At 54.3% G+C, this 70,226-nt stretch overlaps 1 protein-coding gene and 1 long non-coding RNA gene across 12 annotated transcripts; both read right to left on the reverse strand.

Annotated features, from left to right (window-relative positions):
- Positions 1 to 13,257: 13,257 nt before the first annotated feature.
- TLE3 (TLE family member 3, transcriptional corepressor) lies at positions 13,258 to 42,276 on the reverse strand. 11 transcript variants are annotated; one of them, XM_080350836.1, is made up of 21 exons: positions 42,148 to 42,276; positions 41,524 to 41,657; positions 41,355 to 41,455; positions 41,187 to 41,250; positions 40,209 to 40,253; positions 32,108 to 32,170; positions 31,616 to 31,690; positions 25,310 to 25,514; positions 24,111 to 24,127; positions 21,882 to 22,001; positions 21,597 to 21,647; positions 21,330 to 21,485; positions 21,100 to 21,232; positions 20,642 to 20,823; positions 19,718 to 19,794; positions 19,270 to 19,519; positions 18,189 to 18,436; positions 17,319 to 17,466; positions 16,419 to 16,569; positions 15,965 to 16,041; positions 13,258 to 15,774 (listed from the first exon to the last, which is right to left on the reverse strand). In XM_080350836.1, the coding sequence occupies exons 2-21, from the start codon at positions 41,545 to 41,547 to the stop codon at positions 15,667 to 15,669; spliced, it is 2,295 nt and encodes a 764-aa protein (XP_080206962.1). In that variant the 5' UTR covers positions 41,548 to 41,657; positions 42,148 to 42,276; the 3' UTR covers positions 13,258 to 15,666. The 11 variants fall into 11 exon arrangements, with proteins under 11 accessions (XP_080206962.1, XP_080206971.1, XP_080206970.1 ...); XM_080350845.1 differs by having other exon boundaries at positions 20,627 to 20,823; XM_080350844.1 differs by having other exon boundaries at positions 31,586 to 31,690.
- Positions 42,277 to 45,233: 2,957 nt separating this feature from the next.
- Positions 45,234 to 46,514, reverse strand: LOC308044556. Its single transcript, XR_013922624.1, has 3 exons — positions 46,458 to 46,514; positions 46,251 to 46,343; positions 45,234 to 45,246 (listed from the first exon to the last, which is right to left on the reverse strand). It is a non-coding gene; the product is annotated as an uncharacterized lncRNA (long non-coding RNA).
- Positions 46,515 to 70,226: the final 23,712 nt, after the last annotated feature.

Below are 70,226 nucleotides of genomic sequence, written 5' to 3' on the forward strand. Positions count from 1 at the left end.
TCTGTGAAATGTGCTTATTTGTGGGCAGGGTGCGCAGCAGAACTGGGGAGCATCACTGGGCACCATGTCCCGTGGGAGGGGGCTGGAAAGGGACTGCAGGGACACGCTACGGCATCGGGGCCACCCAGTTTGGGGTTTGCAAACCCATGCTGGTTGCCCAGACAATCAGTATCCTCCTTCCTTCTAATGCACAGGAAATGTGGTTTGTTTTTTTGTTTTTTTTGTTTTTTTTTCCGTCCTTGTTTTGCTTTTTCTTTTAAAGGACGCATGCACTGCATATCCATTTTAACCCAGCCTGCCCCAGGGGATTTATAGCCTCTATCCAGTTTTATTGTTGATACAGATCTTTATCTGCCCTGGGCTTATAACTGACATTTAAATTACACTGCAAACAATGAATCAATATTTATGGATTACTGGTCCAATACATTTGCCAAACGAGTTGTTATGGGATTCTGTCTCCCAGCAAACAGGACAATGAGGTCAAGGTCAAGGCTTTGTCTAATGAGAAATAGGCACAGACAGGAGCTGCCAGCCCAATATTGACTGCGTAATCGGAATGCATTTATGTTAGTCATTTAGCCGAATGTATTGAGCTCTTTGTTAATTTTCCCATTCTTGTCATTTTCCCGCTGATAATTGTTCATAATTTAAAGCCCTGAGCCAGAGTGTTTCCCCCTGCCCATAGCAACCCGGAGGCAGGGGGAGCGGGATGGATGCTGGCGCGGGAGCAAAGACCCTGCACACTTGTGCACGGTTGTGCGCGCTCGTGCACTCTCTTCTCGCACAGCCTGGTGTTCCCCTTGTTTTTTTTCCAGCCCTTTTTTTCAGTGGGACCGGGGAGGGCGGGCAGGACCACTGCTCCAGGGGGTGGTTATCAGCACCGGCAGCTGTTGGGAAATTCAACCTGGACTCCAAGAAACTGGAGGATCCAGCTCATTCCTGCGCTGCCATAAGCCCTTTCTGGGCTCAGCCTTGGATGGGAGCTTGCATGCTTTTCCTCAGCTGAAATCAGGAGTCAAGCTGGAAAAAAAAAGAACAGGGCTTTTTATATTTTATCCCTGTTCTTGCATAATGCTGCATATTGTGCTTAGGTATCTGTTGTTAGGTGGCTGCTTGCTGGCTGTTTGCACTTCTGTGCCACCAAGGGTTTTATAAATACTGATTCATTATGTTTTGTGTGGCCCTTGGAAAAGAGAGGAAGCCTGTATTTTATTAATGAGAAGGCTAAAATGTGTTAAAATTTCAGCTTCTGGTTCCCAAAAGCAGCAAGGCGCTGCCAGCCGGGTGCACACCCAAGGTCACCCGCTGGCTGCGGTTTCCCACGCGGCTTCTCCGGGCACGTGCAGGAGTGGGTGAGTGTCCAAGGGCACACGGCAGGAAAAAAACAGAGGCGTTCTCCTGGCTGGGAGCTGCCTCTGCATGCCACAGCGTCCCTGGGCCGTTGTCCCTCCTGCCATCGTGATGCTCGTCCTTCTTACCACCATGGGACATGCAATCGGGGCCATGGCCACATCGAGGGGACAAAGCTGCTGCGGGAGAGGAGCTCCCCGGGGAATTAAAGCATCACAGGGGCACGGGACTGTTGTCTTCTCCTTTCCTTATCCCACCCCAGGTCAGCCCCAGCCCCCCCAGTGACCTGAACCTCAAGTGGGAGGGGGCAACTGATGGGGCAAAAGGGAAAGGCGGGGTTTGGGAGTTTTTTTGGTATTTCTTTTGGAAGCTGTGTTTATCCCCCTTGTTAAATGCCAGATGAAAAGTTTCAGACCTAAATTACTTTTGTCCTCTTCCCTTCGTTTATTTACATTATAATAATCCTGCGCCTGCGAATTGTGTCAATTATTCTTTCCTCTGGGCGAGCCAAGAATTCTTTGTTCCTCGCTAGTTTACAAAAGTGAAATATAGGTGAGGTTTAGGACCTTTTAATCCTCCTATGTAATTACTGTTCCCTGCAGACACCACAGCGTTTTACAATCGCTGCGTGTAGCTGCTGGGCTCAGATTAGACACACAAAGTCCCTTCACTTCATCAAAGGTTTCCTTATCTGCCCAAGACAGCGAAACAACAAACGATCCACAAATCTCGCTGGACCCGGTGTTTATTTGACCACCGCCGAAATAAATAAATTTGCTGTAGCCAAACAGGCGGTTTCCCTGAGAACGGCCCTTGGCAGGCGCCTGGGTGGGAATTTTCAAGAGCGTGAAGGGCCAGGGACTACAGTGGGGCTTTTGAAGTGCTTTTTCCACATTTTATGAGACCAAATGAGGATGAAACTAAAATGACACGAAGAAATAATCCCCCATTCAGCCCTGAAAGGATTATTCTAATTACTTTGATTATTAAAGATCAGACAGATTTTTTTTTTTCTTCCAGCCTACCAGCAGAAGCAAACCAACCCCGAAATACAAATCCTCGCTGGGAATTGAGGAACGTCTTAAGTAAACAGCGGGAACAAACGGGCTGTGTGACGGATACCCAGGGTCCGGCAGCCGGGCCGGGGGGCCCCTTTGTGCTGCCTCAATAGGGGCTAAACGCCCCCCGAGACCCCGCTCCGGGCGAGGGGCCGCGTCTCGCCCCTTTCAGATGCAAATGCGAATGGGTTTCGCCTTTATCTCGCTGGTAAGATGGTGGTGTCAAGCTGGGCTTGGATGAATAAAATGGAGAATTTATGCTTTATTGAGATCTGGGGTGTTTTTTCATCCCGGAGCCTGCGCTGGGGAGGGGTGGGCAGATGGTCCCTCCCGACCCCCTATTTATCACCCTGCCAAGGCTCCCCGGACAAGATTCGTTTAAGGACTCTGTTTGTTTCTGCTGATGAGAACTGTTAATTTGCACAGCGGTCTCATTAGGCCTAAACCACCAATTAATTTCTTTTGTTCTCATTAAACGGCTGATTCCTAAACATTTCTGCAGCCACAATGGATGGCTCAGAGCCGCCGCCCCGGCATCCTCCCCGCCACAGCGGGTACCACAGCACCCGCCGCACTGATGCACTTGATGCTCTCGGGCTCAATCCCAGCCTGCAAACCTGAGCGCTAAATCAGAGAATTGTTTTGGTTGGAAAAGCCCCTCAAGATCGAGTTCCACCATTCCCCCACCCCTGGGACTACCCCATGTCCCTGAGAACCTCATCTCTGTGTCTGTTCAACCCCTCCAGGGATGGTGACTCCACCACTGCCCTGGGCAGCCTGTTCCAATGCCCGACAGCCCTTTGGGGAAGAAAGTGTTCCTGATATCCTAATGCCTGCAGCCTCATCGCCGAGCTGGAAAATGAAGATGCCTGAGTGCTGGGGCATGGAGGATGTGCTTGCTGAACGGGAAAGCCAAGGCACAGGGCTTTTCCCTTCATTTCAACAAGTCAAAAATGAGGTTTTGGTGTTTGTGGTTTGTTTTTGCTTTTGTTTTTTTTTTTTTTTCTTCCCTGTGCTCGATTATGGTTTTATCTGATTACGGATGCGTTCAAGCCAAGAGGAGCTTGTGGCTTGCGTTTTCCAGCTTGGCCACACAATTTGCAGCAGCGTTGAAGAGTCCTTGACTGTCTCTTAGCGATTTAATGCCAGAAAGTGTCAGCTTTTGTCTGGTAGTGACGCTAGGGCAAGCACTTAGCCTCGCTTGAGATTCCTGCAGTTCAGCCTTGCTTCAGAGAATTCAATACCCAAGGTGAGGTTACAAAGCGGCTTGTCTTTTACCAAAAAATTAGAATGTAAGAATCCCACATGGTCGAGATAACCTCCCTGTGACGGCCTCATGTCAAAACCTGCTGCAATGACTCTGCTCTCTGGGGCACTGGGCTCTTTCCTTGCTCTGAGGGTTTGTTTTCTTGCACCCGGGCTGTGCCTTCAGGCACAATTGCTCCTTTAAAGCCTCTGCTGGAGGGTGGGAGCGCAGGGGGGGCTGTGAGTGTCCCCCAGCAGCAGCCGTGGTGCAGCCGGTGCTGAAGCACATGGCACGGGCTGGTGGCTCCGGCCACTTCTCAGCCTAGTAGTGGTGACTCTGCGCTTCCCCACATCAATTTTGCCTCCGCCTCACACACGTTGTTCTTTCCCAGCGGCCTGGAAAGCTGCTGCAGGGAGATAAAAGCGGAGCAAATGCAGCCCTTCTCCGTCAGCTCCCCAGCCCAACACCTCACCCCTCGCCTTGGGTGCAAACGCTGGTTTTGTCCATCACTTTTGCAGTCGTCTGCTTTTTTAGCTGATTTTTTTGCTGGCTGCTCAGTGGTGAACAAGCTCCCACCGGCAGCTTGGCTGACACAGAAAAACAAATCAGGTTGGGAAGAAGCCTGAAGAAAGAGGGTGAGCAGAGCGCTGGTGATTTGGGACCCTGGGGTGCCATGCTGGGGACAGCCTTGAAAGGGACTGCCACCCAAACACCCATCCAGCCCAAAGCAATTAACCTCTTTAATATAACCGTATCCTCATGTGGCTATCCATTACAATCAATTAAGAAGAGCTGGGGCTAGGTATAATTACTGCCAGGCCATAAAGCGAGCTGTGAGCAGCCAGTGTCCCTGGAAGGGAAGGAGGGGTGGCTGGTGGGGACACAGAGGGGGTTACAGCCCCAACTTCCCACCACGGAAGACTGCATGACGGTTCAAAGCAGTCGATGCTGTCAGACAACAATTGCTTATTGTGTTTGCCGGGTTTGCCCAGATTTATGGTGTCGTCGTGGCCCGGTGGCAAAAGCAAATAGCTGCTGGGGAGAGGTTTGCAGAGCCCTGGGAGGGAGGAGAAACCCTGTCCTGGGCCTGCTGGGGACCGAGCTGGGGCCAGGGGACCCTGACAGGGTGATGCCACCTCCACCCCAGGGATGATGCTCAGCGCCCATCAGTGCAGAGCACCCAGTGGCTCCTGAGCACATCCCCTCCTCCTGCGGTTATTGATGGCAATAAAGCCCCACTGTGGAAACGGCCTCTTCCCAGCAGCTCTGCCCGTGTCCCCACCACTGCAGGTTTGCGTCCCTGCACTGGGGTGACTTCCACACCTCCGCAGCGAGCCCCATTTGTCTCGATTACCTTCAGGAAAGACACAATGATCCTTGAAAAGGGCCCCTTGTTGGGCCGCACCACTGCTCCTTCCTGCATTTCCTGCGCCTAATGAAGATGGATGAACATTATCTTAACCTGTTCCAGCAATTGCCGGTTCTCAGGAGCACTGGAAGGATGGGCAGTAACCCTTTCCTTGCCACTCTGCCTGCACTGGTGCAGCAGCAGCAAGCTGGGTGTCCCTGCGAAAGTTCCTGGCTCAGTCCTATTTGCACCATGAGCTGGGCTTTGCTTTTTTGCTTATAAACCAGTTTATCTTACTCTCACTGCTGGCTTTGCTGTAAAGGCTGGAGCTTCAGCTCAGTTCAAGTCCTGCTGCAAACAACGCTTGCAGTACAGAACAGCAATTTGGTGCTTGCCAGAAGAACAGCAAAGATGCTCCACATAATGTCAGGAGGTGGGGAAGGCAGTGAACCCAAACCCACAAATCATTCAAAACTAGTGGATTAAAGGAAAAGTAAACGCCAGCAGAGGTAAAGCTGAGAAGAAGACCTTCCAGAGCAGGACATCTTGCTGATACGTTCCTGGTCTCCAGAAGGAGGATGAAGGAAGGGCAGAGATCTTCAATAGCTGCTGGTCGGGCGGTTGGGAGGAAGCCAAGGGTTGGGATGGGTGGTTGGTGATGAAAGAGCTCCCGGCCCCACAGGGACTCGCACTAACGTTAAGCAGTTGCTAAACCCGGGGCGTGTGGAAATCGGCAGGTCTGGTTCAGCTGCAGCCAAGGAGCTCAGAAAACAGTTGGCCAAAGGGAACGGTTGGGCCATTAATGTTGATTTTCAATAAGTCTTTGAACATCGGGGTGGTTCCAGAGGGCTGGGAGAAAGCTAATGTTGTGCTGGTATTTTTAAAAGGGCAAACAAGATGACCCAGGTAATTACAGGCCTGTCAGGCTGACATCGATCCTGGGAAAAATAATGGAACAGCTGATACGGGACTCAATTAATAGAGAGTCAGAGGAGGACAGTGCAATTAATGCCAATCAGCGTGGATTTATGGGAAACAGCCCTCATCAAGCTCCTGTGATAGCTCCTTGATGAGATTACAGCTTTGGTGAATAATCATAAATGTTTAAGCGATGGGTTTCATAGTTTTACCCTGCCGAAAGCAAAGTCCACGGTGCTGGAACGGGGATGGGTGGGTGGAGGAGGGACCGGTGCGGGTCAGACCTCCCTGGAGCAGGTTGGGCTGCTTCAAAAGCACCTCCAGGGGCACCTAAAACTTGTTGCCTGACGGGAGGAAGCGTGGTGCTTTCAGGTTATTTAGGCCTTCTTTCAGCCTTTTTTTCAGCCAATTTTAAACTTAAAAAGAAAAAAAAGAAAGAAAAATACACCATTTGTAAGTGCAAAGGCTAAATTTTGTTTTGAAAATGTCAGAAACAAAATGTTCTGGCAACTTCGAAAGGAAAATCCCTATTCAGGCTTTTATTTCCAGGCAAAAGCTCTCAGCAGGTGTTGTGCCCAGTCCCTGGGGATGCTGATGGCACCCACGATGCAGGTGGGGATCTTGGAAATGCAGATTTGGGGGGTTCTGGGGCTGGGGACTGCTCGCTCCTGGCTCACCTGTAGGGTTGTGGCTGTCAGGAGGTGCAGAGCCACCTGGGACGTGTGTCCCTGCATGTCATCCCCCAAATCGGTCTGTTTGTAGGGGCATGGTGACAGATGGGCCCCTGTACAGCCATGGATGCTTCTGGCCCTGCCAACCAGCCTGATCGGCAACCGAGATGCTGCTGTGCCCAGCTCCCAACACGCTCTTCTGGGGAAACTTTTATTTAAAGTATTAGGCAGGTTATAAAAATGTCACTGATGATTTGCTTGTGTTTTCTAAACTGTCATTTAAAATTTATAGTCAGGACAAAATGCAGAAGGACGAGGGGAAAAAAAAAAAAAACCCTGCATGTTTTAAGCTGAGCCTCTCCATAAATTAAAGAGATTTGCTTTTGAGGGTGGTCCGCAGAGCTGCGTGCCAAAATTGCATGTGTTCAAAGAGCGAGGATCATGAGGTTAAGTGTTAGGAAAGGGGAGGGGAAAAGCAACTTATTTCAGAGAGTGGTGCAGGGAGCATCTGCCGGGGTTCTGGGCGGTTTCTGGGCCAGGGAGCTGCTGGGGGTGGGACACCCGCTAATCCCCCCTGCCCTCCCATTAGCATGCAAAGCCGTGCTCTTGCTCAGAGGAATTTTCCAGCTGCTTTTGGGGATTAGGGGCCGAGAGCTGGCGGGGATGCGGGTGGAGCTGCAGAGGGACACACAGCGCAGACCTGAGCAGCAGCACCAGCGTCCTCTGCACCAGGATGGGGTCCTGGGGGCTCAGCAGGGGGATAAAGACCTTTAGGGGAAAACCGTCCCAATTTCTGCTGCAAGAAGCGAGGCAGCTGCAATGGAACATAGTTCCCATCTGTAGACGGGGGTCAGACTGCTGCCGTCTCTCCAAGGATGGGTTTCACGGTTTGCAGGAGCTGGGTGAGCTCCTTGCATGGGCTCTGGGGGCTGGTTTGGTGGCCCAGGGCAGCTGTGTGTCCCCTGGGACATTTGCTTGGCCGTTCAAATGGCTCCTATTCCTTGTGAGGTATTTATCAGAACAGAGAAATCTCATTGAAGGTGGGCAGGGCGATGTGAGCACCCTGTCTGAGTATCAGCTGGTTTCAAAGGAGATTTGGTACTTTCAGGAGGAGCAGTGACGTCCCTCATGGCCAAACCCCAGCTCACCGCTGTCATTACCACACCGTCACTTGGAAAGGGCATAAAAAGGAGCAGGCAGCTCTGCGTGGTCCCCTTGACTCACTATAGTACTTGAAACCAAGGAACCCTCCACTGAGAGTGGCTGGGACACCAAGGATGTGTCCCTACCATGCCAGGATCAGAGTAATGAACATTCATAAATCCTGCATCTCTCAGCACATTGTGGACTCGCTGGTTCCCCAGATAGGCTGTACCTAAGGATAATATATTTATCTGCAAGTGAGGTATAAGGCCACAAGTCCAAAGCTACAAATCCTCACAAGTGAGTATTAATGGATTATGCCTCCGCAATCCATTGCATGTTCTAGTTATACAACAAAAATTGGGATAATAAAACAGCTCTTAGTGTCAAAATGTAATTAAACTGCTTCAATACGCCTTGAGAAGAGCACAGCTGCTTCGTACTGCCATAAAGCATTTTCGAAGCGCTGGGCCATTTGGTTGGGTGCCTAAACGAGAGCTCCCGGATCCAGCCGCGGCTCCTGCACCATGGGGAGGTGAATCTCTCCTCCAACAAATCACCATCCCACTGGGAGATGCTGTGGAGAGCAGGGACAGAGCCGGGGCCCCACTGCCACCTCCCGCAGGCAAAGCTTCAGTCGTTGCCATGGGGTGGGTGCTGGGGGATCCCCACTCCCCAAAATGTGCAGGGGAGGGGCTGCCACCCTTTATCCTTCTGCTACCAGTGCTGGTTGGAAGGTAAATGCCGAGAACGAGACTCTTGGTTGGTGCTGCTGAGGATAAATGAACCTTTAATTAACCTCCAGCAGATGCAATCAAACCTGCACACATGAAATGCCAATTATCCATCAGTCTCAGCCTTTATTCTCATCAGCCTCGTTAGTGTCCCAGGTGGAACCCACAGTGCAGCTCCCGGGGGTAGCATGAGGCGCTGCCCACGCTGCCATGTCCCTGCCTCCAAGCCCATCGCAGTCACTCCCAGGGACAGCCCTTTGAGCAGTCCAGGCTCAGCGGGCAAGGGTGGTTGTTCCAGAAAACGTCTTTTATCACTGGGCAATGCCAGACATTGCACACAATGCACGGTGGGGGCTGCAGGTGAAGGGGGAGGCACATCCAGCTACCAAACCCCACCTGGTTCCCTGGGGATGTCTCCTTGGGTACATGTCCCAGCTGACCCTGGAGGTCCCTGAGCTGCCCCCACCAGCCACTGATGCTGCTGGGTCTGGCCCCACTGCCAAACCTGCCCTGGGGTCTGGATTTGTTTTAAATCTTGGACTGTACAACACTCGACCTCCCTCCCCAGCACCCAAGCACCGTGTGCAGGATGCCTGGGTTGCTCCTGCATCCTGCTGAGACCAGGGCATCGCACACCCCAGCCCAGGAAAATGGGATTTTCCCCACGGAACAGCCCATCCAGGGTTTGGGAATGATGCGATAATTGTACCGGGCTGTGGGGCTGCAGAGGAGCACGTATTTGTGTGTGTATATGTGTATATATGTGTGTGCATGCACGTGCGCCCGTGCACGCATTTACCTTTATCATCTCACCCATCTTCTCCCCAGGGGTGCTGGGGGCCATTTTTGACTTTTATGTGTAACAATAAAAACTTTCATTGTAGCTAAACATCGGCTGGTCAAAATTAGACTAGTTAATTCCAGGGAATTGTTTCATCTCAGCTCAACAGTAATAATGAATCTTTTTTACAAGATGGATTGGTGAACAGCCAACTTCCTCCGGGGCAATTCCTGCGCAGTGTTGATCCCACTGGAATTTACCTTGGAAAAAAAAAAAAAATAAAGAAAAAAAAAAGAAAAGAAAAGGTTTAAAACTATCAAATGCTACTATTCATAACAACATGTTATTTAGCTCAGTCATTTACTGACAGCGTACAGAGGGAGCCAAGTCTTTTACAAAAAACGCTCACACAACACTTTTCTCCTAAGCCAGCCACAGCCTAAAAGAAATATTAGGTGCACACAAGCACGTTATTATCCTTGCAGAAGCCAAGAAGTACGATGGGCGCTCACCAAATGCAGAGCTGCCTTTAAAAATTAATGTGATCTTGGCCTCTACCTCAAAAATAAGAGTCTCACTGGAAGGCTGTGATTTCAGAGTGCTTGGTGCTCCTGGTGCACTCCTTGCTCATGGCTTGAGATCCCCAAATTTGCAGGATTGGTCCCTGGAGCACGGGGCTGGGCTAAGTGCTGGGAAAAGGTATTTATCAGAAAACAGATAAATCTCATTAATGAGATTTTTGAGATTTTTCATGCTTTAATAAGAATTTTCATGCACTTTAGGTCCAGGAGAGCATGTTTTCTGCATGGCTAATATCCCTATCCTAGAGCAGCAGAGACCCCTGAAGTGATGGGGAGTCTTCGGAGTGAAGCTGTGAGAGCACCAGCATGGGGGTCCAGCTGGCTGCAGGGATTTTTCAGATGTCACAGAATCACAGAAGGGTTTGGGTTGGAGGGACCTTCCCAGCTCCCCCAGTGCCACCCCTGCCATGAGCAGGGACATCTTCACCAGCTCAGGTTGCTCAGAGCCCCGTCCAGCCTGGCCTGGGATGTCTCCAGGGATGGGGCATCCACCACCTCTCTGGGCAACCTGGGCCAGGCTCTCACCACCCTCAGGGGGAAGAATTTCTTCCTTCGATCGAATATAAATCTCCCCTCTTTTGGTTTAAAGCCATCACCCCTTGTCCTGTCACTACCTGCTCTTGTGAAATGTCCCTCCCCAGCTTTCCTGCAGGTCCCTTCAGGCACTGGCAGCTGCTCTTAGGTCTCCCCAGATCCTTCTCCAGGCTGAGCACCCCAATTCCCAGCCTGTCCCACAGCAGAGCTGCTCCAGCCTCTGAGCATCTTCGTGGCCTCCTGCTGCTAATGATTTTTTCAGCTCTGCAGGTTTTTTTTGCTGTAGTGGTGGTTTGGTTTTTTGTGTTGGATTTGTTTTTGGTTTTGTTTTTCAAGAGGGATTAAGCCAAATTAGTTTTTATCTGTTTCTGCAGTTTTCCGCTGGGATTCAGTGAAGCACCAGCGCCTGAGAACAGAAAAACGATAAACATCTAAATGCAGACATTCTGAGTACTGTTTTATCTCTGCCATTTGAAGTGATGACACCCTTCAACCAGATAAACAAAGCAATGAGGAGGGGCATGTTGTTAGATGGAGTGTGTAACGAACAGAATACTCCCTGCCACATTACAGACAATGGTAATGCACAATCATTCATTATAACTCAATTACAGTAATTAAAACTGGTGGGATGCAGAGGCAGAACAGACGAAGGGAGTAGTGCCAACAGAATTTACACTCTGTGTCATCAGCCAGCGATAACAACAGCTGATGGTGTCCCAGAGCCTCCTCTCGCCATCTGTTCCCAGCGCCGCCGCCGCCGAGGGATGGGAGGGATGGCATTCGATGCCGCAACCACCGCACGTGGTGGATGAAGAGAGGTGGGAAGGGGCTCTAGCCCCCCTGGCATGGCTCCCGGTCCCTGCACCTCGAAGGGTGAGCTGCCCCCCGGAGTGGGTACAGAGCCTGGGAAAGGAAATGGGAAGGGGAACCTCTTATATCCACTCCACCTGCTGCAAACTGCATGGCTGCTGGCCTGGTGGGACCAGCCTCACAGGTCTGCTCTGCTCCTGGGATGGACACGGCATGGCACAGCATGACATGGCACAGCATGGTATGGTACAGCACAGCACGGCATAGCACAGCATGGCACAGCATTGCACAGCATGGTACGGTACAGCAAGGCATGGCACAGAATGGCACAACACAGCACAGTGTTGCATTGCATGGCACAGCATGGCATGGCACAGTATTACATTGCATGGTACAGCATGGCACAGCTCCACTGTACTCACAGCATGCCTGGTGCTGCTGTTCAGAGACAAGACCCAGCACCTAGGAAAAGCTGCTTGTCCAGGTCAGCTCCTCGGGGCAGGTGTTCCCAGGGGGGTCACCGTCTGCTCGGGGCGGGGACACACGTGCACCCACAGCTCTGTCAAAGCCCTCGGCACAGGCTGAGCAGCCACCGGGCACCCTAGTCCTGTCGGTCTGTTATTTATTTCACAGCAAGCTGACAACCTCTGCCTCAGTGCCAGGACCTGCGCATGGTAATCTGATAATTATCGGTTACTCAAAGCACAATTTGGGCTGATGCCACTCTGGAGGGCCGGGCTGGGAAGGGGAAGCCGTGCCCAGTCCCAGGAGGTTGCCGGCGTGGTGACCTACGTGCCAAACCACTGCACCCTCCCGGTGCCACCGTCAAACTCATCTGCCCGGCCTCTGGGAAAAGCAGCGCTGTGGGAAACCAGCCAGGAACAATGCCAGGCTGCACCCCAAGGGTGACAGCTACAGGGTGCACCCGCAAGGGTGACAACTCAATTTTGCTGCTCAGCAGCTGCCAGGATCAAATATCTCATGCACCAGATTCCTGGGAGCCCTTCCTTGCAGGAGGGTGACACCATCGCACTCGCAGGAGAAAAACACTCATGAAAAGTGAGTGATGCAACCCAAAATGTGCCATTTGCTGGGCATGCCAGGGCCACAGCCAGCCTGCCGTGGGACACACCGGGCAGGCCAGCATTGGCATCGGGTTTCCTGGTGCCCCACTGTATCTGCACAAGGTCTCTGCCTTCACACCCTGGTGTGTCACAGCATGGGCCGAGGCTGAGCTAAAAGCATGTTCAAAAAAAAGCCCTTATGAATATATAATAAAAAAAAATAGTGCATGGGGCTTGGAATACTTTAATTATGATGTACGAGAGTTGGGCGCCCGGCTGACAGAGTAAATAGGAATCAGAGAGGGTGCGCACAGCGTTAACATCTCCTTCGTCAGCACTTTCGGAAAGGTTGTAGTCGAACCAAATTAATTGCAAAGGGCAACAGTTTGCTGGGAACTGTTGAAAGCAGAAGCTGCAGCGGATCAGGCACCCAAAGGGGCAGCACCGGGGGGGGACACTGGGCCCCAACGAACCCTTCCGCTCCCCTGAACTGCACTCTCCAAAATCTTAGAACAAAGGATTTCTTGCAATTTTTATCTTTTAATGGTCCCCTGTGTAAGCCCCTCATTCAATCCAGCTTAAAATCAGATTTAAATGCACTCATAACCATTTACCGCTGTACATTATCGGAAACCCGAGCAGTTAGAGTGCTGCTCCTGCTTTTTATGTCTCCCTCGCAGCGGGCTCTGTCATGTTCAATACATCACGGGGCAGCCCCTGCAGGACGGTCCATATGTCCTACTTCAAGGAAAGTGCTTTGTCTGTATCAGGGGGTGTGGGACGAGTGCAGGAATGCGGGTGCTTGTGTCCAGGGGTCCCCAGGCCATGGCAAGCATCCCACCCGTGGCACCTCGAGGTCTGGCACCCACCTTGGCAAGCCCAGGGTGGGGGTCCCCACTCCCAGCCCCTCCTCAGCATCCCCACATCCTTGTGCAGCAGCAGCAGCAGCACAGAGCGGCTGGGTGATGCCTTCAGAGAGAAAAACGGAAGGATGAGGTGTGGGGTGACCCCAGGGGAGATGGGGGGACACTGAGGAGGAAGGAGCATGTCCCTCAGCAGCACATCCTGAGGGAACCAAAAGGGTGGGGGGAAGAAGCTGAGGACTGGGGGTCCCACCACTCCTGGGTTCAGCCCCAGCACTCAGGGGGTCCCTGCACAAGGCGGGGGGGGGCCTGTGCCCCCACCCTACAGTGCAGGAACCACAGCCCCTCACTTACTTGGCTTCCTTTTATTAACAACTCAGTGCAGGTTTTGAGAGATCAAACGGTTTATACACACTTTCCTTTCATTTGAACTTCATTACATTTACTTTTTATTATTTTTTCTTTTTTTTCCCCTCTTCTTTTTTTTTTTATTACAAAAACCAGTTGTAGTTATTAACAGCTGTACATATTCTGCTACATACTTTGGTGTAAAGTTGAGAAGTCTGACTTAGCAACCCTCCCCCAGCTCCGGTAGATGCAGTTCCTTGATTCTTTTTTTTCTTGGGAGGAAAACAAAGCACCAACTTGCAAACCAGCACCCACACTGCCAGTTGACGGGGCCCTTACTGCATCGGGCAGTTCAAACCCTCCAGCCCTTTCCAACGTACCCCCATCACCACAAAGCGGGGGGACAAGGGGTAGGACACTGTGCCCAGATCTGGGGGTGCCGAGGGATGGGCAGAGCTGCCCCCCCCAGCTCCATCCTCAGAGACTAAACACAACCCCCAAAACCCTCAGCAGGCACCAGTGCGGGTCCATGGACACCGGTGGCATTTTCAGAGTCTGAGCCAAACTGCTCACAGAAACCATTTCCCCAAATGCAGTTATACAGTTTAGGTTTTCCTTTGCTGGGTAATCGGTGCACAAAATCCATCCCATCCCCTCCCCAGCAGCACAGCTGCACAGGGTATACAGCCTTTGCCTGGGACATTGCCCTTGTTTTTCTTTAGAACAGAGAAGAGCAAATTAAAAAAAAACAAAAAACCACAAAAATAAAACAGAAAATAAAACTCAAAGCCCTCTTATTTTGACAAGGAAAAAAAAAAATATCCATTTCCCATGAAACCTGCTTCCAACCCCCTCTCATCTCTTCCCCATTCTTGGAGGGATGCGATCAGGTACCACTGGCCTCAACATCACCCTCCTCCCCAGACCCTGTGCTACCCACACCTGGAACCAGGCAGCTCTCACCTCAACTCCACGAGCGTTATTCTTTTGGACCAGGTTAAAACCAAAAATTAAAAAATGATCCATAAAAATGTATAAAAATTCTCTTCCATATGCTACAATACAGGGTGAGTGCTTCTGCTACACAAATACTTTTATTTCCCATTATGCCTTTTTTTTGTTTGTTTGCTTTTTAACCCTGGAGTACAAAAGGCTGAAGCGCAGCCTGTGTGGGGAGGGGGCTGCTCCATCGGAACCCACACACCGGGAGACACGACCATGAGCCCACCAGACCCGACCAGAGCCAGCCCCATCCCCCACCACACAAACCCTACTTGTTAGTAAACTTTGCTTTTAAAAAAACTGTATTTTAAAGGTTATCAATTCTAATTCTTTACTTTCATTTGAATACAAAACACATAAGTTGCTATTATCTTTCGTGGCTCCCTGAGCTGAATTTACTAAGCTTTCTTTGAAATCACTCCTCATTGCTTCTGTCCGAAGACCAAGAAGGGCTTGCGCAGACGATCCCGCAGCGTGGGCTTCCCCTTTTCTTCAAACATACGAGCACAAAAAAAAAATAATCCATATATAAAAAAAGGTGATTGTGTTGCTGATGTCCCGTCAGTAGCTGAGGATCCCAGCGAGTCCCCCGCGGTCCCAGCAGCGTCCCACCATCACAAACACACCGAACAACGCACGGCTACGACAGCAGGAACAACTTGCACCAGTGGACACCTTTGCTTGGCCTGGTTACGCGCTGCACGGCAAAGTCACGTCCCAACGGACACTTCGGGGGGAAAAGGAGGAAAAAAAATTGCCACCACCAAAACCATCAGTGGAATACAATTACAGCAGACAAAAAATACACAACTAGTGTACCGGGAGGGGTCCCCCACCCTTCCAATGCTATTTACTAGTCCGTTATTTACATTTTTCACAAGTCTTATGCAGGATGCACCAAAAAAAAAAAGTCACAATAAAAAATAAGTCCTTTATAGTGCCACCAAAGCGCAGACGGAAAGAACCAGAAAACCAAAAAAAAAAAAATTCAAAATAAACCCCAAAACCTTAAAACCAAACAAAAATCCGTTTAGGGCTTCAATGTGTGCCATATTTGCAGACCTCCAAATAAATCCATGTGTGTTGTACGCCGGGCCCCGTCGGAGCGTGCCGGTCCATGGCTGAGCTCCGTGGCTGCCCCGGGACTGCCCCCTGAGCCCCCAGTCCTGCCAGCGCCGGGAGCTGCCAGCCCTGCTGGAAAATCCACCATTAGTAGATGACCTCGTAGACTGTGGCCTTCTTGTCACCAGAGCCCGTGACGATGTACTTGTCATCTGCTGAAATGTCACAACTTAAGACGGATGAGGATTCCTTGGACTGGAAAGAGGAGAAAAAGGGGAGAAAAAAAGAAAAACCATCAGTTTGGTTTCCTCGCTGAGGCTGCTGTGTTTTAATGAGCAGCATCCACGCCAGTGGCATCACCGCATCCTGCACACTGGGTACCGATCCGGCCACCTCAAAAGCATTTCTCCCATTCCTGTGGTGATGCCCACCCCGCATGTCCTACCTGGAAGATGCTCGCTCCGTAGGGCGTCCTCCAGGCGTTGAGCAAGTTGTCCTTGCCAGTGCTCACAAACCATTTACCTGCACCCGGGAAACACAGCATCAGTAGCCGAAAGCTGCTGCCGCCACACCCAGCGTGGCCACCAGCCAGACCCTGCGACCCTCCCCAGAGGCTCTTAGCTCAGTAATTGGAGATTTTGGAGGAACTGGCAAACATGGAGGTTTTCCAGAGGTGCCCACCCCAGCCCCGCTACTGCCAGGACACAACCCAGCTCACACACCAGTTCACCCCCTGCAATGCAATGTGGCCATTTGCAACCACAACTGCGATCGTTCTACAGAGATAATCCTCATCTCCATCACCCATGAGATGGATCTTGCTCTGTGCTCAGCCCCCACCGCTGTGCATTCCTGTTGCGGTCCCCAAAGGAGCCAAGTTCATGGCTGGAGCCGCTTACCGCAGTAGGCGAACTTGAGGGACAGGACGCAGCTCTCGTGGAGGTGCAGCTGGTACTTGTCGGGCTTGGTGTGGTGCAGCACTTCCACGTTGCTGCTCTCCATCCCCACCGCCAGCCACTCACCCGTCGGGCAGTACCCCAGAGAGAAGATCTGCAGGGGGACAGAGGGTACTCAGGGGGGTCTGCATTCACCAGCCACCTGCCCAAGCATGCACCAGCCACCTCTGTGTGCTCAGCAATTCCCCATCAGGGACAGACACCAATCACCTGGGCACAAACCGAGCTGGAGGTGATGCCCTTGTTGATTTTAATAACATGATGATTTGCCTGCAAGGCAAATAATTAAGAGAGACAGCCCAACACACAGGGAAGGACACAGTCTGGTCTTCTGAAGTTACTGAGTGGCTCCAGCCACTGAGACATGGGCACAGCAAAGCCGAGAGCCAGGGAACGGTGTCTGCTCCTGCAGCCCTGGCCAAGGCAGCCTGGCTGAAACAGCCTTCACCAGGGACAGCACTTGTGTCTTTGACAGAAAGCACATTCCCGGCATCCTCCAGAGGAGAAAACCCAGCATGGAAGGCAGCAGGACTAAATAAGTGATGAAAGAGAATAATAAGAGATGAAAGAAAAGCTGAAACAAGAGCCAGGGGAGCCCCACAGCTCTTCCTGCTTTGGACACACTTAGGTTACAGTTCAAGCAGCTGGGACAGCCTTGGGCAGAGCTAACAGGGTTTGTGCAGGTTGTTCTCCAGCAGAAAGAGCCCCTGGCCCACAGGCACATATGAGCTGGCTGCCCCACTGTCTGTGGGGAATCAAACCCCTGCACGGGGTCTCCAGGAAGAGCTGTATGACCAGGCCAGGACGTTCCTCCTCCCGGGGCTGAGGGCAGCCCGTGCTCACCTGGGAGGTGAAGTCGTGCTGCTGGAGCTGCCGCCCTTCCCGCAGGTCCCAGGAACGCACTGTGTTGTCCAGACCCCCTGTCCACAACTTCGTACCATCGTGCGAGATATCTATGCAGCTGGCACCATCTGTGTGGCCTTGGAATTGCCTTTAAACAACAAAAAAATAATGCAAATCTTCCAAGGGGAACACTGGCAAAAAGCATGTGGGTTGCTTGAAGGGAGCTAGGGCTCAGGCTCCATCTCCAAAGCTTCCCTGCACCAAGGAATCCCACCCAGGAGCATCCTCTGCCGAAGGACACCAGCCCAGCCAAGCCTGCTGGGTTAGTTTAGAATCAGAACCATTTTAGTTGGAAGAGATCCTCAAGATCATCGAGTCCAACTGTTCCCCCACCCCTGGCACTGCTCCATGTCCCTGAGAACCTCATCTCCGTCTGTCCAACCCCTCCAGGGATGGTGACTCCAGCACTGCCCTGGGCAGCTTGTTCCAATGCCCCACAGCCCTTTGGGAAAGAAATTGTTCCCAAGATCCAACCTCAACCTTCCCTGGTGCAACTTGAGGCCGTTTCCTCTGCTCCTGGCACTTGTTCCTGGGGAGCAGAGCCCGACCCCCCCTGGCTCCAAGCTCCTTTCAGGCAATTCAGAGATCAGAAGGTCTCCCCTCAGCTCCTGTTCTCCAGGCTGAACACCCCCCGCAACACCTTAGCACTCCCCATCACAGTTGTTCCTGTATGTCTTATTCTACAGACAAAGCACCACAAGACGGCATACTCATCTCCATCCCCAAGGTCCTCATGCCAAAATATGACCAGAAAGACCCCGATTAGAGGGCAGAGCAACACGTGGTGCTGGTCCACGGCAGCCGGCTCACCGGACAAGCGTCTGGTTGTGCAGGTCCCAGACAGCAATATTGCCATCACTGCAGCAGGAGAAGCAGACTTTGGCGTCAGGGCTGATGGCCAGGGCGTAGCAGGCAGGGGCAGAGGAGGTGAGCTCGGCCTTGATGCGGGGCGTGGGGGACGCCAGGTCCCAGATGGTGAGCGTGCTGGCTTCCCCCCCCACGATCAGCGTGCGGCCGTCAGGGAGCAGCTTGCAGGAGCGGATGTAGTTATCTCTGTTCTGGAGGGGGAAGAGATGTTTGCAGGAGGGTGAGGAATGATTCACCATGTTAGGAAACCACAGAATCAGAACAGTTTTGTTTGGAAAAGCCCCTTAAGAGCATCAAATCCAACCCCACCCCTGGCACTGCCCCATGTCCCTGAGAACCTCATCTCTGTGTCTGTTCAACCCCTCCAGGGATGGTGACTCTGCCACTGCCCTGGGCAGCCTGTTCCAATGCCCGACAGCCCTTTCCAGGAAGAAATTGTTCCCAAGAACCAACAGTTCTTTCACGCTTCATATCTCCATCCCTTTTTAGATATTCTCTCCAGTAGCATGCATCCCTTGGTGAGAAACCGTGAGCTGCAAGTTCATAAGCCAGGCGAGGCAGCTCATACAAACACAAGAGCCTGCTCCATATACAGGAGTATAGCAAAATATAATCTGAAGACAAATGGGCAAAACAAATTTGAGGAGGAAATGATACGTTTGAAGCTATCACCTCCTTTAATCCCCCCAAAAGGCAGCTTCACCCTGTGAAAAGACAACTGTCCCCTAAACCCTAAAAGACTTAAAAGGTTACAGGGCTTGATCCCAAATTTCTCTGGTAATACTTCCTGGTCTGTGCTATACAGGAAATTCTGTACAGACTCTCTGGAGTCACCAGGATTTTGAGTACGTCCTGCATTTTTCTCTTGTCTTTTTGGTAGCTCAGCTTTGCACGTACGTTTAGGTTTTGGATAAAAGTCTTATCTCTGCATGGGGGAAAGTGGGGCACAGGCGCCTGGGGAGCAGGAGGATGAGGGATGGATGCTGAGTGGGGACACCACAGTCCCTGCTGCCCCGGCCCATACCAGGCAGTCCAGCTGGGAGATGGGGCTCTTGCTGCCCGGCTGGCTGATGTCCCAGATCTTCACGCAGCCCTTGCCGCCGGTGTAGACGTGCCGGGTGGGGTTGCTGATGGTGACGGCGCACACCACCTCACCGTGGCTCAGCGTGTTGATCTGCCGGGCGTGCCGGGGGATGCCGGGACCCGCCAGCGCGTCGTGGGGGAAGGGGACTGGCTGCATCTGCCCATCGGCGCTGACGTGGAAGGAGTAGGCTCTGCCGGGGAGGGGAAATGGGGCGGTGAGCCCCTGCAAACCAGCAGGGTGGGTGGCACCGCAGCCCAGTTGCTGGGGACAGAGCCGCTGCAGCTCTCCAGAGGCTTGGCTGGACCAGCCCTGGGTGATGCCCCACGCTCACCCCCACGCCAGACACACTCGTCCCCCACAGCAAACAAGGAGACCAAGACACACTTACGGCTTCCCCCCGGGGATGGACGCCAGGCTGGAGGGCAGACCAGGGGCTCTCATGGGTGGGTGGGGGTCAAATCCAACCTGCCGAAAGACACATGGGGTGAGGCCGGGCACGGGCTGGGCACACACAGCTTCCCATCCCTGAGCCCCGGCAGGCATGGGGACACTCGGGGGCTCCTCTTTTCCCTTGCTACTCAATAAGTCATTGTTATTTTTCCCCTGGCAGAAAGGGGAAGGACTGGGGAATTAGGCAGAGGTGTCAGGGCTGCAAGGAGCAGTGTGGGACATGCTCTCCCTCCCCATGCTCTTCCCAACCCCCAGGGACAGGAACAGCCAAGTTATGCCCAGCACTCTGGCTGCAGAAACCCCCATGTCTGCATTCATGGCAGTATTTTACTTCTTGTTGAGACAGTGTTTGGCCTTAAAGCCTACAACAGGGTGTTAGCACGAATAAGGGGAAGGCAGCTGCGCAGCAGGTACATGAGAATAAACCCCAACATAGTGGCACATGCACATCACCCATAGACTCATAGAATCACACGATGGTTTGGGTTGAAGGGACCTTCCCAGCTCCCCCAGTGCCACCCCTGCCATGAGCAGGGACATCTTCACCAGCTCAGGTTGCTCAGAGCCCCGTCCAGCCTGGCCTGGGATGTCTCCAGGGATGGGGCACCCACCACCCCTCTGGGCAACCTGGGCCAGGCTCTCACCCCCCTCAGTGGAAAAAAAATGCCAATGGAGGGGCATCTTCACACCCAGCAACGCTTCAACAGCAGCCGATTCAAAATGCAGCCAGTGCAGACCCCCAGTTTCACATCCAACATAAGGGACCACCCCCCATGCAGCCCACCAACCCTCTCCACACCCACCACCCCACCGGGACCGAGAAAAAGGAGCTAAAAGTGCTACGTACGGCTCCAAAGCTCACCATTGGCGACCGGCCATAGGCAGCAGCAGCGGCGGCAGCAGCACTCATCTGCGGGGGGATGTTGTGCAGCCCAGCGTAGGCACCGGGGCTGGTGAGCGAGCCATTCATCTCGTGGTGACCCATCATGGCGAAGGGCGCCGCGTAGGAGCCCGCGATGGAGATGGGCGTCCGCAGAGCTGAGGCTGCGGGAGGGAGGGGTAGGGGACATGGTCAGGGGATGGAGCCCATCAGCACCCAGCCCTGCAACGGAGGACCTCCCCCTCATCCTGTCTCTGGTGTGGGGACACCTGAGCTGCTGGCACCCCTGTCCTGAGCTGCATTAGGTCCCCAATAAGGCTGAACCACCCACTCCAAGCTGCTGCAACCCCAACGGAGTGAAAAGGCTAAAGCTGAGCTAGGGATCCCAGCAAAGAGGGGACACTGAGGGACCAGAGGACACACAGGTGACCAGCACCCACCCAGGGGGTCCATGCCAGTCGGTTTGCCAGGCATTGGCCGCAGCCCCGGGGTGCTGCTTGTCCCTGGGGTCGGTGCATCATTCCTTGGTGTCGGAGTGTTTGACTTGAGCCCAGGTGTCGATGATTTGTCATTCTAGATGGAGACAGGATGAAAAAAGAAGAAAGGATGAGGCTCAGCCACCAGCATCCACAGCTGGCAGGGCCCGACCCCCCTGGAGTGAAGGACGTACATGGCTCAGGTCCTTGGTCTTGGAGGAGGGGGTGCTGCTGGAGGAGGCCACCGAGGCTGGGCTGTTGGGCGCATCCCCCTTCTTCAGCCCACGGGCTTTGTCCAGGCCGTTCTCTGGGGGAGAGTGGGCTGGGCTGACCCGGGGGGTGGCGGGGTCCTGTGAGACAGGAGAAACTGTTTGCACCCTCAGCATCAGGGAGGGCTCCCCCGGCTCCGCTTGCAGGCAGGAATTGCTGGGGGGACCTGCCGAAACACTCTCAAGGCTCACCTCGTTGGAGACATCAACCACCAGGTCATCGCTCTTGTCACCATCGCTGTCCTGAAACACACAGGGAGTCACATCCTGCAGAGAGCTGTAAACCCTGGGGCGGGAGGCAGCCCCCCCAGGGGGGTCAAATCCCCCCCCAGCAGCAGGATACAGGTCACCCACACCACGTGTGGCAAGTTTTATCCAAACTTTGCTTTCTCCCAGCCAAAGTCCTGTCTGAATGTGTGCTGCCATGTCCCCTGGCAGCTCCCAGCACACCAGCCACAGCCTGACCCCCCCACTCACATATCGGCTCATGCTGTCCTTCTCCTCTGCTTTCCGCTTCTTGGAGTCAATGCTGTAGTCTGTGGAGCTCCGGTGCTTCTCGCTGGCTCTCAGGCTCTCCGAGGGTGAAACAGAATTATTCTGCAGTGACAGAAGAAACTCTTCAGTTGGAAACAGGAGGAAACAGGACTTCGCAAGCAGATGGTGTTGCAAATAGCCCCTCCAGCCAGCACCGAGCCTGAAATCCAGCCCTACCCCAGACTGCAAAACCCCGACAGCAGGGCGAGACTCCACAGCCCCCCACGCCAGGGAGCTGGGACAGGGTCCAGCCTGGGCTGGGCGACGGCTTCAAGCATTGCTCCGAGCCATGGGGATGCTGCCAGGACAGCCCCGTGCAGCTGCTCCGCTCCAGCACAGCTGCCCGTAGGTACCCGAGCCCATTTACTACAACAGCATGGCAGAAAAAAAACAGAGAAGCTGGTTGTTTTCTAAAAATGCAAACCCTGGGAGAAGCTGTGCCCAGTTACAGCAGCTCCTGCAGCCACTGGGATCCACCAGAACATACAGGACAACGCAGAGAGAAGAAAAGCTGCACTCCCCTATACCAGGCCCATGATGACCACCATCCTCTGCCCCCAAGGGAACATCAGTCCTCACCCCTGGGCAGGGGAAGGATTGGCACAGGACTGGCACCCACTAGAGCACCCATGGGTGCTTCCTCCAGCATGAGCAGAGCCAGAGCTTCATCCCAGCCCTGGCCAAGCTGCGCTGGCAGCCGAGCTCTGCCCAGTCATAGGGCATCCAAAAAAATCTGCAAAAAATCTCTGCTCAGGGGGGTTCCATGCAAAGCCTCGGAGCTGTCAGCGTTCTCAGGAAAGCCTCTTGCAGGTTGGGACTGGGCTGGGAGCAGAAAAAGCAGCAAAAAGCTCCGAGAGCCCGGAGAATGCCCAGTCCTGTGTCGTGGCCCCATGCAGACCCCTGCAATTAGTTCCTGGGAGCAGCAGTAAAATCACCATCATTTCATGTCAGAGCTGAGCCCCCCACCCTGCTAAGCAGCACATCCCCCAGCTCCTCTGCCTTTCTCTCCCAGCTGAAAGGGAGAACTAAAGCAGTTCATGTTTCTTCTCAGTACCCAATAAGCAGCTTTGGATAACACCAGGGTCTTTCTTCTCAGGCAGTCATGCTGAAAAACCTCGCAGCTACCCGAGAATCATGTCAAGCATTTAGAGGCATCGATCCATTCAGCCCGCCGCTGGCCCGCCGCCAAGAAACTAAATATTTTTTATTGCACAGGCAAGGCTAGGAAAATATGAATGACTAACGCTGATTATCGTGTGCATTAAACCTCCGTGGGGAATACCCCGTATTTTATTTTATAGATCGGGAACCTTCCCATCTCCGACGGCCCCCACCCGCGGAAGGAGGAGGTTAATGATGCCCAATTCCCCTCTCCCCCCGTAAATGCCACTTTTCTTCCCATCTGCCCCCGGCTCTCAAAAGGCCCATTTGTGGGCTCGGGGAGGGCAGGAAATCGCTGCAAAGCCGCAGCTCAGCCGGGCTTTGTCCTGCAGCTTGTCCCCAAGACAGAGGCTTTGTGCACCCCGGGGTGGGGGGCGCAGGCTCAGCACCTCCATGGTGAGGGCAGCCCCCTCACCTCCGGCTCCTACCAACCTCTGCCCACCCAAAAATACACCCCCTGCCCTCCATACATCCACTGCACCTGGCCTAAACACAAACCAAACTGCCGCTACGAACACCACACCATCAGGGACAAGTAAAAAGCCGCTGTGCCGGAGGTGAGGGCTGTCCTCCACCACGGTTATTTAGCTGGTTAGTTAACTGCTTGACCTTCCAAGTCCTACTTAACACAGCGTAATAGCCAAAACCCAGCCTGGCAGATTAGATGACCCAAGATAATAGACGAGTGATCAGGAATAAAATAGCTTTCCTAATCATCCAAGGATTTTTTAGCCGTGCAGACTTGACTGCGCTCCTTCACAGGGCTTAGTCAACTGAAACCGAATCTCAAAGCCCTGCTGCAATCAAAAAGATTTAAACCAAATCTCATAACCAGCCCGGCACAGCCAACAACCCAGCCGCTCTTCCAGCCAGCGTGGGGGGTTTATTTTTTGCTTGCCTTCTTTAAAAAAACTAAATAGGACCTGTGCAAAAGGCATCCTTGGAGCTCACATCCACAGTCTGTTTTTTAAAACAATAGATTAAAAAAAAAAGGAGGTTAATGGGACTTACTGCACTTGAGTCTCGCTCTTTTTAGAAGAAGATGGTGTCAGAGGTGAGGTCACAGGCAAAATAAAAGAGAAGACAAAAAAATAAAGCAAGTTAGAATAAGACTTAAAATAGAAAAAAAAAAAAAAAATCTAGAAGCTCTTCACTGCATGACCTCTTGCTTTAACTCGGAACCTTTCCGAGCTCTCTCCAGTTTTGCTTTAAAATTCATATCCCTTGCCCATCCAGCTCCCATTGCCTCCCCCCAACCCCCCGCTTTCCTTTTGATAATGAGATTTATCTGGTAAAACACAGAGCAAAGGGGAAGTGCCCTGAAATGCCAGAGGAACGGCACCGCTCTCTGGCTCTCGTACCCAAAGGCACAAACCCGGGAGAAGGTCCCAACAGCCCATCTCTGCAGCCACCTCAGTGGGATGTGGATCAGCCCCCAATTAGTACTCAAACAGCCCCAGTTTCCCAGGATCTCCTCATCATTTGTGTCCATGCAGAAAAATGAATGTAACTGGATACCAACAGCATTTTCTCACTGGCTTTCACCGTGAGGAAAACACCCCAAATCCAGCAGCAGCAGAGCCCAGCAGCATGGGGAGGCTGTTGGACAACAGCCCTGCCCAGGGAGCAGAGCCTGGACCAGGGGCTGTGACCAGCTCTGGGGTCCCCAGCACAGGACAGACATGGACTTGCTGGAGAGGGACCAGAGGAGCCCCAGAAATGATCCGAGGCTGGAACAGCTCTGCTGGGAGAACGGGCTGAGAGAGTTGGGGTGTTCAGCTGGAGAAGCTCCGGGGAGACCATATTGCAGCCTTTGCGGACTTAAAAGGGACTGATAAGAAAGATGGGGACAGACTTTTGAGCAGGGCCTGTTGTGACAGGACAAGGGGTGATGGTTTTAAACTAAAGGAGGGAGATTCAGGCTGGACATGAGGAAGAAATTGTTGCCCCTGAGGGTGGTGAGAGCCTGACCCAGGTCACTCAGAGAGGTGGTGGATGAACCATCCCTGGAGACATCCCAAGCAAGGCTGGACGGGGCTCTGAGCAACCTGAGCTGGTGAAGATGTCCCTGCTCATGGCAGGGGTGGCACTGGGCGGGTTGGGAAGGTCCCTTCAACCCAAATCCTTCTGCAACCCCATGATTCTAGCACAGCAGGATGCAGCAATGAGCAGCCCCCAGGGACCACACTGACCTAGCCACTCGTTCTCACCTCTGTGGTCCAGGTCATGGTGGTTCTTCTCATCCTTGACAGCGAGGTGCGCCTGGCTGCCCAGGGCGCCGAGGGCCAGCAGCCCTGAGCTGCTGCCGGTGACCGGCGGGATGCCCGGTGGCTGGAGCCCCGAGGGGTGTGGCGGCAGCTGAACTGGGGGCCCATGGGCGGCGTGGGAGAGGTGCTGGGCCTGGAGCTGCTGCTGCTGCAACAAAACCACCAGTGAGCGGGGACGGGGCAGCGGGACAGGGTGGGATGTCAAGGCATCGAGCAATGATGTGATGCCGGAAAGGGGCACGTGCCCGGGGATGCCCCAGGAACTGCCCCGCTCGGCTGCCTGGAAAGAGAAGCCCCATTAGCAGGAGGGACGGAGGGTGGCCTATGCACAGCCCCCCAGCCCCCAGGGTTGATCCCTGCTGCAGCTGGGGGGCACAGCTGTGTGTCCGGCACACACACTCCCGGTCAAACCGCAAAAGCCATCCTTAACTCAAGGTAATTCACACCATTGCTGCAGACTTGGCTAGTTTTGCTCTTCAGTATATATAAGGAAAATAAAAAAATACCACCCAGGATGCAGAAAGTGGCTCTGGCTGGAGCTTCAGCTGCTAAACCAGATCAGAGAGCAAAAACTCACACCATCCAGGATCCTCACAGGCCACCTCCAAAAGGAAAAGTTTTGCTTATTTGCTCAGGACCAGCCTGAAGGCACCTGACAGTGAGAGGAAAACCACCCACACAGCCCCTTGGCCCCATCCTGCCACCCGCTGCTCCCGTCCCCTCCAACGGCAGCTGGACGCACCCTGCACTGAGGACAGGGCTGGCCCAAACTGAACTACAATCAAACACACCCCCTGTGTTCCTATGTCAAATTCAAACTTAAAGCATACAAGCTGAGATCTGAGTTGCTGGCTGCCAGTCAAGTCTCTGCCCATGGCCGTGTCACCTCCAAGAGCCCAAGGCCACCACCCTTCAGCTCCTACCCCGAGGACACCAGTGTGGGGTCCAGCCAGGGGTCTCAGAGTTTGGCACCCCCCTTTCCAGCCCTCCTGCCTGCACCCAGAGCCACCTCCAGCATCACCCAGTTGGCACCCATTGACCTCTGGTGAGAATCACAGGCTGGGGGACACCTGAGCTGCAGGGGAACCCCCCACATTTCCCCCGGGTCCCCACAGCCAGCTCAGATCAGGGTTTCTCCCTTCCCAGTGCCACCAAACACGGTAGAAGCGGTCACCGGACGAGGCAGCTTTCCAGTCAGCCAGCCTGTGCGTGGAGGGTCCCACAGCACGGTGAGGGGACACGGCACCACCTGCAAGGCTGCACACAACAGCAGGCGAGGGGGGCTCAGTCCCAGCCCTGCACCATGACAGCCAGGGGCTGCTGCCACCACAGCACAGCCCAGCATAACCCACAGCACAGGAACACACCAAAAACCCCTCCCAGGTACTGGGGACACTCCGTTTCCAACGCTTCCACCAAGGAAATCCCCAGCACGTCTCCAGTGCTGCAAGGGGACACACTTGGGTGTCCCCAAACTGGCTCATGGGATGACCCCAGCACAGCCCAAGGGGGTAGGGCTGACACCCCAGTAATGGCATCACCAGCCACTGCGACACAAAACCCACTGGGGGAGCAGGAGAGAGGGGTTTAACCAGAGGGGTCCCACACTCAGCTTAGGGCACAGCTGGACCACATCACACATGGGAGGTGCTCTTCAAAGCCTTCCTCCCCCACCTAAACAAGGCCAGTGCCCTCCAGCCCCCGTGTGCCACAGGGCAGGGAGTGGCTCTGCTGCAAGGCCACGCACACAGCCCCCGCGACACCGAGGGCCGGCGGCATCCTGCACACACCCCAGCAACCCTGCAGCTGGGTTGCAGCTTGTGGGATAAACCCCCACCCTCAGGCAACACCAGTTCCACCCGCTACAAGGACCTATTTTGGGGGGCAGAAGGAAGGGGGGACTGCTGTTGTCCCACACTGATGGGCACAGTGGGACCCAGCTGCCTCTTGCTGCCCAAGGCAGAGCTGGGTGCAGGGAAGGGTGACCCATAGGGGGTGGGTGACCCCCACCTGCCTGGCTCTGGTTTCGGAGCCTGGCTCAATGGGAGGGGGCGATCCCCTGTGGGACAGCAGCCAGGTCAGATGAGAGCAGCAGGAGCTGCAGTTCTGGGCAGAGGAGATGCATTATCTGAACAACACAGGTTCCTGCAGGCAGCGCAGAGGTCTCAGCTGTGGCAGAAGCCAAATCAAGGAGGCAATTAGGCCTCTGTAGTGCTGTTACAGGAAAAGCATAAATCACTGTGTCCTTAGCAGCAGGAGCTTTCAGCTTCTGCTGGGCTGCTGCATCCACAGGGCAGAGGGGGGAGCATCCTCAGGTGCCCTGTTTGAGGGGTGTCCCCAAACCCACACACGTAGGGCAGTAGGACTGCTGGCTGGCAGGGCGGAGGGAGCACAGTGAGGTTGTGTCCCCAGGGCTCTCCTGATGGTACCAGCACCATGCCAGCATGTCCCTCGACAGCACAGAGCACAGTCCCTGCCTCCCGGCCACGCACACATACCAAGATCAATTCCCCCAGCAGCACGGCCAGAGGAACAGCCTCAGCTCTTGCTGGAATCAATGACACTCTTCCCAGTCCCAGCCTCACGTGATTTCACCCATTTAAGCAAAAGGCAGGGCTGGCCATTACAGCAGAGCATCACCCTGGAGAACATCCCCCGATGGTTTTCCAGCACAGTGAAATCCTCTCCCGCAAGCTCTCCAGCGGTGCCCATCACCATGGCACTGGGATGTGCAGGGATCCGATGCTTTATCCTCAGCTATTTCCAACTCCCATGGTGGGCAGAACCACCAGCACTGCACAATGCTCCTCTCCGCAGCTCTCCAGCCCCGGCAGCAGCAGGAACCCAGAAGAGGGACATGGTCCCTTGGGCACCCTGGGTCCACACAGCAACACTCCAGCTCCCGACATCAACGGGGCTCATGGCTCCAGGAGACAACGTGGCTCCACCACAAGCAACCGCAGCAGCACCAGCAGTGAAGGCAGGAATAATCACCACCCTGAGCCTCATTCTCCAACAGAGCAGAAAACTGCCGGTTCCTTCATTTTCTTTTGTAAGCTGCTGACAAACACACTCATCCAAGGGCTTGGTGAACTGGGGAACTGCGCCCGCAGGGTCCCAGCCCCTGTGTAGCAGCCCCGCTCCAGTGCAGGGGGTGGAAACAAATGTCAAGACACAACATCCCACTGTGGCTCAAGATAAGGTTTAAAGGTGTTTTTCTCCCCTTTGGCAGGCAGAAACCAGTGAGCAGAATCCATTTGGAAAGTCTCCTTGCTGGTTTGAAGTCTCATCCCTCTGTCCAACGCATCTCCACAGGGTAGCGAGGATGATACCATGAGCTGCAGACCTCCATCCTGCCACTGCTGTAAGGAGCCACGTCCCGGCCAGGTCACTCCCACGGCAAGGAGAAGATGACAAGATGACAATCCCAGCGCACGTCCCCACTGTGCTGGAGGGTCCCAGGCTCCACTCGCGGCTCCCCACGGCCATCCCGGCTGTATCACTCTCCTGTGTCTGTTGTCCCAGGCAGCAGGCAATCCTCATCTGTCCTGTGCTGTGCTCAGGAATCACATCTGGATACTCCACGGAGGGCGATAAAACCCGCCTGGGACCTCCCGGCGCAGAGGGATGCTGCAGAGCTCAGTAACGCTGCTCGCTTGGCATCTTCTCTGCTGAAAAGCCCAAATTCCCTCCCCTGCCACTTATTCCCTTCCTTGAAAAAGGTTGTTTTTAAAAACACATCCTGTGGAGGCTTCTTGCCAATAGCCTGGGGGAGGGCAGGCTGAAGGAGCTCTTAGGTCACCTTCATCACCCAAAAAAAACAGCCCAGCACCTGCAGACAGCCCCCTGGGCAGATGCCTTATACCCCAGCCCATGGCAGGGACATGACAGGGTGCTCAGCTCTGAGCAGGATCAAAGTCCTGCCCAACAAAGCCGGGCACATGGTGTGGGACAAGCGAGGACCTGGGGCAGCCTTCCACGGCCAAGGACCCTCCCGACACCTCCCCAGCATCCCCAAGCTGAATGGCAAGTTCAGACCCATTAAGGATGCAACACTGGGGCTTCTCATCTGCTGGCAGGAGCCCAGACCAGAGTGACATCCCCACAGAGCCCAGGACAAGAGCCTGCAGCAAACACAGCCCTGGGTGACATCAGGGACATCAGCATCGCCTGGGTCTGGTGGGAGATGCACAGACACAGAGATGTTTTCCTTCTGGGGTCCCTCAGCATGTGCTAGACAAATATGGTTAAGATATGAAGGAGGTTACGATTTACGAGAAAGGCTGGCAAGGAATATCTCGTACGTAGAGTGTTTTTAATTGGATTATGTACATCATGCTTCATGCCTTTGTTAACCGATTTAATGGTTCACCACTTAAGTTCACCACTTGCGTTAAATTTAGTAAAGTAGTCTAATCATTTCCAGAGCTATAACCAAATCAAGGGCTCAATTTCACAGAAGCCTGAAGCAGAGGAACTGTGAGACAATGGCCTAGATGCATAAAATTAACAGTTCTTGACCTCAAAAGGGGAAATTAAAAAAAAGGTTCTAATGATTTGGTGCCTTTGTGCGTGTGTTTGTGTGTGTGTGTGCGTGTGTGTTGATTTTGTTTGCAGCACCTGCACCAAGACACTGGTGCAGTTTATAAATAGAGTCGTCTTGTCCTGCTGCAAGGCATGTCAGGGACAGCAGAGCCACCCGTCCCCGCAGGACACAGGGTGAGGATCCGTGCACACCCCAGCGCGCTGCCCCTTCCACCTGAGAATAAACACACCCCAAGTGACCCATCCCACATGAGCAACCCTACAAAAACAAAGCACTGCATGCGCAAAGGCGAGAAATTCCGTTTGCTGGAAAAAAAACAAAACCAAAACTCCTCTTGGTTTCATGTCTTGGGGGAACACAGGGGCAGGTGCAGCCACCAGCGAGCAACATAGGCCTGACACCCAAACCAGCTCCACATCTGCCCGGGGTGTGCAGCACAGCCTGGGGACCAGCCCTGTCCCCTATTCAGCCACTGAAGCACGGGGCAGGGTGGGGGGGGCACCCCTGTCCCTGCCTCGCTGGGTGCAGTAGAGGAGACACTCCCCGCTGCCCATCCTGCCTGCACCAGCTCCTGCAAACCCATCAGTCACAGCGATTAAATGCCTGGCTGCTTAATGATGGGGCAACACTCACTCTGATCTGAGGAAGCAATTACCTTGAAAATGGGGGTCAGGGGCCCCGCTCATTTACCTTAATTGAATTCCAATATCTGCCTCCAGCTGCCTGGGCTCCTGCCTGCGACCTCAAGTAGCTCATCACCTCCCTCACCACTGTCCCCGTCACCGACACCCCAGGTCACCCCCAGCCCAGGGATGGGGCACAGGGGGCGCGGTGCTGCCCATCACCCCAGCACCGACCCAACCAGACACACTCCTGAGCTGACACCGGTCCCCAAGCGCCATCACCACATGTGTCCCAGCGCTGGGGACCCATCACTGTCCTCAGGAGCCCAGAGCACAGTTCTGCACTTAGTACTACTCATAACACCAGAAAAATGCATGTAAAAGCAAATTAAATGCAAAGAATCACAAAGATCCTTGTAGCTTAAGAAAGAAGTGCAAATAGTTACTCAAAAAATGAAATTAAAAGTCAGTATTTTCTGGAAAATAAACACCTAAACCCAGAGGAGCCACCTCCCCAGGACGCAGGTTGGAGACACTGATGTCCCAGGGTTCAGGGAGCCCCAACACAGAGCAGGTTTGCTGCAGGACTGAGACCGTTACATCCATTAAAGAGACAAAAATTGTTAATCTTAAAAAAATCCCACCCAAGATCTGCAAGAGAGAGAGCCCAGTCAGACAGGAGCGGGTAAGTCAATGCATGGAACTACAACTCCGGCAGGTTTACAGAACATTTCACATCAACAGCACACACAGAGACATGCCTGGGCTCAGGGGCTCCGGGAGGGCGCTGGGCACCAAACTCTCGTGGAGAACATCAAATTTGGAAGTGGGGGCTCCTGGGGCTGCATTAGCGCCTGGGGACGGGGACTGGGTTGCCCAAGTGGCCTCCGCCACCCCCTGTCTCGCTTGATGCCAGATTGGGGGAGTTTTGGTGGTTTGGGGGGGCTGTGGGACAGCTGGAGGGCTGCGAGCCGCCCGTCTTGAACCGCCCCTGAGCGCAGGATTGCCTCTGGTCATGGTAAATGATAGGAATAAAAGGGGTATACACACGGTGAGAGGCAGATTGGGAAGTCCACGTACCCCGATGATAGCATTCAACTCCGTCATTGTCACTTGCTTGGCACGCTCAACAGCCTGTGCGACTTGCTGTTGGTGCTGCGGGGACAGACACACGGACAGGTTAGAGCTGGGCACGGGGCTTCAAGTGGAGGCACAAACCCCCATAAGTTGTCAGCCCTTTTTTGTCCATATTTTGCTCATGAGAGCAGGAGCCTGAGTACATCTCCCTGCTCACAGGGTGCAGGGGGAGCCAGAGCAGCCCCTTGACACCTTTTTTACTCTTTGGGTTTGGTGCAGACCCCCACAGCTGAGTAAAGCCCCTCATGGGTCTGGTTCTTCCCTATCCCGAGGGTTTTGTAACACACATGTGACCCAAGCAGCCCCACACCCCCAAACCACAAGTTTGGTGGGGACAGGTCTGATCCCACCCACAGGACCCCACAGCACTGCCTTCCTGGGGAAACCCCCAGGGAGAAGCAACATCCCCCATCTGGGGTGTGAAAACCTGCTTACCTCTTGTGACAGAAAAGGCATGATCTGGGCTAAAATGGTATTCAGTCTTTTAGCAATTTCTGTCTGAAAAAAGGGAAGAAGAAAAAAAACAGTCAGTACCAAGCAGTCTGCCACAGACTGCACGAGGCTTCCCGGCAGCAGCACCGAGAATCCTCCCCCACCCCCTCCTGTGCATCCCCTTCCCTGTCCCCTTCCCTGCATCTCCCTCCTTGTCCCCTCGCCTTTCCCTGCATCCTCCTCCCCATCTTCCCCCTGTGCATTCCCTTCCCTGTCCCACCTTGTACATCCCCATTCCCTTCTCTGCATCCCCCTCCCGTGCATCCCCTTCCCCGTCCCCTCCCAGTCACACAAGAGAAAGCAGCAGTTTCCAAAAGAGACAACAAAAGCACCTCTTTGCATGTTCTGTGCTGGCCAGCACAGGGGCACAGCCCCGCTCTCCACACTCTGGGGACACCTCGGTCCCCTTCCCACTGTGGGACCAAGCGTCACAGACCAGCCCCAGCAGCTTTGCGCCAGCCTGGACGTCCCTGGCTCCGGGAGAAGGCAGCCAGGCGCTGACACGGCTCCCCGTCCTTAGAGCAGCCGACGCTTCCCAAACAGGCCAGATCACACAAAATCCCTTTTGCACACCCAGCCAGGACAGCCCCAGCCATCGCTTCCCGCTCCCGGCGCTTATCTGCGGGTGTTGGGTTTCTTCTTCAGAAGAAACTCAGCAAACACGCAGCGCCCGTGCAGAGTGTTGGGCCAAGAGCGAGGGCTGCACTGCTCCCAGCACCGCGAGGTCCTTCCCCACCCAAACTAAAGCCACTCGAGTTCCTTCTGCCGTCCTCACAGTCAGGAAATTTAACCCATTACTATTTACACTCATTGGCTTGACCACATTACGGGTGAATTTAACAACAAACCTATGCTGTCAAACGGTGGTTTCTGCACCACCGCCGTTAACTTGGAATAACATTTTCCTGGAGCAATAACCACAGCAGAGGTTGGGGCGAGCAGCAGCGCAGTGCCGGGGGTGCTGCCCCGTGATGCTCCCCGGGCTCCCAGGAGTTAACGCCGGCTGCTCTGCCGGCCCCGGCAGCTGTTAAAACAGCGTTGGGTCCAACTCAAACACGGCCCCAGCAGCCGCGAGGATTCAGCGCCGCAACAATGGCCGGAGTCGAGCCCTGGCACACAATCAAACGCCCAGAAATTCCTTCCGACAGCCCTGAGCAGCTCGTTATCAATAACACAAGTGATTAACCGGGTCTTGCTCCAGCCTCCATGTCGGCAAGGTGCCTCATCCCCAAGACGGCCAGCAGCCACCCCTAGCTTGGATTGCCTCAGTGTGCTCCCCAAATCACTGTTTCCACCTGCAGCACCCTGAGGCTTCATCCCCCCCAGCCCCACCACTCAGCCCCACAGCACCCCCAGGACGAGCCCTACAGCACTCTGATTTTTAATCCCAGTCCCAGAGGGTGCTGACCCAGAGTGGGGCTCTCAGCTCCACTTGCTCTCAAACACTGCAAGGAAAAAAAACCAAAACTAAAATATCATAGTTTGGAGAAAAACAAACAAAAAAACAGATCACAACCCTTCCTTTGAGGAGATGGGCTGGGGTACGCTGGTGTTACTACAAAACTAACCTGAGGTAGAGACTGAGGCAAGAGCACAACCAACATGCCCCAGGACAACCCCAATCCCCGCAAGCCCAGGCTCACCCAGTGAAGGGAACAACCTCGTGAGACCCTGTGGCCACTGGACCCAGGGACTCGCTGCCCAGAGTCCCTCAAGTCCCCTGCTTGTGCTCCCGCAGCACCTTCACACGGCCATCGCCGGTTTCGGCTTCAAAGCAACGGGGATATTTCTGGCCGTCCTCTTTTCCGAAAGCGCCTGGTGCTCGGGTTACACCTGACGCTGTTATTAGCCCTTCCCGAGGTCGGGGGAGCGTGCTGGCGCGCGGGGTCACACAGAGGCATCTGGGACAACAAGGGTTTGGACTCAGGTACCTTGGCTACTGCTACTCGAGAGCCGCAGCCGCTGAGATTATCACAGACCCAGGAGCGGGGACAGGGTGGCTCAGCGGGTGCCGCATGATCCTCCCTGCCCGAGGAGCAGGGTTGGTACTGTGCACGCCACCAGCCCCTCAGCAACACAGGGCTACTGATAGCCACCCCGCTGCTCCCATCACACGCTGCTTAGCAATAGGTAAGCCTCTTTTAAAGGCCTTTTTGGCACTGATGCATCGATTAAGATTATATATAAACTGCAGCTCCATTAAATATTTATTCCTTCAGATGAAGCCTATTGGATTCTGGAAGTAACAAGCGCTCGGCAGATTGCTCCTCCAGCATGGCTGCTTCTCCTGTGAGCTCTTTCTTTCCAGCCCCCAACAAATTCTAGAATAAATTCAATCAGTTTTTGAGGTGAAAACAGCAGTGCCAGTACAAGCAGTCCCTCCTGCTACACATCGCAAAGGCCATTTAGGTGTACAGGAAAAAATCCAGCATCTAAACAGGTCACCTCTGCAGAGGAGGGAGGGACGGTGCTGGGTTTTCCCTGGGCATCATCAAGCACTAACACAGTCCAAAAAAAGATGCACAAAGCCCCATTGCCTCCGTGTTTACATCCAATTCCGTCCAAACTTCCAACAAAGATTTGAAAAAAAGCTTCATGCTCTGCAAAGAGAGAGACTTCCCACGTGGGATTCAGTGAGTAAGATATTAGATGTCCAAAATATTATGTTTACAACCATGAGGTTTCCTTTTAACGCAAGATTCAATGATATTTAAATATTTGTTCACTTTAACTTTTCCCATTCCCCAGCATATTAAACTCTAGTAGTCCCCATTAAAAGTTTAATCAGGAGCGAAAGGGGATCCTCCAGCATGTCGGGAACAGGAGAGGGTTTCATGCCCAACAGCCTCCCCATAACAGGGCTCATTCATCACCTCGCCCCAGAACCACCGAGCCCCCCCCAGCTGCTCCTGCCAAGAAAAACCTCCATTCCTCACCACAGGTTGCTATGGCAATCCCAGCCTGCGCATCCCCTCCCAGCGCCCTGCATCTTCGCTGGACCACAGCACACATCGCCAGGCAAGGGCTGCACACCCACGGTGGATAAAAGATGGGAGGCAGCACAGGGCACCCCAGGAGAGGCACCCCCAGCACAGCACCCACGGAAGCCCCTCCCGGGACGCTCACCCCAGGCAGTGCGATGGCAACGGCAGCTTCATTCCCCTCGTTAAAAAGGGCAAGGAGTCAGGAGAACCTGAAATCCCAACTAATCCCCCGTCCCTGCTGGGAACCTGACCTGCTGCGAGATGAGAAACGCTCCGGGTGATGTTCCGCCAGGAGGGAGGGATCAGAGAAAACATTTGCACTGGTTATAAATCAAGAGAGACCGCTCGGCCACAGGCTGCAGATCCTGCCACCCGCTCTGAAAATGGCCAGAGCAGCTCCCAGCACCCAAAGCACCGAAGGGCAGGACTGTGGCGGCTGGAGCCATGGTGGGGCCTCGGCTGCACCAGCGGCATGGTGTTAAATAGCTGCTGCCCCCACCCACCCCAGCTTCTCGTCTTTACACCTGGATGTGGCAGAGGGAAGTTTAAAAATAACGCTGCCGGCCATCAGTCACAGGATACGCAGAGCGGAGTTGAAAGGAGTCACCTTAAAAATCACCCAAAGCGCACAAGGGCAAGCGGAGCCCCAGCTCCCAGCCAGGGTAAGGGATGCAGGGAGACCCCTGCAGACATCACTCTGGACAACAGAGATGCTTGATGTGCCATAATGTATCTGTCCTGCCCCTAGCTGAGCAAGCAAAGGGGAGCTGCAGGGCTGCCCCAGCCCCATTGCTGCATCCCTGCACCCTCGGGGGGTAGGACTGGACCCAAACCCCTTCTGGGTTCCCAGCACCAGCTGTGCTCCAGGGATGGAAGCGTTTGCAAAAACCAACCCCGCAGCTCCCTGCCGGGAGCACCCCCAGCCTCCCCAAACACCTGCCCCCCAACTCTCACCCCACACGGGACAGACCCACCATGAACCCACACAATTTGGAAATGAGTCACACCAGACCAGGCCACTTCAGATGCACTTTCGAAACGCACTGTAGACCACACCAGACCAACCTCCAACATGCCCTTGCTTATTGATCTAAAGGATGGAATGCAGGCTGGAGACAAGGGCCTGAACACACAGCATCACTCCACTGAGCCTTCCTCCTCTTGAAAAACACAACAAAACATTACCAATACTTCCCACACCAGCCCAAGCCCCCGCAGAGATGAGGCTGGGACAGTGCCCAAGGCACTGGCCCACTGGATGCAGGAATGTGGCACCAGCATCATCCCACAGCTCACCCAAGACTCCCAGGGAAAGTACTCGTCCACCAGTCCCCTCAGCATCCTCCCCAGCTCCAAAACCACTGGTCACCCTACACACACCCCAGCAACGTTTCTGAGACAGATCTGCACCACCACACCCCCCCAGAGCCACCCCAGACCCCTGCCTTGGCAGCGGGTGGCAGGGGCGGTCGGAGAACCACCCGGAGTAAATCCCGCCGTAAATCACACCAGCGGTGAAGCACCAGAAGCATTTGTTGAAACCAGGATATTGTCTCTTTAAGCACATGAAAATCAGGCCCTTGAGCAGTGTGGTTCTCACTCCGGCGCACAATTACGGGCACTTTCAGCTGTCTCCCAGGATTTCAAGTGCTCTCTCCAGCCAGGCTGTCAATGGCATGTTGAAAGCTATTTGTGGCTGCTATCGTTATTAGCAAAGTAGAGAGCTTCGCTGATGAGAATTAAATTCAGGGAGGGGGTGTGGAGGGGTGAGCCACAACCCCTCACTACACAATTACCACCCGCACCCGGGCTGTGGGGACCAGAGCCCACCCAGGGCCCCCAAAAATCCACCAGGGCTCCCATGAAGCCAGGGAGAGGTTCAGCTGACAGCTCTTCCTTCCACCTTAGGAGACCTGAGACTATCACGCTAACAAATTACTTGGCTTCTGAAGTATTTGGCAAATTATTACCTGGCACTCCTGGCTAATGAGCACGACAGAAAGTATATTGTGCTCTTGGAATATTCTAGAGAAAAAATAAAAAAAAAAGCATGCCTCTCTTCCTATGGAAGTGTCAGGAGAGTTTAGGTTTGTTCCAAGCATTAAAGTGTTTAAGCACAAAAACAAGAAGTGCTTATGTGGAGAGTTCTCAGCCATAAAAAAAAAATCAGTACAAAGGTTCTCCCCGCCAAGGTGTCCCATTCCCCCATGCAAAATTAAGTTTTCATTTTGGATTTGTTATTCCCTCCAATTGCATTCAGCAATTATCTACAGAGATCTGAACAAAAACAATGCAAAACCAACAGGGAAACAAATGTTTCTTTTGTAAAAATCAATTACCCTTAAAAGAAAAAAAAGTTCCACTCAGGTTTAAAAAGAAAACTCCCAAGCAGCCTCAGGTTGAAGAAAGCCCAGCCAGGATAAGAGAACGCTTCATTCAGCAGGAACACTGATGTAAGGAGCAATTCACTGCGGTATATGCAACAAAGTGGGTAGTCACTTCCTAAATATTTCCTTGCATATGGAGTTGTTTATGAAACTACATTTTTGTCTTAACGAGAAACAAAATGAGAAGAAAGGAAAAAAAAAAAACCCACACGCAGCCACATATGCACACACTTAATATTCAGCGTAGAAGAGATAATCTGTTATATAAGCCCACAGACAGACAATCCCCTTTTGCTTAAAGATGAAGTATCCATCAATGTTTGTCTCAAGCAGATGTAATCACAAGCAGTCAAGTCTGGAGGGCAGGACACTGCATGAATAATTCAGGCACTTCAGTCTACTTGATTGTGTGCAGATAAACACAAGTCAACCGCTAAACAGGTCAGCTGATAAACTTGTTTGTTCAGGACTAGCCGTCCTCCACCAGATGCAGGCAGGACCACGTTGCAATTAGCAGCTGGATGCCTTTTGGGGGGATGCTGCAGCCCCAAAGAGGAGGAACCCTCCTCAGCACCCACTTGGACCAAGCTCCCTTATCCCTCCGCTCCCTCTCGCCCCATTTTCGCCTGGGAGCGCATTGGAAGCAGCTCCGGCTGCTTTGTTTTCGTCCAGCACCATGCACATTGCTGTCAATTAAACAACAAGACAGTTTCACCTCCCCAAACTCCCCCCCCCCGCCCCGTCAGCCCAGCACCAGGCACGCAGCATATGTCACCAGGAACAACTAAAGCAGGCGGGAGATGCTCGGCACAGGCTGGAATCATCCGGCAAAGATTGATCTGCAGAGCTGCGAGGCAGCTCCCAGTACGGCACAGACCACGCAGGGCTTCCCTGGCTGCACCACCCGGCGTGGGACCTGCCACCCTGAAAAATCTGGGTCACCAGGGGTAGCGGTGCCTCTGCCTGCACCAGCACCAGGGAAAAGTGCCCCTGGGCACTTTGAGGCTTCTCAGTTTCCTCCGAAAGCATCCCAGTCGCTTTGCCTTGCCAAACACCACGGGGAAAACACGCTAGAGCTGCGTGGTCACACTGCAAGACGGTGGACCGCGTCATCCGCACACCAACAAAGCCAGAGACCCAATGGGGTCTCACCCCCAGCCCCGACCCACAAAACCTCTCAGACCAGGCTTTCGTTACAGCCACGGACTGGCGGAAAACATGCTGCACCTCTCCGGAAACGGCCAATTGCTCCCAAAGCCTCACCAAGACAAAAAGCTCAATATCTTGGTGCATTATTTCAGCATCTCCCCGCGTTTGCACAGAGCGAAGCCACTCAACTCCCAGCAGGCAGGCAGCAAGGGGCACCCCCTCTCTTGGAAGGAGCCTGCGCTGGCATCACCCTCATCCTCCAGCACTTCAAAAGGAGCCACAGGGTCCGTGTCCCTTGGGACACGTGCAAAGCGGGGATGGGCTCCTCACAGGAGGCCACCACAGGCCTAGGCACAAATTCTGCATTGAGGAGCATTCCCAGCTGCACCAAGGCCAAATGGTACCCAAGGGCTCCCCAAGCTGCACACCAGCCCCACGTGCCCCGGGGGGGACCCCAGCTCTGCACAGCCACCCCCAGCAACACCACAAGGCACTTCTGTCCAGGCAGAAGCAACAGAGAGAAACAAGTCCAGATTATCTGCATGGAAGAAGATATTTCTAAAAAACTAAACACTAAGCAATAATTATTTTTGTTACCCTGCCACTACTTAGCAGAAAGCTAAAGAAGAAGAGGCAGATTCACAGACAGGCTGCTTTGAATTTCATCAGTCGGCTAACGAGACTTTACCTAGGAGGGCAATACTACTGTTAAGCAAAACCACCTCAGAGTTGAATGAGGCTGATTTGCGAATTGCAAAGTTGATGTCAATTTCTATCTGCCTTAAGTTCTTAATTAGAACTACTTCTAAAACCAGTAAGCAGCAGCAGCACAAATAATCAGGTCTAATCTCAATAATAACTTTATTCCTTTAAGTTTTACCATCATGTGCCCAGCCTTTAGGCTCTTTAACTATAATCTTATCAAGGTAGCACACCACATTCTGCTATGGCCTTCTATATTTTTCCTTCAGGCAAGTTACATATCAGAGGAGACCAGAAAAAAAAAAAAATGTACCAAATATTGCTTCATTTTCCAGATGCAAAGACAAATCCATGACATTGAGCAACACACCATAAGATACTGGTATCCCCGACGATAACTCCCTTCTAAGTCTCACGCTACAGCCCGGCGAGTATCAGGAGTATGACCTTAGAAACAGTCGTGTTGTACCAACAACAAAACCAGAGGAAAATGTGGGAGATAACAGTGTTTTCCAAGTGCCGGGAACGTGCTATTCCAGGTACCGACCTCCCAGCACCGACAGCAAAGCTATTTTCACCTCTTCTCACAAACACTCTTTTCAAAGCCTAAGTTTCTCATGAATATAGGCAAAAATCCCACCGGCCTGCCATAAACCTACAGTTCCCAACAGAACTGCCGGGCCACAAGCTCTCACCTGGAGTCACATCCCTGACTTCAGCACTTATGCCCCATTTAGTGCAATCAGGGCCTATTTTATCTCACATTGAGAAAAGGGCAACAGGAGATCAATCAATCACAACTTCCCCCTTTAAATTACTCACCTGTTTGTGCATTTCAATATTCAAACCATACGACATTTCATAGTACTGGGGAATTAAAAAAAAAAAAAGCCAAGAAAAACTTGAATTAATTTAACATAAGGTATTTGCATCAGGTCATTACCAGAAAGCATCCCGGTCAAAACTACGCTTACAGCATTCGTAGCCAAGGAAATTATACCTTATAATAAGCAGATGCTTATAGTGTTTAACCGGCATGCATTTAACAAGAGGACACTCCTTTTTACTCCTGTTTTCTCCTCCTAAGCTACTTAGAAAAACAAAGAGGCGCAGAGCTGTGTGACAGGCGTCTGCACAGCCCTGGCAGAACAGGTACAGCCCGTACTCTGGCCAAAACCCCAGTTTCTCACTGGGGGGGTGGATTTATTCCCCCCCCGGGTCCAGCACTGCTGCCGGGAACCCAGGGAGCGCCCCGGCGCCTGCCCCCCCCGCCGGGAAAGGGGGTGCTAGCTCCTTCTAAACCCATTAGAAATACAAACGATCCCACCTTGGGGCCCTGCGATGCAAAAAGAAATTTTAAAAAAAAAGGCTTCTGCGGCAACAAAAGAGCCCATTTTCCCCGGGCGGGGGGCATGCCCTGGGAAGCTTCGGGGTGGCCTCACCGCATGCACCGAGCGCCCCGGGGCAGCAAGTGGGGACAGCCCGTACTCACCCTCCCCACCCAGTATCCCCAGGGACACCCCTAAGAGCTCCTGCCGCACCCCCCTCTCTCCCTGCACCCCCGGGGGCTGATAGCAGAAAGGGGTTAATAGGAAACTTGCTACCGCGCTTCCAGCCGACTGGGTCTGCGCGGTGCCCGGGCAGGGCGGGCAGCCACCCCAGGGCGGGTGGGGGGTCCCCGGGCACGCAGCTGCCCGTTCCCTGGGGGTGTCCCCCCCCGCCTCTCTTTCCCAGCGCACGGCTGGGCGACCAGCTAATGACATTTACAGCCTGATCCGAAATCTGATTAAAGTCTCTTACCATAACGTAATGGCGCTGCATTTCTGTCTTCTCGTTCGCCAGTTTATCATACTCCACTTTCAGGCTGGGGGGGGCAGAGCGCAGGGTGAGACCCGGCGGGCAGGGGGGGCGGGGGAAGGGAGGGGAGCGGCGCTGCCCGCGGCCGCGCCCCGGCCCCCCCGGGCTCACCTGTGGTACTGGGCTTGCAGGAACTGGAACTCGTCCTTGATCCGATCGCAGGACTCGGCCACGGTGAATTTGAAGCCTGGTTGGCCCGGCTGGTGCGGAGCCTGCGGGGAGAGGCGCTCAGCACCGGGGGACCCAGGGGTGGCGGAGGGTCGGGGGCAGCGGGACTCACCGGGTGCCGGCCCTGGGGGTACATGGCAGGGCTGGGGCGCGGTCACTGGAGCCAGCCGCGCCGTGCCTCGCTACGGCGATCGCGACGTGCGCTGCTGCCCGCCGGCCACGGAGCGCTCCCGGAGAGGCCGAGAACTGAACAAAGAGACGAGAGGAAAGTCCGTGCGGGGGGCGGAGGAGGGAGGGCGGGGGGGCGAGGGGGGAGCGGGCCCGGCCGGCCCGGCTCGCTGTGAGCCTCCCCCCACTCCGCGCAAATCACCGCACCGGCGGGGAGGCGCTGCGCGGCCGCGGAGCCCAGCCCAGCCCCGCTGAGCCGAGCCGCCCGCAACCGCCGGGGCCAGGTGCCGACCCCCCGGCCGCCTCGCTCCGCGGTCCTCCGCTTCCTCACCTCCCCCCCTCTTCCGGCACTCGCTCTCAGAAAAAAAAAATAAAATATATATTAAAAAAACACCCCCCGAAAAATTTCAAAAAGCAACAACAACAACAAAACGCAACCAAAACAGCCCCGGAGGAAGGAGGATCCCGCGGTATTCCTGCTGCGAGAAGAAGGGGGAAGCAAAGCCAGGAACTAACGCCGGAGCACGACGGCCATGGAGGAGAGGAGGAGGGGGGAAGAAGGCCGTACACATCCGACTTCCCGGGCGCCGCGGACATGCGAAGCGTCTCCGCCGCGGCTCCCCCCGCCCCGGGGGCGACCGTTCAGCTCCGTCCAGCCGGCATCGCCGTAACTCCACAAGCCATGCTGCCGCTCCACGGGGTCCGAGGGTGCGCGGGGGGGGTTCCCGGGCGCGGGGCGGAGACTGAGGCCGCCGGTGCTACGGAGCGGGGCCCGCCCGACCCCGCGATGCCGCCGCGGACCGAGGCAGCGCCGGAGCACGCGGTCCGCGCCGCCGCCGCCAGAGCGCTCAGGCGAAGCGGGGCGGCGGGGAGGGGGAACAAAACCCGGGCGGCCTCTCCGACGCTGGCCAATGGCGAGGCGGCGGACCCACGTGGGGCGGGAGCAAGAGGCACGCTGACTGGGCGCCGCCGGCGGTGACGTCACAATGCCAGCTTGTGTCTGAAACAGTGAAGCGAGAGAGAGCGGCGGGGCGGTCCCCGTGCCACGCCCCCCCCGCGCAGGACACGCCCCCTTCCTCAAGCCCCGCCCCCCGGCGCCCGGCTCCCCTGGCGGCGGGAGCGCGCGGCCCCGCGGCTCCGGGCGATCGCGCACGGTTCCTCCCGCAGCCGGTGAGGGATCGCGCTGCCCGTAATCTCATTAGGTCGGCAGAGCAGCCCAATTAGGCGCTATAAAACAAACAGAACCGCTTTGTCACTTTAGCGTTTCGCACTTCGCCAGCCGCGGTACCGATCGGTGCGGGAGGCTTGTCTGTCCCCTCCCCGCCCGCACCGAGAGGCCGGTGGGATGGCGGCGCTGCCTCCGCCGGCCCTCCCCTCGCCCCTTTGATGTGCCGAGCCCTGCCCGGTGCTCGGGGCGGGAACCGGCCCGTTCTGCTTCCCCCCCGCCAGCGCCTTCTTTCAAGTCCGAGCGGCTTTAATGAGCAACACGGCTAATGTCATTAACGTGACACGCTCCCGCCGCGTTCGCGGGGGGGACACCCGGCCTGCAGCCCCGCCGAGCCGCCTGTGCACACCGGCTAGCCCAGCCCCCCTACAGCGGGGCTGGGGGCGAGAAGCCCCCACGCTCGGCCGAGCTCCGTGCGGGGACCAGAGGGAACCGCGACCGCACGGGTGGGCCCGGCTCCGAGACACAAAATGGCTCCTGTCCCTTACGTCACACGGAGCCTCCCCGCCCCACGTGGGTACCCTCCAACAAACCCCACCCTCTGACCAATAAAAAAGAGCCGAGCCGGCCTTGCTCCAACACTATTGGCTGAGCCGCTGCGGGTTGCCGCGGCGGGGAGGGCGCTGTCAATCAAAGCCACGCGGGGCCGGAGCGCTGACAAATGCCGCTGCTGTTCAGCCCCCGCTTGCAAATCCCGCCCGGGCCGGCGGCTTAATGAGCTCGGAACGGCTCTTCCTCCAGCTCAAACAATCTGTCAGTGCCGCGGCGGAGGCAGCCGTGCGTGAAAAAGTAAGCAGAGGCTAAATATCAATTTGATTTTGTGTATCAAAGGAATATTTTAGGTTTTTTCTCCCCCAGTAATGAAACGTATCCATTTAAATAATAAAAAAGGGCGGGGGGGAGAGGGGGAACCAACAGCCCCCTCGAAAATGCACCCCATGCTGCTGCGCAGGGGGCCGGTAATGTGTATGTGTCCCGGCCGCGGTGCCCCGCCGGGTGGGGGCTGGGCGGGAGCAGAGTGTCCCCGCTGAGCCCCCGGGGCTGGGGGTACCAGGGGGTGTCCCCCAGCCCGGTGCAGGGAGGTCCCCCAGCCCGGAGCCCCCCCGCGGCACCGCCGCTAATTGGGTGCGTTCCGGCTGTTGACGTGACAAGAAGTGTCAGGGCCGGGCGCTGCCCATTGGCCGCCGCGGCCGGCCCCGCCCTAGCCCCACGTGGGGACCGGCCGAGGCGGCGGGCGCGGTGCGAAACCCGGCGCGGAATCCGCCACCGGAGCCGGAGCCACGGCGCTCCCCTCACGGCCTCCTCGCCCTTTCGGCCTCCTTCCCATTTTCCTCCCTCTCCTGCTAATTTTAAAATTTTACTTCCCTTTTACTTTTCTTTCCTTTTCCTTCATAGAGACAGCAACTCTCTGCAAAGTCCCTGCACTCCATGGGGTGCACATGGGGTGCATATTGGTGTTCACATTGGGGAGCACAGCCTCCCCAGCACTGCAGCCCCAGCAGACACTGGGAGAGCACCCATGCAAACCAATATGGGAGATCATGGGCACACGGCACTTTGAGCCACACCACAGATGCTCCCAGGACCGCCTGTGAAACATCAAAAATTAATGGCAATTAGTCACCCTGGCAAAATTAGTGGTGAAAGCAGTGCTTATTCTTCCTGTGAAGGGCTCACCCTGGCAGCTCGCTCTGCCCTGTACATCCAAGGTGACATGTATTTAGTGGAGAAACGTGATGGGTGCTCCCAGTCCTAGGAGAACGGCAAAGCAGAGGCAGCAGCACCCGAAAATCCTCCCCTGCACGAGGCCTCAGGGACGGGACACAAACCATCGCTCGTCACCGACACAGTGCCGAGGCTGATATAGGATGGAGCGATCTGTGATCATTCTCAAAACTGCTGCACTTCGGCCTCAGCGCTTGGGTTCGCACCAATTTGTTCATTTTTCATGGCTGGGGAAGGGGAATTGATGTTCCCCCCGGCAGGCTGGTGCTCGCGCTGGAGCTGCAGCGGGTCCAGGTTCAGTGGTGCTGGAGCACTGCTGAGCATCCATGGTCCCCGTTGGTTCTGGCTCTGCACCTCACTGGGCTGGAAAAGTGCAGAAAATGGGGTGATTGCAGCAGGGGGGCTGAGCCAGACCCTCTGCCCCAGGGGCTTTCTGGGGCCTAATTCAGTGGACGTGGGGATACGGGCAGAGGAAGGGAAAGCAGTGGTTTTGCACTGAAAATTCATTTCATTGCTCAAAATAGAACACATTAGATGAGCTGCTTCCCTCCCCCAATGGTACTTATGGACAAATTCTGATTTTTATTTAATGGTTTCCCCGAAAAGGTTGTAATTTTCTTCACATTTCCATCTAGTCATAGCTCCAGTGTTGTTGTGGTGAACTCAAATGACCGAGAATGCCTCTCGTTAATTGATATTCCTCACACTAGGACTGTACTGAAATAGCAGATGTTTTATTTTAGCTTATTAAAACTCACCTGGTTGGAAAAGAAAAAAAAGAAAACAAAGAACTATTGGGGTGAAAGGAAAAGTTCTGGTTCATATTGATTTAAAATCTACTTAAATTGATATTTGCACATCCCAATTATAAGCAATAATCTTTTCCCATAAATTATTTTTCTGTTTGTTTTTTTTTTCTTAGCAATCTTAGAAAAAGCCTCAGCAGGAGAAGCCACCGTCTCCTCCCCCAGCCCGTGCTGCTGCGAGACGCCTTTGTCACCGCAGGCCGGGGAGGTCACATCCCTCCTGTGCAGGAGGTGCGGGACAGAAGGGGAACACGGAAGGGGGTCCTTGTCTCCTTCCAAGCATTGCTGCCCAAGCTGGGGCAGCCAGCACCCCCAGGTGAGGGTGAGGCCGAGGGCTCCGGGGATGCTCAGCCCCGTGCACATCGTTCGGATGCTGGCAAAGGGCTGGTCCCCATGCGGACACGGCAATGGAGCAGCCAGGGGAGAGCGGAGTGCAGGAGGCATCGGGTTCCTTCAGTATGACACGGTGACCCCTCCTTCGGAGGTCACTGCTGGTTTTGGGCGGGATGTGTCCCCTCCCCAGTGCTGGGGTGCCAGGGTGCCCAGGTGAGCACCCTGTGAGGCCCCACAGCCAGAAAAAGGACACAGGACATGTCCCCACCCTCCCTGTCCAGGGAGAAACCTTGGGCTCAGCTTCTGGGCATGGGGTGTTGTGACACCATCCTGTCCCCACCGCGATGCCGCCCTTCAGGGAAACCGTCTGAGTTGCCCTTCCCCTTCCCGAGCAGCCTGTGCAGGGAAGAGCCATCCTCCCACACCCCATGCTCCCGCATCAGCCACCCTTGGCTGGCCCCAATGCTGTCCCTAGCTGCTCGGGGGGTGCCCAGAGCCGCCCATAGCCCTGCTCTCAGGGCCAGGCTGTCTTGGGGCTGTGGTAAAGCTGGAGAAAATGGGAGAAAGAAACCTGCTCATTACTTTTCATCTCCTCCTCTTACACTGTTTGTCCCATGAACCCTGGATGCAGCTGGTTACGGCTTCAACACACCTCCGTCAGGCCACCCGGATTTGCTGGTAGGGTGCAGAGAAGGTAGCAGAGAAAAGAGGAGAAACCTGTGTGCACACTTGTGCAGAGATGCACACACATGGGCACACACATGCACAAACACATGCACACAGACTTACACACACGTGTACCCACTGGTCCCAAGGTCGCCTCCATTTCTGCCTCCTTGGCCTCCGTGAGCAGCTGGACTCGCCCTGCGCTGCTCCCCGCCTGACGCAGCCGCCCCAGTGGTGCCTTTATCATTGACAAGCCAGTCCCGGCCCCAGTCAATAGTGTGTGTTTACATTTCAGGTGACACTATCTGCCCTCCGTGCAGGGCAGGACCCTGCCTGCCAAATTTCCTTTAGCTTTCAAGTTTATCTAAACAAGGATTTCAGAGCTGGGAAGGCAGCGAAACGCATACTAATGACCGAGCTGAGAGCCAGGAGAGCTATCAGCAAGTTTATTTTGCTTTGTGGAGAAGCTCGGGTTTATCTGCTCTTGGCAGTAAGTTTTCACAGCCCCCCGGCAAAGCAGGGCTCAGTCCTGTGGCCGCTGCTGGCATCAGTATCCCCCAGGGCTGGGGACAGCACAAGCCTCTTTTAGTTTTGGATGTTCCTGCTCCTTGGGATGATTTGAGCTTTTCCATTTTCTCCTTCTTCCCTCTTCAGAGCAAATTTTGGGTCTCCAGGCAGAAAAACGCACCCACCCAAGCCTGCAAACAGCTGAGAACTGTGTGTCCCTCCCGTGGGAAGGGGCCTGAGCTCCTGAGGCAGAGCTCAGACCCTTGCCTGCAGTCTGCAGCCGCAGGACTCCTGCTCAGCACAACCGCTCAGCTCTGACTTTTCTCTCCGCTCCGCAGCAATGAAACAGAAATGAGACCACCTAGCCAGTCTGCCCTGCGCCGGCGGCAGGAGCGGGCAGTGCTGGGATCACATTGCCCTCAACAGCCACGGGCACCCTTGCACGCCCGTGGAACCTGCCGGAAGTTTCCGAGCACAGCAGCGGACAGACAGGGACGAGTGGTGGTTGGTGATGTTGCCACAACAGGCCTCGGTTACCCCGTCCTTTCACAAGCAAAACTCCATTGACCTCACCCTCATCCGCAGGATCTGCTTGAGCAATCCCTGCGCCCGCCCAGCCCAGTGGCTCTGGTGCTGCTGCCAGCGGGGGCTGCCCAGGCAGGGGAGCCGCAAACATGCTGGGGACCTGCCACAAACTCCTGACAGCACCAAACAACGGCCTGAGCCTCATGAGCACAATTTTTCTCTCCCATTCCCTGTGGTTGGGACGGGAGGTGTGAGGAGATGAATCTCCAGGAGCCTCCTGGCAGCACAGACAGGTCACAAGAGCCGGACTCAGGTGTCCCACCTGCCGGGAAAACATCAGCTCATCCACTTATTTGCAAAGTTTTGGCCAAGAAGCTGTGACCAACAGGAGGAGTAGGTGAAGGGACCAGGCCCAGGACTCACTAACAGGATTTAGCCTCAGCTCCGGCGCTACTGGCTCTGTGAAACAGCTCGCTGTTGTCCAAACACAGATGGGGAAAGCAGGGCATCCGAGAGATCTGGGCAGACAAGACAGTGGTGTTTGTGCCCCTGCCTGCCTCTCTGACCGTTCCCAGCATGCAGGGACCCCAGACAAGCCCAGCCATGACCCGCAGTGGTGCTTGGGCAGAGGGTGGGTGCAGAGCCCCGAGCAGCGCTGGCCTGGCACACTCAACTGTTTGCACTGGGGCTCGGACGCTGTGCCAGTTCCCCAGACAGCAACACTGGGTGCTTATTGATATTTCCAGCCAGGCTGCACTCGGACAGAGGAGGGCACAGGGAGCCTGGCAGGGAGAGCAGGTTCTGCTGTGCCCACGGAGTCTCCCCAGGCACCAGAGCCAACGCCTCACCAGCCTTGCTTGTCCCCATGGCCAGAGCAAGGTCACTGGCAGGTGGTGGCAGATGCTCATGGTCTCCAGAGCCCAGGCCACAGGCACCCCGCTCCCCACGCTGCCCTGCCCTCCCTGCCGGGGCCAGCAGCTCTGCACAGGCTTTTGCTGTACACTGTCTAATTATAGATATTATATTGCAAATGGATTTTGGGCCTGCTAATGGTATTACTGGTGTTACTCTTCTACTTGTTAATTACAACCAATTTGTTTGGGATGCATTCCCAGTTTTCGCCTGTAATTGCTCTCCCCATTCCCGGGTGCGTGTGACTCAGCAGAAACTCGGCAGTTTCGCTCAGGGATGATGTTACTCTGCCTGTCCTGCCCAGCGCGGCTGCAGATGCTGCCTGCGCGCACGGCCACCGCTCCCGCCCCGCCGGTGGCCGCCGAACGAGCGGCTCGAGGAGCGGGAGGGACGCGGGACGGTGGCCCCAGCGCTGGGCTGGCAGCGGGGCCGCGGCAGCCTGGCTGGGAAGCTCCGTGTCCTCGGCTGCGGGAGCTGCTGGGCTCAGGCCTGGGGATGCTCACGAGCAACCTGCTGAATCAGGGCTGCGGCCCATAAACCATCACAGGGTTCTGCCTGCGCAAACCCAGCAAGGCTTGGCCTGACTAAAGGTTTAGCCAAGGAAGGACAATATTAAACTGATTGTTTTCCTTTTATTATTGCTAAATTCTATAGAAGTTTGCTCTTCTCCTCAGCATTAACTGCAGATATTTGGAAAGCGAGTATTTCACCAGAACAGCCATTCAAGTAGCCTAATACACACATTAGAGTCTATTTGCACTTAAAAGCAAGTGGGAGGTATTAAATCAGCCTCTGGCCAGATAGTCATTGTATAAACAAGAGCTGTTAGCTCCTACTTGATAGCAGTGATAGCAAGGGAAAGGAGAACAGCCCGGTAGTGTCACGACCAACCTGACACAACATGTTTTAGGTCTAGAGAAAAAAAAAAAACAAAACAAAACCAACAAACCACTGCAGTTCGTGGCTGCCCGGGCCCTGCGCACAGGGATGCTCAGGAGGAGCAGCACCCAGCTCTGCCCGGCTGCGCTGCCAGCACCTTCCCCGCAGCCCCCTCCGCCGGGTCCCGTAGCAGCTGCCACCACCGGGAGTCCCAGCGACAGCTTCACGCTGGCACCAACAAACAAGCAGCGGCACCTTCTGCCTGTCCAGGGACGTGCTCAGGCCACCGGCAGCGAGGGACAGGGGGTCACCTGCAGCCGATGGGGGCAGTCTCCAGATCCTACACAGCCCCAGCCCCCCAAGCCAGAGCTCCGCAGGGAGCCGGCAGGATGCTGGAGACCTGCGCAGCCCCACTCACTCTTGAGCAAAGCGGGGTATTAATGAAAGTTATGAGTCAGAGCCAGCAAAAGGAACTGTTCTCAGCTGATTTCACTCAGCACTTCCCCCCGGCAGGCCCTTATCAGCCCGGAGCGGTGCCCCCCCCGCCGCTATCGCCGCCGGCCCGCAGCAGTCAGCGCCGGGGCTGCTCCCGAGTTTGCTCACTCACTCGCTCAAGCACTCTCAAGTTGTTCTCTGTGGCTAATCAAATGTCAAAACAAGCTCCCCCTGTGATTTTGAGAGCTTTTAAACAGGAAGACATTTCCCGCTGATACATAAGAGCTGCACGTTGGTCTGGGCTCAGCCTAGGACGGGTCTCAGCGATAGCTCAGGACTGGTTTCAGTTGCAGCAAGTATCTGCTGGGTGGGATCTATTTTGTGGTCGCACTCTGGAGGAATAATGACAGCAGGAGCCCGTGGCAGCCGTCCCGCCGCTCACCCAAAGCCAACGCTGCCGTGTCCCGCGGGAGCAGGGGACATTGCCAGCGCGGGGGGCAGCAGTCTCCGTCCAGCACACACCGCTCCTCAGCTCATTAAACCGTGGCTTACAGCCCGACCCTAAATCATGTGCTCCGGGACTAAAGAAATGAACTTTCAGCATTAAGGAGCAATAATTTCCAAGCCATCCAGAAGCCCAGGAGCCCCCAGGAAAGGCGTCGGGGACCTTTCGGTCCCCATGCAGTATCTGCAGAGCCCCCCCGACCCACCATGGGCTCGGTCGAGCTGACAGCTACAGAAGAACAGGACCCTACGTAAAGGACAATTTTGATTTCAGAGCTGCTTGGCTGTTTTCCCTGCAGCTCTGAAATCAAAACTGTCCTTTATGCAGGTACCTGCTCCTCTGCAGCCGACGCTGGCCAAGGCCTGGGGGTGACTCTCCAAAGGGGGAGAGCACCCTGAGCAATCCCATCTCCTACCCTGGAGCATCCCCTGCATGCCCCCCATTCCTGGCATCAGCAGGGGGATCTCATCTCCCTGTATCACCCCATGGGATGAAAGACACAGGGTGGGGCTTGGAGGCTCCAGCATGGCACAGCTGAGCTGCCTCGTGCCGCCCAACCCTGGGAAGGAGCTGGAGGTTTGACAAGGAGCTTGTTTTGCCCTGGCAAACTGCAGCATTGGGGTCTCAGCAAAGCAGGCAACAATTACATGCTGCCTACAAGGATGTGCGAGAAGCTTCATCAAAGCAGGAAGAAAATGGAAGAGGGGAAAGACACAGGTCCTCCATCACCCCTGATGAAACATGATTTTTATCTGCAGAGGAGTTGTTCCAGAAGCTGCTGGGCTGATTGATGCTCCTTGCCCCTGGAGCCCATCGGTCGCGCCGTGGGCAGGCAGCGATTCCCCTCTTGCAGAATTAACCTTTATTTAGTGGCTACCTGAGGTGACAGGGCAGCAGCACCTGCCTCAGGCCTGTGTCCCAGCCCCGGCCAAGGGCACCCGTCTCTGAGCAGCTCTGGGAGCAGTGGTGCTCACACCGGCCTTCCACACCATCACTTATCCCAACAGAACACTGAGCACAAGCTGCTCATAGGAGCTGCCAGGTTTGCACGATGCTCGCCCTGTGTTTTCCGCTTTCATCCCAGCACATCTCCAATGTCTTAAAAAAAAAATACCCACAGTTTCCTGAAGGCTCCACAACAGAGAGAGATGCTTCTGTTGCTCAATCTGGTGCTGGTCTGGAAATGAAGCATCTCCCTCCTCAGAAACATTTAATCAAACACGAAGAGCGCAAACACGCACGTCAATCCAAGCAGTGAGCCCTGGTGCTGCCGTCAGCCGGAGACACATTGGTTGATGCAGAGCCGGCTGTGCTGCTCGCTGCCGTGGGCCTTGGCCAGGGAGAATGAAGCCTCCCGGGGTCCATGGGGGCACAGGCCAGTCCTGGGGACAGGGACATCATACCAGGGCTGCCTCACTGGAGGATGGAGGGGACCAAGGCTCGTGCTCACAGCCAAGCCCAGTTAGAGCATCAGCCTCACCATCTTCTACCTCGAATAACACCCAGGCTTTAGGTTTCCTGCTATTTCAGGGGTCTTTCTAAAACCTCCCTCACCAAGCAGCATCTAGGGGGAGCAGGGCTGTGGCTGTGCTACCCCAGAGCCCATCCTGGCCCCGGCTACGGGGTCGGGAGGGGGCAATGCTGCTGCCATCAGGGCAGGGAGCAGACAGGCACAGACTTTGTCCCAGCTCGAGACAAGGAGAATGCTGTGGGTTTGTTTTTAGACAAATGAATGGATTTTACTGTTTGACCAACACTCATGAGAATGCCAGTCAGTGCAAATTTGGCAGGAGGTCTGACACTTGTCAGCGTTGGTTTATAACTGGAGAAAAGCAGCCAGCTCTCTGGAGGAGAATGACGTGCGCGTGTTGCTGCGCGGGTTTGTTCTCGGAAGAATGTGTGGCAACAGAAGATCAAGCAAATACTTGGGACCGCTACATGACGGAGGACTTTGTCAGCTAGCCGGAAAGTTTGAGAAGAGCTTCACACTCTTCAGAGCCAGCCAGGCCACTGTCTGCAGCCTGGGAGAAAACACAACAGCGCGGGGTTTGGGAGTGACAGAGGCATTGCTGTGGCCTCAGACAGTGCTCGGGGAATGGTGGCAGCGAGGAGCCGTGTCAGCGTTTTCCTTGGGGGGCTTTGCCACAACACCTGCCAGCTCACCCCAGTGAGGAGGCAGCCGGGGGGATGCAGCTCCCGGGGGAAAAGCCACGGGACTGAGTGCCAGGGTCAGCCCTGCACCCACGCCAGCCTGCACCCGCAGCCCAAAAAGCCCCAGGCCTCGGTGCCCCAGTCGAAGGGGGCAGGAGCCCTTTCCCCCCATCCCTCGCCCAAGTGAGGGCTCAGCAGAGACCTGGGGGCAGGAGGAGGCCAGTGTCCTCCCAGCCCAGCCCTGGCTGAGCTTGGACGGGGTTTCCAGCCTGGGCAGTGCCCGCGGTGTCTCCGGCAGGGCAGGGTGCCCTCCTGCAGCCAGAGACAGCAGCACTTTTTATTTAAAGCCATTGTCTTGGCCACATTTCCTGTGCAAAAGCCAGAAGCTGGTGCAAATGCCACATGTGCAATTTACTTTGTTTTTTTTTTTAAAGGCTCTCCAGCCTGTGAAGGAATGAGGGTTTCTCTGCCTCAAACAGCTCACCAGAATAGCTTATTCTGCAACAGCTATTCCAGGCAGTTTCTCCATGTCAGACAGGGAAGGTCTGTTGGGATCGGTCCCTTTTCTTCGGCTCTCTTGCCTGCCCAGGGATACAGGGATGCTCAAGGGTCTCTGGAGATGGGCAGTCCTGCCGGCACCACCACACACCCGTGTCGGAAGAAACCCAGAGCTGCCATGTCCAGGGCCCTCAAGGAGATGCTGCAGCAGAAACTGAGAGCCCAGCCCAAAAAATGGCCCTGACCAAACAGACCAGCCCAGCTCTGAATGAATCATTGCAGGCAATGGAGCAAACCATCCCCTTCTCTCCAGCTCTTGGGGAGCACGATGACTTGCCGCGGCAGGAGGGCATGTTGCACACATGGCTGCAGGGCAGGTGCTCGCTTTTCTCCGGGCAACAGGTTTTCTCTGAGGCACAACAAAGCTCTGTGGTAATGCAGCCCTTGCTGCTCCATGGTGACATCTCAGGGTGATGCTGCAGCCTGGCTTTGCTGTGGTCTAGGTGGTCCTTGCCTACGGGTTTGTTAGGCTCCGCCTAGCAACTAATGAGTGTTTGCCTGCTTGGTGGTGCAGTTTGGCACGATGGGCAGGCTCTGCTGAGGAGCTGCCCCAGTCTGGGACAGATAAGGGTGTTGCAGGGCAGCTCAAGGTGGATGACAGGGCTGTTTGCAGGCTGCTCCTCTGATCTGCCCAGCTCTGCTATTCCTCCCTGAGAAACCACTAATAACCCCAGTCATTATGGGTGCTTCTCCATTCAGAGACTTAACAGCTCCTCTAAAGTCAAACCAGCAGGGCGGGAGGTTACGTGCTTCACCCCAGTTGTGCAATGAGTCCACGGGCCAAGCCAGAAACCAAACCCACACTAGATCCCGGGACACAGCTCTGATCCTGCCCAAGGCCAGGCTGGGCTTCTCTGTGAGCCCACCGTGGTGGCACAGTGCCTGTGGGGGGGAGTGCACATGTCCCCGAGCTGGCAAGGGGTTTCCCTCAGCAGGCACCATGTCCTGAGAGCTCTTGCTCACTGCTGGGTATCTTTGCTCCAGGGTTGCGGTCTGCCTGGCTCTGTGCCGTGGATGAATAGAAGAGGATCATGCTCTGTCTGCCCAATCCTGAGCCCAACTCCTGGCTCACCCCACTCCAAATGCTTGTTTAAGCCTCAGTGCTGCAGCATCCACAGACACCTGCTCAGGTTCCCGTGGGAAAGGACATCCCTGGTTGGTCATACAGCCCTCCCTGTCCCCTTCCTCATTACAGCCTCATCCACCTGCAGCCCCCAGGACAAAGTCCATGGGCCGTCACTCTTCTTTGTCTCTCTCAGCTGCACACCCCAGCCCTGCCTTGCATGGGCAGCTGCGAGGCAGACATGGTCCAGGACATTCCCACGATGTCTGTGGTATCAACGAGCCTCCAAGGTGGAGGCATTGCCGTGATGAGGAACATCAGCCCGGCTCCTACGAGCTGGTTGTTGAGTAGAAGGTAAACCTGGTTCTTGGGTTCTGAGCAAATTTCTCCCACATGCAAGGAGAGGGAAGGGGCACTCACAGGCTTGGGGGGTTTCAGGATTTCCCAAGTGCCAGGCAGGACCCCTGTGTCCCATGAGGTTGCAGCCCTGTGTCCCACAGCCCTCGCCCAGCAGCCTGGGGAGGCTGATGGTGGCTTGTCCCACAGCAAGGGGGACTGATTGTCCCCCGGCTCCTATCCAGTGTCAGAGGTGGCCGCTCTAAGGGCTGTGCCAGTTGCAGCAACCTCCTGCTACAAGGGATCATCAGTCCTTAAAATAGCTCTATATCATTAGTTACATCTAATTGAAGGTGCTTTGAATGCAACCTCCACAACACACAAACCAAATGGGAAATGACAAACCATCAAATTAATGCCCCCAAACCATGATAAATGACTGGTTAGATGATTAATGTTTCTATTTCTTGGTTTAAGAGAGAACAATGATGCCTGGCCCAGCATTTATCTGCATTGCCAGCAAAAGGTCACCAGGCATCCTCAAAATAAATAGGGCTCTTACCCCGCTGGGACGCCTTCAGAAGCACCATGGCCTGCTTGAATCCAGGCATGCCACAGCCCCCGCGCTCAGGGACAGAGCTGGGAGAGCTGTGACCATCACCACACTGAGCTTTGGCCACCACCACGCCAAGCTGCGCTGACCCTCCACTGGTCCCATTCAGGTCCATCGTTACAGACATCCCAGGGTGCCTGGGAAAATCTCTCCCTGATGGCGCACCTGAGGCAGCCGGTTGTCAGAGCAATGGCTTATTGGATTGGGGTTTTGACATCTGAGAGGACTGGTTGCTACGCTGGCTATTTTATTAAATCATTAAAAGACACTTCTTTAATAGTCCCAGAAATATCAACTTTTCATGTGGCTGGGGCAGCTCGCTGCTCTGCACCTGGAAATGGCACCAATCCTCTTCCACGTTCAAAGCAGTCTGACTTCTGATACACCGCGTGTAATTAGAGATAATTGGAGTGAGCGCGTTCAAAGGAGCGCGAGGAGCGGCGGAGCGGAGGAGCTGGCTGTGCCGTCGCTGGCACCATCTGCGCCACATGGTCCGACCCGCCACGCTGGGGCTGTGCTGAGCCCCAGCAGCCCCTGGCACCGGCTGAACCTGAGTGTGCGGGCCTGCTGCCACAGGTCTCGGTGATGATGCGGTGATTTCTGGTGAAACCCCGCAGAGGGACACGAGCCAGGGTGAGGACGGCTGCACCACAGCCCGGAGATCCTGCAGCTTGTCCCGACAAGATGCTGTTTGTGTGTGGAGATTAAAGTCTCCTCTTCAGTAGCGGGAAAATGCAAATACTGTTTAAACAAGCTGTTAATTGTTAAACCACATTATTTAGGGGTAATAATCACTAGAGCACCTTGTACTGCTAAAATGAGGCCAAGAGCTCTCTGGTCATGGGCTCCGCCAGAGGAGGATGAGTCTTGTTTACGTGCTGTGTCTGATGAAAATGAGCAGGCAGAGACGTGGGGATGGCGGAAAAAGGGAAATCGGGAAAGTGTGAATGGAGAGGATCCAGGGGAACAGCTCTGGTGGCTGTGGGTTGGGTCCCACGGGGACCCCACGGGAAGGGAGACCCCAGATGGGGAGGGAGATGGTGGGAACGGGGAGGGAGTTGGGGGGTTTAGTGAAGACAGAGGAATCCCTGGGCAGACAGCAGCTCTCTTCAGAGCCGGGTTTTGACAACCAGGAATTCATGTGTATTTTGGATTTTAATCTGACGCGGCTGAGGCCATGTGCAAGATGTAATTTAAGCTCCGGCTCGAGGTCCAAATGTTCTCCAAGTGTGGAGGTTTTGGCACTGAGGTTTTGGTTTGGTCCCAGCTTTCATGGCAAATTGAATAATCATATGAGGGAGAGGAAAGGAGAAAGAACAAGAGAGAAAAAAAACCTATAGTCAGTTCTTCCAAAAGTGGAAAGAACCAAAACACATTTTGGCTTCATCAGCTCTGAAACGGAGTTATTTCCCTCTAGATCTGAAACAGCCTTTCGAACAACATTTTTCAATTTAGCTTTTTATTAAAATAAAGCTGTGCCCCAGCAAATCTGCACAGAGCTGCTGCCTGTGACCATGGAGGTTCCTGCACCCCCAGACCCAGCTTTACAGCTCCTGCCAGTGCTGCTGGTGGCCAAACAGACGTTTCCTTCCCCGTTTCGGAGGCCTTGGGGAGTGGCTGGCTGGGAGTACAGCGAGAGATCCCTCTGCACATACTTAAACCACCTACTGTTGTGCTAACTTTCTGCCCTTGTATATCTTTTAATTATTCCCATGTTTGTAGTTTGCTGTGGCTTAAAGGATTTTTTCCCCTCAAATGCCTGTTTTCTTGACAATTAGCCCTGCTGGCTGTAAAAGCACAGATGAAGAGCTGGAGATGGAGACAAGACCAGTCTCAAAATCCAAACCTCCCTCCTCGCTGTGAGGCTGGCAGCCAGCACTGGGACCAGCTCTAGATCAGCACCATCTTGGCGCAGCTCCATCCCATCTCAGCACTGGGACCAGCCCAAGCTCAGCACCAGCCCACCCTCTGCCTGCCCTGGCATGGGACCCCCCAGCTCAGCTGATGGGGCTGTGCATGGTGCAGGCAGAGCTTGGGAACTGCCAGGGTTTGCCATGGAGCCCCGGATGGGCCGCTGGGCAGCTGTGGGGCAGCCTTGGGGGGCAGGTCCCATGGGCTCATGTAAGCCCAGAGCCTCCCGTCCAAGCTCAGTTCTGACGCTCACATGCAAGCAAGCAAATTAAAACCATGGCTGGGTGCACTGCCCTCCCCACTGGCTCTCGGTGCTGCCAGCTGAGGCTCACACACCCTTGCCCTCCCCAGGGGGCCCAGCCCGACACCCCCAGTTCCCGAAGCAGCTGGGTGCCGCTCTCTGCGGTGCCCAGGGGGCTGTGTGTGCTCCCCACGCTCTCCGCCACGGCAGCTGGGCAGAGAATCTGCTCTCCTGGGCTGCATCGCTATCTATAAGAGAAGCAAACTGCAGCGCTGCCCATTGCTGAGCCCTCCTGGCATGCACTGGCTGCACAAGGGGGTGCTGGCACCCAGGGGAGCCCCCAGCCCAGCCTGGTTTTCCCTGCAGTTCTGGCGAGGTTCACGCACATAAGCAATACTCCCTCAGACTCCCTCCTGCTGCCTAGCCCCGGGTCAGAGCAGGATATGTCCCCAGTGTAGCCAGAGTACCCAAGCCAGACTGGAACCTCAGGGAGTTTGACTGGGCACAGCTGGGCTGGGGTCCTGCAGCCCCCGCACCCCTGAGCCGGGCTGGGGCAGCCCCAGGCACGTCCCAGGGCTCACACAGGAGGTTTATCTTCCTTGCAGCCCCATGGCAGCAGCAGGAGGGGAACCCCAGGCCTCCCCTTTCTCTTTCTCGCTCTGACACATCCCGTGCCCTCCCCGTGCATGGTTGGAAACCCCCGCAGCACACGTGTGTGGGCAGGGACAGACAGGTCCTGTGTGGGGGACAGACTGCCAGCCTCTGCCCCGCTGCACCCCCAGCCGCAGGTCCCAGCCCCATTGAGCTATTATCCCCTGCACTTTTGCACCTGAGTAAAGTCCAAAAATAACACCGAGCTCGGCTGAGTCAGTGTGGATCTACACACGTGCCAACAACCTGGCACCCGGCTGCTAGCCAGGGTGGGGGCACATGGACGGTGACCTGGAGGGTGCCAGGTGTACCCAGGGCACCGGGGAGCAGGGACACACGGTGCTGCAGACACAGCAGATGTCCCCGGTGCCACGGGACTGAGCTGGGAGCATCACCGGGGTTGCTCATCACATGCATTCCAAGACGGACCCCTGGAAAAGAGCCGGGCTCACCTGTCACCGCTGGTGCCCGTCCTCCACCGCACACTGGGTTCCTTTCCCAGCACCTCCCTGAAGGCACCCGGGGCAAGAGACACCCCGGGTTTCAAGATCTCACTTGTAAAGTTGCACCTGAGCCACTGCACCCATGCAAGGAGCCGCGTGGGGGCTGGTACCAGCTCCTGCAGAGCCCCCTCCACCCCACACAGCATCGAGCCCCTCATTAATCAGCCTTTGGCTGAAATTCGATGGGAGGTTTCTGTTAATCAGCTACAAACTATTAAGTCATTGGCCAAACTACTCTCCTGCTACTCTTGCTAGGAATTAGGCCTCTATAAAATCAAACAGCATGAATCTTAAAGATTTACACGGTGCTTTTTTAACAGTTTTCAGTATATTTCAATAGTTAATAAAACTAAATGCTGCTTTGTGTAAAAGGTAATAGATTACAATCTAGTGTATTTTACTAGCACTCAGTGTGTTCATCTAACACCTAATACGTTAAAGTTGGAATCTATGAAAAGCACTTTGTGGAGATTAAAAGCAGATTTATCACAGATGTGCCTCAACATTATGCTTGGCTTGAACCATTAGACTCCTGGAGTTTAAAGGTTAGACTTTAATGACTTCAAGGAAGTTGGTTACTTTTTAAAGCTTTAAATAAGCAGCTCAGATACTAATGCCATTTACAAAACAGGGAAGACTGGTTAAGAGCTGTTCAGAGGATGCCTGAGTTACCACTTCAATGTCTGCTCTTTAAATGGCTTTGAAGCAGAGGCATCTCAGCACAGTAGTTTAACCCTCATGCAAATTAATAATATGTTATTTACTAGATGAAAGCATTTCCTTGAAAACTTTGGTGGCGGAGTTTTGCTGGCACAGCCGTGCTCCTCAGCTCTCCGTGGGACAGGAGCGACTTGCTGCACATGGCAGGAGAGGGGACAGTCAGCCTGAGCCTGGCTGTGCTCTGTGGCACCGTAGATACTCACGCAGAGAGAACTTTGCTTACCGAGCGGAATCAGTTTCAGCCTCTGCACGTTCCTGCGGTGTTCACACGTCGCCATAGGGCAGCTACAAACCTCAGCCCCAATGCAGCACTTGCCAGCGGAGGAATTTGCTGCTTCTCCAACTGAGTGTGGAGCTGCTGGGGCTGCAAATGGTGGTTCTGTTGCTGGTGGCATGGCCAGAACCTTTCCCTGCCTGCATCCATGGCCTCAGGTTGCTACAGAGGAGGTTGAGGTTGGATCTTGGGAACAATTTCTTCCCCAAAGGGCTGTCGGGCATTGGAACAGGCTGCCCAGGGCAGTGGTGGAGTCACCATCGCTGGAGGGGTTGAACAGACACGGAGATGAGGTTGTCAGGGACATGGGGCAGTGCCAGGGTGGGGGAACAGTTGGATTCTATGATCTTGAGGATCTTTTCCAACCAGAATGACTCTGTGATTCTCTATCCCTGCCTTCCAAGTGGTGAAGGCAGAGGTGAGACCATGGTCATGGCACAGCGGTGACCTCCACCCCAGGGAGACTCTTTTGCTCCTGTCCCCAAACTTTCCTCCAAGCGGCACTATGGCTGGGCACCACGGTTTCACCCAGGTGTGCAGCTGGGAATTTGCATCAGTCCATCATTAAGCGGGAGCTCTCATTTAAGCCAATAAAGGTGCTTAATTTCATAGGGAAAACATAATGGAGTACTTAGTTCCCATGCGCTGCTTCCCTGACATTTTATAGTCTTTGAAACTAGAACTTAACGACCAGAAGCCTGAATCCCCAGGTCCTCCTGACCCCCTCAGGAAACAAAATAAAGCCTTTTTGGGAGAAAGGAAAAAAAAAAAAAAAAAAGAGCAGGTGTTGTGGAAAAGTCAGAAGATGCAAATTCTTTCTTCTCATTAATTATCGTATTTATTCCACAATTCCACCTGTTCATACGATGCCTCTCCCTCACAGAGACTTCTCACAGCAGATTAAAGGGCACTTTTATCATGATTCTGAAAGGCATTTCATAAGGCAACATTAGTTCTCCTACATTATTCTCGCATGTTATAAAAAGTGTCTTTTTAAAACATTAGACAGTAATCGAGATTAATTTAAACCACATCAAACATGCACGGCTGGTTGGCTGGAACAGTCACCCCCCCAACACATGCTCCTTGCTACACCGGCCGCGGGCAGAGCTGAACTTTGCTTTCCAGCTTGCTGAGCACTCGACCTCCGGGATCTTCTCCCCAGCCACGGTGGAGCTGCAGGAAGATGGAGAATCACAGAATCACAGGATGGTTTGGGTTGAAGGGACCTTCCCAGCTCCCCCAGTGCCACCCCTGCCATGAGCAGGGACATCTTCACCAGCTCAGGTTGCTCAGAGCCCCGTCCAGCCTGGCCTGGGATGTCTCCAGGGACAGGGCATCCAACACCTCTCTGGGTGGCCTGGGACAGGCTCTCACCACCTTCCATGGAAAAACTTTCTTCCTCATGTCTGGCCTGCATCTCCCCTCTTCCAGTTTAAAACCATCATCCTGGTTACCATGATGGTAGCCCAGGCTCTGCTCTGCAAACTCCAACCAGAGAAACACAGCAAAAGTTTGACCATCGTAACAAACTCCATCCAAGTGCTTATAGCCCAAGGCTGCAGCCCCTAGAGGGGTGACAGATCCCATGCAGGCATCTCCTCCAAGCACCAGACCAGCTCCGGACATGGGGCTCCCACTGTTGACACTAAAGCAGAGCTATGAGTGACAATGAAGCAGGGCAAGGAGACCCGTCACCCATCCCCAGGAGAGCAGGACCATTTTGCTGGCATGACTTCCATCCCCACTGCTGCTTCTGCAGCCCAGGCCTGTGTCCCACCACCAGAGATGCTCAGATCTTACTGGTGTTCAGCTACCAGTATCGGAGCCCAGCAGGGCAGGACGTGGGCAGGGCTGTGGCTCCCAGGGGAACCAGGACCATGGAAAACACAGAGTCGCTACCATTTACCCCAACCAATGGAAATTTTAAATCCTCATTCATTTTTTTGGCCAAAATAATTTCTCTAGGAGCAAAAAAGTTTGTAGTGCTTTTACATAGAAATTATACCTTCTTTATCAACTCAGCTAACAAGGACTTGGCACTCAGACCTTGTGGGCACTTGGAGCTGCTGCATTTACCGCTGCACATCAGACTGGAGCCACCTCCCCTTCTGCTGCCCAAGGGGCCAGATCCAGCGCTGCCTCACTTGGCATTCAAGCCTCATCCTCCTCACCCAGGAACTATCAGCCCAATACCTGAAAACACATTTTCAACTCCAGTGAGCAATTGAGTTTCAAAGCTGGTGATGCTTGTCAGCACAGCTCCAAGGGCAGCAAACAAACTCCGAGGAGCAGTGAGCTGGGCTTCCTGCAGAAGAGAAAGAGCATGAAGGTAGAAGAAGATCCTGGTTGTATTTTAACACTATTTATGGAGTTAGAGAAAAAAAAAAAAACAAAACACACAACCTGCGGGAACTTTGGTCTGTTTTGCTTGGTGATGCCTTGTCACAGGAGCATCCTCCTGGCTCTGTGCCTGTGGGTACCGGGGAGATGCTGGTCCACAGACCTGGGCAGCAGCAGGAACTGTGCAGAGTCAGTTCTGGCACAAAACCCCACACAAGATGCACATCTGGAAGTTTAACAGCTGGAAGGAAAGCTGACCCAAGCCAGAGGGACCACAACCAACTGGAGATGGATTTGAGCCTCTCTCCAAGTTTGCCCAGCATGTGCAGGACTCCCCAGGGACATAGGGCTGAGGCAGAGGGACATTGCATCAAAGCTGGGGGACAAACCCCTTGAAAATCTCACCCCAAGTGATGTATTTGAAGAGCAAAAGACAAGTGAGCTGTGATATGGGGCTGACTCCACATTTAATCCTGCAGCCAAAACCTGCCTGTTCACATGGGCTGTACCTAAAATGGTGCCTCCAGCCCAAATTCACAGGTGTGCTCCAGTCCCACTGAGCCTGGACCCCATTCTGCAAGGCTGAGGTCTGCAGGGCTCCCCCAGGGTTGGGGGATGGGGTGGAGGTGACACTGATTTCGGTGCCAGAGAAGCACTGCTGATGCAATATCCCCCCAGCTTTCCCGCTTTCCTGCTCCATTTAGAGAAAGCTTGAGAAGTGTCTCATCCCCGATGTCAGGCGCAGGAGGAACACTCCTGTTTGCCACGTTTTGTTAGACAGTTAAGACATCAAACAGGCACCTAAAGGAGCTGCGGTTCAGCATCCACCCCCCCGGTGCAGGATGCTGGAGGAGCCATGGCAGAAACTAGAGCAGAGGGGGGCTGAATTCAGGGGGAACCCCTTTCCCACCCCCTGGCCATACCTACAGGCTGCCACAGTGCTGCATGCCATGGTGCGGGCTGCTGCAGCTAACAAGGACCATTTTTATGTTGACATTATTACCTGATTCACTGCTGAGTGAGACGTTCCCCAGGAAGTGCCCATCGGTGTGAAGATCTCTATTACCAGCCCATGCAGGCATGGATTTGCCTGAAACCCCCAGCATGGGCTGAAGACCAACACCCAAGGTTCTTAGCTGGCTTTTACAGGACAGCATGCCATGCTACTTGCTCTCCCACACCTGCAAGAGCTTTCCCACTGTGTCCTGTTCATCCAGGTGACAGGGTTTTGGCTGGGAGCCACCCCTGCCATAAGAGGACACTTGTCTTGGGGGGTGGGACATCTGCCAGTGTCCATAGGTGCCGCTTTCTGTGGTGCAAAGGTAGTTTAATGAGAGCAGGGGGATGGCAAGAGACAGGACAGCACAGAGGAAGGAGGGGAAGGGGACGGAGTGGGGACAAAGACAGGCAGCAGGGGACGCAGGTTGGTGTCTGCCTTCCCACCAGGACACACAGGAGAGAAGGGACCAGAGTGGCAACAGGACCTTTCATAGGCCCAGGGGTCCCTGGGGAATGAGCATCCCCAGAGCTAAAGTCCCACATCTGCCACAAGCCCCCACAGGGCAGCAGGTCCTCCCAGCAGGACAGAGGGATGTGAGACCCTGGATGGGGCTGGGCACAGGATGGGGACACAGAGGGGTCCCAGACCCTGGGCAGGGACTTCCCCAGGGCACAGGAGACCACAGGCAGCTTAAAGCTGGTGCGGAGAAAAGCTCAGAGTGGCCCTAAGCAGTGCAGATGAACCAGCCAGATCAGCTGATGCTCTCTAAATGCTTCCTTGAAATGCTTAACTTGCCAGGTTATAAAAAAAAAAAATGAGAGAAAAACTGAACAATAAAAAAAGGGGAGGTTTGCCTTAGCGATGCTGCTGGGAACTGCTGACAAAGCTGCTCCTGACAAAGCCTCAGCAGGAGGGGGGGAACTGTCTCTTTGCTCTGCCTGTCTCCCGCTGAACAAGGATCACTTTTAATGGGCTGAATACATACAACATACAGCTGACAACAAAGATGTTAGACTAACCTAACAAGAGAGTGAAACAGAAACAGCACACAGTGAGTAATTAGAATCTAATTAATTTGCATTTCACAAGAGAGTCAGAGATGTCAGAGGGAAAAAAAAAAGAAATTCCCCAAGATTAAAGGGCTGGCGGAGCAGAGCGAGAGGGTGAGTGGAGACACTTGGCACAGCCGGGACCAACAGACAGGTCGGGATGGGCAGGATCACATGAGAGCAGGTGGGACCATGACAGGTCTGGGAGCAGCGGCCAACAAAGGTGTCTGCGGTTCAGCAAAATTGCACGGAAAATATCCAAACAGCAACTTTTTCTGTTGAACAGCATCCCTTACTTCGCAATCTTCTTCCCCCTGCTGCTCAGCGGTTCTGCCAGAAGAAATGAAGGAGAGAGAGAGAAAAAGAAAAACACACCAGGCGATGGTGTGGTAAGAGCATCCAGCTCCTGGCGCTGCTGGGGAGGCGGCGGCAGACGTTGAGCTCGGCGGAGCTGCTACCAGCGTTACCGACCGCAGCTCTCCTCACACAGGCAGCTCCTTCCCAAAATTAGTGCTCGCAATATGTTAATCTTTATGTTCAACACCCTATTTCTTAACGCTGGCTGTTCCCGTGAGGCAAGCCATCCTGGATCTACATAACATCAAGGGAAGATTTACAGCTTGTTTCCATAATGATGACACCAGGCAGAAGATTATGCTGTCAGAGATGCCGGCACATCCACATAAGCCCTAGGGAAGAAAAACAACCCTCACCCCCCCATAGCGCTATGCGATTATCATCCCTGCCTATTGACAGCTGCCAGGGCAGCCCCACACTCCTGCGAGCACCCACTGCCTGCCTCACAAAAAGGACAAGGGCTTAGAGACAAGAGTCTGCTGAGCCCCTGCATATGAAATCCCTTTGGATTTTCATAGAATCACAGATGGTTTGGGTTGAAGGGACCTTCCCAGCTCCCCCAGTGCCACCCCTGCCATGAGCAGGGACATCTTCACCAGCTCAGGTTGCTCAGAGCCCCGTCCAGCCTGGCCTGGGATGTCTCCAGGGATGGGGCATCCAACACCCCTCCGGGCAACCTGGGACAGGCTCTCACCACCCTCAGGGGCAACAATTACTTCCTCATGTCTGGCCTGAATGTCCCTCTTTTAGTTTAAAACCATCATCCCTTGTCCTGTCACAACAGGCCCTGCTAAAAATTCTGTCTGAATTTTTCTTATGAGCCCTTTAAGCATTGAAAAGTCACAATAAGGTCTTTCTGGAGCCTTTTCTTCTCCAAGCTGAACAACCCCAACACTCTCATCTTTGGGGGATTTTGGGGAAGGAGAAGCAGGTGCTGCTCCCAGTTTCCCTGGGCTGGACCAGGAGCATCCATCCCACTGCAGAACATCCCTCCACTGTAGCACCTTCCTAACCCGCATACCGGGCTCCGCACACCCCTGCCATCCTTCACTGCTGCTTTCCCAATCCCAGCATCCAGCCCTGGGGAGGAACATCTGGCACATCTGCCTGCATGGCAGGGCTGGATGGCACCACAGGGCTGGCTCACCAATCCTTGCACCCACAGCCTGGAACCAGGGAGGTGGTGGCAGGAGATGCAAACAAAAAATCAGATAAAGACAAATTGCAAATCTGCAGCCTTGCTGCAGGCAGAGGGGGCCGTGGGCTGCCTGAGGAGGGGAGACGCAGGGAAGAGGGCAGTGGGGTCCCCCAGCCCAGCACCCTGAGCAGTGGCGATGGGGCTCAAGGAAATAGCAAGAAGCATTTCAGCTGGAGAGGAGCCGGCTGCAGTGTACAAGCAGTCACCCTGAGCAGAGCTCCAGCCCAAGGTCCCATGAGTGATGGAAAAGGTCCCCAGACTCAGCCAGAGGGCTCCATCCCACAGAGCCACAGCCAGTGGGACAGGGAACCACAGGGGCATTCAGCACTGAGCGCCAGCTCCTGAGGTTACCTTCGCTTTTCTTCTCAAAATGCCTTGCCCTCCGATTTAGGTTTGTGTTTGCAGTACCACATCAGCACTGTAAACACGCCAAGGGGGGATCTATTTTTCTTGAAAGAAAAAAAAAAAAAAAATCACATCAGAAGGGAGGCATTTAACTCTGTCAGCTCCTTTCTTTTGTTGGGAATCAAAGTGATGATTATTTGAGCAGGTTTCTTCCAGGCAACCCACTACTGCTGTGAAAAATGTGCTGCAAACATTGTTCAAGTTATGTCAGCTTGTGGAGAGCTGAGATTTTTTGGCAGGGGTACTCAGGACATGCATGCAAGTGGGGATCAGGCTCCTGCTCCCATTTTTATCCCCATGTGCTGCTAACGAGAGCTATGGAGGCACCGCAGGCAGCACAGCTGACTCAAGGCAATGGGATGCACGTCCTCTGCAAAGGCTCTTTGGAGGGATCCTGAGCCCAGCGCTGCACGGGGACAGCCCAGCCGGAGAGCAGAGCATCACCAGCAGCACAGCTCCTGCCAGCTTTAACGCCCCATCCTTTCCTTCTTCCTCAGGCAAATTTAAAAAAAAAATTAAACAAAACCCTCCCACTGAAGCCAAAGCTTTCCAGAAAATAAACACATGCAGTGCTATATCTGAAGGCACCCAGCCACCGCCAGGGCAGCAGAATCCAGCCCATAATTTGTAGTGTGAGCACTAGAGCAGCATCGCCACAATATGATGAGGTCATGACTCATGTAACCACTGAAACCATCTAACCAGGCCCTGTGTAACTAAGAGGCTGGGAAGGGAACACACAAGCACTCATGGTTTGAGGTCACTCTTTTCCCCGTGCTGCTGGCAAAACTGCTGCCGGCACAGAGCCCCTCAGATTGCATGGAGGAGCAGCCATCCCTGCCCAGGGGAGAAGCATCTCTGAGAAGTGTCACATTTGTCAGTGGAGAAGCAGGAACTCAGTGCAGGTTTGCAGCAATGCTTTGCCAGCAGCTCCTGATGAAGGGTGGCTACATGGGGCTGGGGCTAAGCCCTGCAAACCGTGGTGCTTCCAGCTCTGGGGGACACACCATAGAGTCACAGAGTCATTTGGATTGGAGAAGACCCTCAAGATCACTGAGTCCAACTGTTACCCCAACCCATGTCCCTGAGAACCTCATCTCCACATCTGTTCAACCCCTCCAGGGATGGTGACTCCGTCTCTCCAATGCCCGACAGCCCTTTGGGGAAGAAATTGTTCCCAAGATCCAACCGCAACCTCCCCTGGTGCAACTTAAGGCCATTTCCTCTCATCCTGGGTGAGCAGGACAAGCATCACCTCCTGCTCATGCATCACTCAAAACAAGCTCCCCAGCAAGTTCTCAGCAACAGCGGCTGGAAAACACACCGGAGAAATCCCACTGCCCGTTCTGCCACCAGCCCAATTACAGCCTCATCCTTCGGGGACATTCGCAAACAAAACAAAGAAGATGAAAGATTAATGCACCACTCTCCCACTAGCCAGGAGCTGGGCTGTGATAGATACCCACCTCTGGGATACGTGACAGCGATTATTCATTGTTCCCATCTCACTTGTCACTGCTTGAGGATCAGGGCTGGGAACCAGGGGAAGTTCACAGCTCTCCACCACCACTCGTCTGCAGATTTGTCAGTTCGCTAAAGACCCAAATTACACACGTTTACGAAGCTCCATCCACTGTTAAACTTGAATGTGTTACTGCCGAGATTAGAGATTCACCGTGGTAATTATGTTAATGTTGATGTGTAGACGGATAACTGGCAGCAAGAAGTTGTTCTGAAATGCCTATTTATAGTTCAGAGGAAAAAAAAATAAACCTTGCCATCTTCAGGCAAACATATGGGCTACCAAGGCAGACAAATTAAATGAGAGATAAAAGGGAAAGAAGAAAAAGACACTGGAGTCAGGCAAATCCTGGGACTGCCCCACGGTCACCACCCCCACATCAGGCTCAGTCTGACACCCCCCAACCCCCTTGTGCCTCCATTCCCTGGGGATGGCACCGCTGGGGGGTCAGCTGTGCCTGGCTCCATCCTGGGCACGTCCCAAAGTACCATCCCAGTACCCGCTTCCCTTGGCGTGATGCTGAGCACGGCACAGGCGATACTGTATTCTCTGGCTCTCAGCAGGATGCACGATTTAAATTTTTAGCTGTGTGCTAAATTACACGGGCCGTCAGTCAACTCTTTGAGATGTTTTGAGTAGACAGATTTATACAAACACTCAAAGCTCAGTAGACCCAGCGTAGTATCTTTTATACCAGGCAAGGAGGAAATAAATCACAGCTCCCCTTCCCCCACGCTGAAATTCCTCCCAGACTTCTTTCAAGCAGGATCACAGAAATCTGTATAAAACAACCAAAAGCTCCAAAGCACCAGGGGGTTGTGCCAGCCCTTGGCTGAGGGGCCACCCACCCAGCGGGCTCTGCCAGGAGCATCCCGGGAACCTCCACATCCACCCCAGGAATAACAGGGGCAACACCCCAAAAACACCAGCTGCTGCAGCACAGCCATCTAGGACACCCCAGAAAGTGGGACGGAAACAGATCAGGGTGGTGATGAGTGTGGGAGCCAAAGGGTCAATGCAAAGGCTCTTATCACACCTCAAAATGTTGTGCTTTTTTGTTGTTTTTTTCCTTCCCCCCCCCCCCCCCCCCGAAACTGATGCTCTTTAATTCCCGCAGGCTGACCCAGCACACTCTTCCAGACACAGTGCTATAACATGCCATTAAAAAACAAAGTGCTTTCTCCACTAGATAGCTGGGCTTTTATTTTTGGAACTGATACATGCAATCACAGTAGCATGCCCCCAGCAATTAGGAAGAAAAGTACTTTTCTTCTCCAGGCCCAATTACCCATCCTGTAATTGACATAATTATTATCTTTCAGTTTTCTAATAATATTTATTGAACACTACAAATTCTCATTCTCAGTGAAGCTGCTCTTGGAGCACAGCAATTTTCAAGTCCCAACCGACCCTCCTGAAGCTCTAACAGGAGCTCTTGAGGACTTCCCCACCCAGGCAGCCAACCCATCTTTCTCCTGCTGGCAACCCCTTTCTCAACAGCCAAATCTATTCTATATTTAGCATATTCCCATATATAATGGACAACAGGCCAAATACAAGTCCTAAAAGTCTGAAGGGCAGAAGGGAGGAGAGAGAGAATAGCTAGTTGTAGTTGTAAGGAAAACATGCATATTAATTTAAAACAGGAGTAAAATAATTTTGGCTGCCTCGGGGTTGCTGTACCATATGCACAGACAAGTTATGCGCAGTTCCTGCATGGAAATGTGTTTGCTGGCTCCTCCATGTTTATCACCACAACTAGAAAATTCTGTCAAGCTCTTCCCTTTCCCTCAGGCTGGCTGGGAGCAGCAGCTGGACCAGCCCATGTGGGAAGGGTCAGGATGGCCCTAAATCCTGCTGCACATCCCTGCCAGCAGGACCACGGGGTGACTGGGGTTCAGAGCTGTGTTCACAGCCCATGTTAAGCTGAGCATGGCAGCTCATGCTCAGCAGGCAGGGAAGGTTTAGTGGAGCTGCAGAGCATCCTCCCATGCTGCTGCCAGCCTGGTGCCTCCAGCATCCCAGCCAGGGATGCTGTTCCAACCCATGACACCACTTCTTCACCACATCAGTAATGTTGGGATGACAGCCCCACCTATGAACCCCTGAGAGGCTTCCAGCTGGATCCTAAATTCGAGGAATGAAAACCCCTCAGTGAAGTGCAGCAATAAAAGAATTCAGGACCTTGCCCAGTGCCAGGAGCCCCAGCTCTGCTCTCCTCAGTGAGGACAAGGCCCTCAGATCCCCCCGGAGTAGCATTCACATCCATCTTACCAGGAATTAATTGTCTTCCGGCATCTCCAACCCAAACTGCCACAGGGGCTGTGGGATGAGAAAGTCTGATAAGAAGCTCTGGGGGTGGTCACACAGTCTGGGGAAGATGAAGACTCAACACCCAGATAGCCTGGGTTGTTTTTTATTTTTTTTTGCACTGGTTCTGTTAAATACCTACAGAAATCAAGCCCTGAAGAGATTCAACCACAACCAGCCCAGGGAAGCAGTGACAAGGCAAAGCCACAGTACCTGTGCCCTTGGCCAATGCTTCATCCTCTGAACCACCCACCTCCTCCAAACCCACCAGCCTGAGCCACAGCCAGCAGCCAAAGAGCACTCCCAGCCTTTTAAATCCAGCCCATCAGAATATATTATCCTAACCACAGGTTTTTCTTGCATAATCTAGATTATTTATGGTCATGATCTCCTAATTGTCCCAGTTATCTGATAAGTGGATGCAGGGAGGAGGGGGAAAGGGTGGGTCACAGTAATTCTTGGCAGCTGTGTCAGGCTTCAGATGCTGCTTTTGGAAAGTCCTGGCAGCTGGAGGTGATAACGGGCTGAGGCTCCTGCCCTCAGCACCTGGGGAGGCTCCAAGGGACTGGGAGCACCCTTGAATTCACTGTAATGGGAATTCCTCAGACAGAGATTGTGAAGATGCACCTGACACATGAATCAAGTTCTTCCATTATCCCCTCTATAGGCTATTACCATGTAGAATTGAACAAGCGTGGAAAAAATACAGCCTTAATCTTTTCTGAAGCTTCTTTTTAGGACTAACATTACTGCTCATGCCAATGTCATCCTCAGATCACCGCAGCAGCTCCAGCAACCCTCCCTAGAAGAAAAACACAGGGTTATTTTGAGGAGCAGCATCAGATTTCCTGCTCCGCTGTGGTCCGGGGGGATTGGGAGCAGGAAAAGCATGTGGAGCATCTGCCGTTGGGTGGCACGTGTCGA

The sequence above is a fragment of the Nesoenas mayeri genome (assembly GCF_963082525.1).
Source record: "Nesoenas mayeri genome assembly, chromosome: 11".
In the NCBI taxonomy this organism is placed as follows: Eukaryota; Metazoa; Chordata; class Aves; order Columbiformes; family Columbidae; genus Nesoenas; species Nesoenas mayeri.

What these genes read in the sequence shown, in the direction of transcription:
- TLE3 (XM_080350835.1), bottom strand. Translation starts at nt 41,547, where the DNA reads ATGTACCCCCAGGGCCGGCACCCG. An exon ending in TGCAGCGCCATTACGTTATG is followed by an intron (nt 40,254 to 41,186) that starts GTAAGAGACTTT and finishes TTAATTCCCCAG; the next exon opens with TACTATGAAATGTCGTATGG. An exon ending in AGCACGACTTCACCTCCCAG is followed by an intron (nt 16,570 to 17,318) that starts GTGAGCACGGGC and finishes GTCCCCCTGCAG; the next exon opens with ATCTTCTCTCTGGGGTACTG.